We start from the raw sequence: 72,089 nt of genomic DNA on the forward strand, positions 1-72,089 counted from the left end.
ACAATCGGATCCTAACAATATTTAGGGGCTTTGACACAAAACCAAAAACAAAAAACAAAAAAGTGTGCAGAAGAAAAATCTCCCAACATAAATCTGAAATGTCAATAAAATCTTATGGACAAGAAGTTTTGATGAAAGAGTTGATCGGAAGTTCTACAAAAAATATCTTGTATAAAAGTCTGATATTTTTTTCTTAAATGATGGGGACTTTCGTTCATATCAAAATTAATTTTGTATGCTACAATTCTAGATACATTATTTGCAGTTTTGGACCACACCCACTCTCTGATCCATTTCTCATTTCTCAGCATCTTATTGGTCTTTGCTCAACTTACTATATTTGAAAATGAATTTGATCGGTTAAATATTTTAGATGAGAATGTTTTCGGTATATTCATGTTTCTCATATAAATTATTTTCTGAATAATATTTTATTTTAAAAAGATACCGTCTCCAAAGGACATGGTAACTAAAACCAATTTCCAATTAAATAAAGGAAAATGCTTCAGTACATTAATGTACCGATACATCAAGTAGACTAGGTTAATACAGAGATAGACTAGCTCGGTATAAGGGTAGACTAACTCCATTCATGTCTACCCACGTACTGAGCTAGTCTACCTCTGTATTGAACTAGTCTACTTGATGTATCAGTACATTAATGTACTGTAGATGATCCCTTAAATAAATAGTCCTCTTGGTAAAGTATATGACAATTTGGTGACTAAATCCCCAAAATGGTAAGGGTAATCACATGTGAGTTGTGTTCACATGCCCAGGTTATTATATGGAGTAATTATTCTCTCATTTCAGATTATCACGTGACAGTGTCATGTACTAATCCGGATCAATAAAACTGATTTATTTACATGCAGACTATTGCAAGGGTGAAAAAAAAATTATGTTAAATGACTAATCAACATCTTTCATTTTATGTGTGGACCAATAATATTAACTCGTACCACATAATAGATGGTGATGGTGAGGGTGATACAGGATTATACAATAATCTTCCTACCAAATGACCAAGAATTTTGTGATGATGAGTGAATCCCACATGCTTTACATCCATGTATTATAGAAAATTCCACTTTGCCCAAAAAAAACCTTTACAATTTATGTTTAGCAATAATTGAAACCATTGAACAGCAGCAGTAAGGCCAAGTCGTCCACAGTTTGTCCACAATCTAACAAAACAAAGCCAGTCCCCACACGTAAATCAATGACTCGAATATCCCAATTAAATTCATATGCTGTGTGCTACGACCCGCAGATCCAAGAGGCTTCCTATGCGACACACTGATTTTGTTGTATCCTCCTTTAAACCACATATGCAGCAGTTGCCGCTGCTGAAAGCAAAACCACCAGCTAGCTAGCAAGAAAAGAAAGCCTCATCATCCCCATCTCTATAAGAACCCATTTGCCTCTTAACTTGCTTTTCCTCATTAAGCGCTTAAGAGTAAAAGAGAAAGTTACATACCCCGAGAAAGATTCAAAGAGATCAGTATTCTGAGTTATAATGTCTGCGGTGGTGGAGGTATGGGTGAGCGAGCTGGGGAAGCTGAAGGAGAAGGTTGGGGCCAAGAAGCGGTTTCTGTGGTCATCGAAGAAGGTGAAACATGCTGAAGGAGGAGATGAGGGTGAGGTTGATCAGCAACAACAACCAGCTGTAGCTGCTGCAGCTCATGAAGGTGCGGTGATGGAGACTACGGTTAGAAAAGAGAGGAGGAACTCTTCTACGCTTTCTGAGGCCACTGTTTGTATGCTCATGGACCGTTTTGTTCCTTGGTGATATTGGGCTATTGTGTGTTGTATCTAGTTAATCTAGTCTACAATATGTACATTTTCTATGATGTTATTTTAGTTTTATGAATCATCAATGTCACTTCTCTGGTTCTGAAATTTAGTAGTCGAATTGTTTTAGTAGTATCAAAATAAAGTTCGGTGAAATGGATCGATGCACAAAATTCATAGTGGCCATACCTGCAAACTTTTGTCCATATCAAAAAACGTATCCTCACCTCGAAAACTAGAACATATCATATGTCCATGAATGGTTGAAAGAAGAAGAGGAAGAGGCTCTTAATTGGGTAGTCATTTTTGCGAAGTAATGAGGGGTAACAAATTTAGTTATTATATATGATCACTGGCCAAAAGAAAGACTTGGATGTTATTCCTCACCAGGCCTCACCATGATGATGGGAATCTACGAAGAAAGTCCCTGCAATGTTCAGTGTGAATCTATATTCTGTAGTCTAAAATTTTGGGAATAATAAAGATCAAACAACACAAAGGTCAACAAATGGGGGCAAATAACAAGTTAACAAGTTCCTTGGAGCTGTTTCTGCAACTGGAAAGATGCTCACGAATCATACCTCTTTCGATCGCTTTTCCCATTTCTTTTTCTTGTTCTTTCTCGTTTGGGATTTGGCTGGATGTGCTAAAGATAATGATTAATCAACCATAACTCGTTAGCACAGTGAGACGTGAACAACAGCGTATCTACAGTGGAAGTGGGCCTAAAACCAAAAAGTCGAAGTAATCTAACATTAGTACTGCAAATGTGTTCATCTCTGGGATCTGCAAAACAGTCGGAATTACTTTTCACGTTCCATTTTCTCTGCATGACGCACAAAGTTTAACTTCATATGTACTCTTTCAGATCAGCCCTTTTGAAACAGTGCGATGCAAATGATTTCTTGTGTTAAATCTATCAGCATCCACATAACTTCAGGGTAGTAAAGTTGAAAATAGAAAAGAATCTGGCCTCTATATTCTTCTTATATATCTGTATACATTTATGCATATAAACAATTTGCACAACAGTAATTAACGCAAGGCCTCACTTAGAAGCCACATTTTTGCTCAGACATTTAAACTGTAGAACTGGCTTCAATGCTAGCCGAAGAGAACTCATTAATTAATCTGGGTACCTCTTCCTCACATCTTAGAATCTCACTAGCATATCTGAGAGCCTCATCCACAGTATCAGGTTCTAATGCAGTAACTAGGGAAACAAACAACTTTCTATCTGTTTGAGTATGAAATAGTCTTTTGAACTTCATTGCAATATACTGAAAGGCTCGGTGAGCCAATGTAGGGTTATTACTGTTATTATTACTACTGTTGGGATTATGACTGGTTGCTGGATTGAAGTCATTAAACCATTCGCATCGAGTGAGAGGGACTTGGTCAATCTTTTCTTCAAGCAGATCAAACTTGTTAAGTATCAGAAGGAAGTGTTTCTGATCAAAAGCTGGATGAGTTGCAATGCTTTCAAACAGCTGCTTGCTTGCCATCATCTTGTTTATGGATACCCCACTAGCATCTTCACAAAACTCATCGTAGTCTGTCAAAGCAACACAAAATATAACCATATCAACATCTTCAAACATCTCTAGCAACTTGCAGCTTCCTCCAAGGCTATGCACTCTAATGAGTTGATACCTGTGATGAATAAGTGTACCAAAAATGTCAAAGCATATTTTGATACCCTTCCAAAGGATTCCAAGTAATATTACAGAAGAGAAAAAGGTGGATGTCCACGCAGATGCATGAGAAAGATCCCTTTCTATTGCTAAGGAAGCTTCAATACCCAAGAAGAACGCCTCAATATTGTTTTTTTTTTCTCGGATAAAACTAAGGACTGGACAATACGAGGACAGTCCGAGACTTTAAATTAAGACTGTATCTTGGTACACGAAATTTGAAATTGATATCTCCTGGACTTTCAATTAACTTACTGATCAATTAGCATTAACAAAATTATCTTTCCTTTTCTGTGATTTCCTTTTAGTGTGGTAAAGCATATCATTCACTCTTTCACCAACTACTCTGCAAGTATTTTAGAAGTTTCATCCTTGGCCATGTGTATCATTCATTCTTTTACTAACTATTTTGCAAGTACTTTAGGCGTTTTCATCGTTAGATATGTAGTCTAGATGCGTAATCCCGGAATTCATATATCTAGTGCATAGCAATTTCTATCCATTAGGCAAAGCAAGTCAGCAGTAATTTCATTAGCAACATTGACCAAGAGGTTTACCCACTCAATGAACAAAAATAGTTTGCTCAAACATGTATTATAATGCATGAATCACAACACTAACCTTTGCAAAGGATTATGCTGATAGAAAGTGTCCAGATTGCTACGTTCAGATGATCTAGTCAATGAAAATTCCATGGTATTAAGGCTGTTGGACGAGGTAATTCCCTCTGCGTACAAGATGTCCATGTCTGAGGGCTCATAATCAATCCTTGAAATTTCTACAGCCTGTCAGAACCGTAGTTAATTCAGTACAAAGAATATTGTATAACGATCACAAGTTATCCACATTCCGTTTCCATATATAATGAATGAATATTTTACTATTCTTGGTTCTGGAATGTGGGAGAATATTACCTGGAATCAGAAACGAAATGAAACACATTCCCATTAAACTGTTTATTAATTGTTAGGAATGAATCTAAAGTAGTTTGATTACAGGATATTCTGGTGAAATATATAAATCATATCTTCCTAAGATGTTGGTGTGGTCTGGAATTAATTCAATAAAAATAAAAGTCAGTGTAGCTTTGGTATAATTATGAGCTTCTGGTGCATCAAATAATTGGAAAGTTTGATGCTTAAAGGTCAAAGAGATTAAAAAGGACACAAAAGGAAAAATTAGAGCACAGGCAGATTAGAATGTGAACTGGCTAAAGCTAGAGGAATCACAGAGCATGATCTCACCCGATTAAGAAAATATGTAGCTTGTCTGGGTAGCATTTCTAATTCATTCCTCCGGTTGTATGTGGCTTGAATAGCTGGATCATTCCACAACTCCTCAACAAACGGTGCATATTCACGAGTAGCCGCAGGAAATATGGCTTCCAAAGTACCTGATATCATATTCTTTAGTAGCCAATCTGCAAAAGATTTCAGTCTTGGGCCAATGGTATACGTTGTTTTACTGTCCAGCTGGCTTGTAATTACTGTTGTCAACCAAACAATTTCAGACACGACTATTTAGTGAAAATACTGATGGCAATAAAATTATACACATGGTAACAATCTTAAAGCTGTTTAATTTCTTATTTGTAAGCCAAGCTCCCAAAAGAGAAATGTAATAATGATCAAATAATGAAAACAAACATCAACTTTACAGGAAATCAATTTGAAACCCACAAGAATCACTAGGTATCAAAAGGAGCAAGATATGTTATTCCAATACAAAATGGTATATATTGAGCCTTTATAAAAATCTGGAAAACCATCAATTGAACAGTACTAGCCAAAATAACAATAACAAGAAAAACTTGGTATTAGTTTCAAAAAAGAAAAACTTGCTATTCACAAAGCTAGGGAATCAGTTGACCCTACAAATTCACATTATCCCTAAATTCACTTCTGATTCTTATTGCATTTCTTCAATTGGTCAGGCCTCGTAATCCTCTATTTTTCAACAGGGAAACAATTATCTAAAAGGATACTTCATATTACTGGAAACAGAGAAAGAAAGAAAAAACTAGAAAACGAATATCAAAACAAAACAGAAATAATTTGTTTTCAACTAGTATAATGGAGAGAAAGTATGAGACAGATTACTGTGAAACTATGGAGTCGAAGGGTTTAGGAGATCATTGGTCACAGTAAATTGGATGTACAGATTCACAAAGGGTTTAGTAAGAAGTAAGAACTATGAAAATGTGTCCAGTATAAAAAGTGGAAAACTACCGAAAAATCAGACAGCATCATATTCACCATCTACCAGAACCAAATTTGAATTTTAGACTTGATTGCTCATTTGTACCTATCCTGGTCACTGGTCAACGTTTATTTTAAACTTTTGTAAAGATGGATATATAAATGCTAGTTTTTTTTTTTTTTTCATTTACCAACAAAATTAAATTTAATTCGATCTTAGAAAGAAATGAGAGTATTAAGGCATATTTAGTGCATGCAATGGTATCCCTATTCCATAATACTATCATTATTGATTGACGGGTAAAATGACAGATAATGTGAACTTATTGTACCTGAAGGACCAGGTTCATCTTGAAGCTCTCCTTTTCTGTTTTCAACCAAACTTTCTTCTTCAAACCATTCACGCCCCTCCAGCAGTATACCAAGATAACTGTACAATCTGCTTTGGATCATGAACTTAATATTTTGGCGCTCATCTTCAGAAAAAGGAACATCATACAAAAGCTTTGCCTACAATAAGCAGGTACTTTGGGTTAAAAGAGTTCCCGCAACTAATTAAAAATATATAATTTATTGGATTACAAGTAGCACTGTTTTACGTTGAACATTACATGACCACTGAGGGTAGTACCATATTATGAGTATCACACTTTTCTTTCCAATAGTTTGTAGATTGAAATAGAAAAGCGAAAAGTAGAGAAGAGTTTGTATCTATTACAAAAGGCCTCAGACTGCTTTGTAAAAGAAAAATAATCTGCTCTCTCTATATCCCTCCGGTAAAAGAAGAACGAATTCATGTTTAGTGTAGTTCTTTGTTCCTCTTATATGCATGCATATAGATAAAAAGTTAGTTTGTGGTATTGTTTGACTTGGTTATCTATGTGCAAGTTTTCACTTGATGGTTACTAAAAAAGTTCTGAGCAAATGCTGACTGCTACTGATACGATGGATTGAGAGAACTACATTTATATTACATAGTACTGCAAAAGAAAAAAGCATGCATACTACATACATACTACATTGATACATCTACATATAAGCATGTGTGTGTGTTCTTCAACTTCTTACAAGTACATAGATACTGACCATCAATTAGCAACATGTTTCGTGAACACATATAAAGCAATGCCAATACTAGTTTGTAATCAACTTCCAGAGTTGATTTTCTCTCATCTAAGCTTTTCCACCACAAATAAATGTGTCAATCAAGCTATGCAACAGGAAAAACACCAATTAAGATATGAACTTAACACCATTTAGAGATGTAATCATGTTCCCTAAACATACACTTTACCTGTTTAAATATAGTGCTTGAGCCAGATTTATGATACCCAACTAAAACAAGTTTGTCGAGCAGTTTCTCTTCAATAAAGTTTCCGTCTTCTTCCGCAGGAGGAGGATTTGTAGATTCAGTAGGAATTGGTAAAGAGAAGATAGTACAAACCAGCTTTATTTTCTGTAAGGAAATTCTTCACAGTTCACGGGTGTTTGATGCATAAATTTGACTTGTTAATACAAAAAAATCATTGCATATTTAAATGCATACATACCGTGTTCCATATCTTTCCCTTTACGTTATTCATTCCCTCTTCCTGATAGGATCCATCTGCACTCACCCAGTAGTTGATTTTTCCTTCACATGGCACTCCTGCCATCTGCATAAATCAAACAAAATAACATCAAGGGAATGTAAGTTTTCAAAGCATGTTATACTAATGAAACTTGAACAAGTTGAGTATAATAACCGTCAGCATGAAGACCTCCAATTTGGTGATCACTCGATTGTTCATCATTATTTGTGTGTCCCCATTACTAGCACTTTGCTTTAAATGGCCCCCAACATTCAGCTGGGGGCTTATAACTTGGCAAGGCCTATGCCCATCCTGTTCAATCAAATCAGCACCAATTTTCCCATTGTGATCCAAGTTGCAACAATATAGAGGTCTAATAACAACAACATGACACAAGAAATAAAAATCATGAGCTGAGTTCAAATTTTACCTTTCCCCAAAAGCCAGATACATTATCATACCAATAAGATCCTGGTTTTAGATTTTTTGGAGGGTTTCTGCAACCTTGCAATCTAGAGAGCTCTTCTTGTGTAAGAGGCTCGTCGTTCACGAAAACAAGATTGCCTGGCGGTTGATTTGCTTGGCATGATATCTCAGCTTTCATGACCACTTCCACCTGCGCCTTAGTAAGAAGCCGCCTGAGCATACTAGAAGACTTGCCAATACTCCCTCGCCTCGACTCATCAATCCCAAACCGAATGCAAGTAACACATTTCCTTCCTTCCGGCATTGACCCCATTGCCCTCAGCACACAATCAAAGCAATACTTTGCACCACAAACAATGCACACCTCCTTCTCAGTGAACTTGTTCCCTCTCCCACATCGATAGCACGACCCCTTCTTCCCATTCCTCTCCACCCTCGGCCTCACTTGCAAACTCTCATCCCCATCAGAGGCATTGAACTCCACTTCCTGCACAACTATGTCATTCGAATCCGGATCGCGAAAAGTCACAGTCGATGGCCTTTTCACATGGTGAGGAACAATCTCATCCACACCAGCTTCCTCTCTGCCAGAGAAAACCTCAGAGGAAACACTTCTTGAGCTCAAACCAGACTCTGTTGATCCCCAATCACCTTCTCCACCATCCTCACCCAACTCCACCTCACCCTCCAACTTTCCACAACCCAATTCACCAGAGCTCCCAACTTCACTACACACACCCTTCTCTTCACCTGAATCAAGAACCACCTTTACTTCATCCCCAAGTTTAGACTCTACTCTGGCCTTCCTGCTCTGACTGGACTTCGCAATGGGCTGGATGATCGGCAGCGACAGATTGTGCAACAGAGACGGTGAAGAAACCGGTGCAGCAGTCGGGATTCGGTGAATGTCAATCGGAAACGCATGTGGGATTTCATAACCCACCGGAGGACCTTGGTACTCCACTGCAAACGAGTATTCCAACTCCGCGCTCAAATCTTCGTAACTCTCGACATCAATATCAGCACCTTTTGAAGCCAAAGCAGCACTCAGCTTCCTCATAACCGCAGCAGCCATACTGTAGTTGCCAAGCTTTCACCTCAATCCCGGAAACACCGAAAGCCTCACAAACCCATGAACCGAAAAAACAGCGGTTCCACAGAACCCAGAAACCAAGACCGAAACTTTCCACAGACCCAACAGAGAGAAAACACACCCAGTTGGTCAGTTTGTCCAAAGCAATGAGACAAAATAGGAGAAACACGAGGCTTGTTACAAAACGCGGACTGGGGAGAGGACTTGGGGGACTTCCCATTTTCTAACTAGGAATTGCTTGGAATTTCTGAGAGGGACGAGAAGCTAACTGCGCACTATAAAATCAACGCGGAATGAGTCTTCGGCGCCGGGATGTTATTCTCTGGGAATCGACGTACCGAAGTAATGTATGACTCTGACTCGTTCGAGTCCAAGGGATCTCTGTTTTGGAGCATTCAAGGGTATTATGGTCATAAGAGGACTATGGAGAGGTGAGGGTTGTTGGTGCTTACATAGAATTGGGTGCAGTACAGTGTTGCAGTTTGTGTTGTGCATTGAATTTTGGTGGGGTTGACGCTTTGAACTCCGATGGGCTGATATTTTCTCGGTCAAATGGAAATTTGATCGGATCTTTTCAACGACGATAACAATTTTTTTATTTTTTATACGGAAGGAAATATAATATTATTCACTCCCATTATTATTGTGATTGCACCAAGTAAAAAATGATTTGTTCAGAAAAACAAGTAACTGGAATGTTTATGTCATGCGATTAAATAATTATGAACTCTTTAACTAAAAAAAAACACTAGCTTTGTCTTATTCTGAGAACACTTGTCAATGGACTAAATTTAGAGCGAAGGAACCTAAATCCTGATTTGTTTAATAACAAATAAAATTCAACCCAACTCGATCCGATAATTTGTCAGATTGTTAATAGTCAAATCTAAATTCGTATCCGGCCGATTAATAGATATATGATTCATTCATCATATTCATATGTTATGTTACTTATTATCAAAATAATCAATACAAAAAGTATATCTTAATATGCAATAAAAAAAAAATTTAACTATAACAAAATTTTCAAATAATTTTACGACAGACTGAGTTATTAACAGATCGGATTAACCTAAATTCATATTTAATATTTTAAGTTAGCAAATTAACAGATCGAATGATCATATTCAAATCCGTTCAACTAATGATAGCAGACCCAAACAACATAAAGATTAAAACTCAGTCCATTAACAAGTTTAACCATGAATGAATGAGACATAAAAAGGGAAATATAGACCTAACGGATTACTGCAACTCACACTTGCGTCAAGCATTGCCTTACCTATGTCCATGTCATGCAAACCGCTAAAACTTAAAAGAATCGCACCAAACCCATAAAGTAACAGTAACAACAATTATAGTCATATTTACACAAACTCACCAAAAATTCTTTAACGAGGCCTCATAAAGTATCATTTCTTCATTATCTTGCACTACTTGCTTTATTTTCAATGGCAAATACATATTGTTGACAAAATCATATACTACAAGATACTATCACACAAATTCCTCTTTTTATTTTTTGCAGAACAATTATCATATGTTAAAAAGAAATAGTGCAAATTACAAAGGAGGAGTCAACTTGACCAACAAAGACAAACATAAATAGGCGACCCCACAAACATAGCTACCCAAGCAACAACCCAGCATTGAGTAGAAGACAATTGTGAAGATCTATGTAGGTACAAGGGGTGTACTTGGTATATTGGCATTCCCATACAAAACGTTAAAGCATCCTACTCACTGGTCTCAGAGAAATCATAAAGGTAATTTCATCTCGTAAGTCAGCATTTGCACCTAGGTTGTTGGAAGGTTTCGTTAGGAAAGTATCTTTATGTTTTCTTAATCTTTATCATGCAAAGATACTTCCCGTATGTTAAGTTGCATTGGTGAAATCCAAATTAATTTAGGATGTGTCCAAATTGATTTAGGATTTGTTTATTTATTTTGGAAAATCTTTTATTTAAAGTTTTTCCCTATTAGGAGTCCAATTAGGGTAAATCTTGGTTATTGAGGATTTGTTTTTTTGGGACGTGCATATATTCAGAAACATGCGTTCTTTTTGTCACGGCTCTTGAGTAGCAAGAATCATTGTTCTTCTTGTGTTGCTTAGAAAAGATTACATAAGAGTCTCGAGACACTTGTTCCATGTAGAAGAGTCTCACCAATCATTCATTCATATGTATTGATTCTCTTGAGATCAGTAGAGAAGTTGGTGCTACAAGAGAAGTGATATTTGCATATCGTTCAAGTGAAGAAGAATGTCAAGATTCAAGACAAACACCTCTTTAGTGAGTCTAGAGATTGTAGCCACGTAGAGAGCTATATGTGTTTGTAAAGAACCATATCCTTTATTATTGGATTGATCTTATTTTGGGTTCTCAAGAGTAAGAGCCTTGCAGTGTTTGTAATTTCAAATTTGAGGTTTTCACTGCGTAACCAAAATTGTGCTTTCTGTGTGAATTTTTTGATTTCCGTCCCGCAAGGATTGCAACGTGCCTATCAATCCCCGTTTTCCGGAAAACACATTCTGTCCTTATATTTTCAATCTACATCGCTGTGAAAATCAGCACCACCGGGTAGAGCTGAACTTGGGGAGACAGAAAGAGTTCTGAAAAAAGTAGACCCAAGCTTCTTTGTTCGAGATACAGAAACAAGAACCAAAAATCTCAAACCTTCTCCATAATGGAGGACAACTTTTGCCAGCAAGAAACATACAGAAACCAAAAACAGAGAAAGATAAAGTGAGATCCATAAAGGGATTGAAAAGACAGACACCCGAAGAATGTTCAATCTCTTGATGTACCACCGAAACAGGATATGTGTGCAGTAGCGGGCAAATCCCGCTTAGAACAGAGCTCCTAGGAGCAAATATACAAACCATGGCAAAAGGATAAAGATAAGGGGTCGTGACCACTTACCCAAATTTGGGCAAATATACTCCCACTTACTCCACTAAGAGTATTTTACTCCTATTTACCCAATTTAATATTTAATGACAATTTTGCCCTTAACTCAATTAATTATTTACATGTGCATCTCCCATTCTCTCTCTCTCTCTCTCTCTCTCTCTCTCTCTCTCTCTCTCTCTCTCTCTCTCTCTCTCTCTCTCTCTATTGTTCAACCACGGCTCTGAGATCCCCACCTCCGGTAACCAGCCTCAGAAACTCCACCTCCGGCAACCATGGCTCTGAGATCCCCACCTCCTTCACCGACCTCTTCTGCTCCAAATTACACACGGCGACGATGAGTGTCTCCAGCTGGAAAAACTTTAGAAACTCATAAATCAACCACGGCGCACTCACCGGGTACCGAGACTCGTACCAGCACATCCAGGGGCTTGCGTCGCCGCGCAACCTAGTGGCGGCGATCTTGACTCGATCGGCAGCGGGGATGTCGAGGTAGGCGAAGTGGAGTTAGGTGGCGGTGAGCCAGTCGACTGCGTTCTCGTTGCCAGCGCGGCCGTGGAAGACGGGGAGGTTCTCGAGGGCGATGAGCTTGTGGAGATGAGACTGTGAGGTCTGGAGCTCGGTTTTCTTGGTGGAGATGGAGAGTGGAGATCTGAAGCTCATGGATCTGAGATTCCAATTGCTCTATGGAGCTCTTCGATTTTGCTTCACCGTAATCAAATTTTTTTTTTTGGGTAAAATTGGGGCAGAATGCCCAGAAGGATAGAAAAAAGAAAACAGAAAAAAAAATTTATGGGGCAATAATATGATTATTGGGGGATAATAATATGATTATTGAGAGGCAATAATATGATTATTGGGGGCAATAATATGATTATTGGGGGGCAATAATATGATTACAAGGTATTATTAGGGGGCAATAAAATCAGACACGGGAATCCGGTCACCAGTCCAGTAGCCGGATTTGGGATTCCGGTGACCGGTCGCCTGTCACAGGTAGCAGGATTCCGGTCACTGGTCACCAGAGTCCCCGGCAGGCCACTGGTCACCGGAGTCCGGCAAGGTCTCCGATGACTTCTCTCACTAAGTGACAAAGAAGGAGAGGGCAAAATTGTCCCAAAAATAAATAAAAAAGAATAAAAAAAATACTTAATTGGGTATTAGGGAAATAATCTCTTAGAGTGTTTGGGTAAGTGGGCAATTTTTAAGCTAAAATTGGGTAAATGATCATTTCCCCTAAAGATAATAGTCACCAAAAACAGCAAACCCAGGGACGATAACTGGTTTTAGAGGAAGGAAAAGGATAGATCTGGAGAAAAAGAGGCTGCGGTTAAGAAGAACAGATAGGAAACGATAAGAAAAAAGAATAAACATAAAGGGAAAAACGGAAAAGAGAAAATTGAGGCACGGAACCTCATATCAGAGACCAATATCATGGCAAAATCTCTCATGGGCTTAGGTGGGGAAGAGTGCCACCGACTCTCAATTTAGGGGAAAGAAAACTTGAGGCGATGCGTTTGGGGGAAGAGAAATAGTCAAAAGCCATCCCTGATGCATCATGAATTTTCTTCTAGAAACACGAATCATGAAGTCTTGCGTATAATGCAATCAAATTGAAACAACCTACATAATGGGCTTGACAATTTTCATCTTATGCTTGGCAGCACCCGTTGACGATCCAAGTCTATAAGACCCTTACAAATACGAGTATGCGACTGCCGACATCCGATCCAAGTCCAAGCTCTATTATAGGAATTGATTACACGCATTTCTATACATGTAATTGTATCTAAAACACTAGAAATAAGTTAATCCTCAAGTCAATTATTATATAATTAATCTATTTTTATTTATTTTGTAAAAAATAAGTGGAGTTATGAAAATCGAGATAAAATGACTCGAAAAAGTAAATTGGAGTATTCCAACAAGAGGACAAAATAGTAGAGCATCAGTCAACCATGGTCAATGAAAATAGTAGATTAATTCATTAATCAAGTGGCTTATTTGGTTTAATTGCCTAAATTAATTAACCTAACTATTGGTTAATTAATAAAACCATGCACGTGAAGGTTGGTTTAATTGATAGGCACCAATCTAAGCCTGACACATGGCATATAATATCCAATTAACCTTGACTACAATTTTTCCTCGCCGACCCCAATTTGCCTTATCCTTCCCTTTTCCTCTCGACCACAAAACGCATAGCATATCAAGTCTCTCTCTCATCACTAGTAAACACGCAGCCGCCACCATTCAATTAACCATTTTTCCCTTCTCTTCTCCTATACCCACTGAGACCACAACCTCACACCCAATCAATTTTCATCATCTTCACTAAGGATTTGAGTTTAGGTAGAGAGAGAGTATAATTTCAAGCTAGTCATGCTCACTCTCTAGTGTTGTTGTGATTAGTATTGGTTTCTCTCTCTTTTCTCAACTCTATACTCTCTTTAATTTATTGTAATTAATTTGATGAATTTTGTTGTGGGTTTGTTGATGGATTATGAGTAGTCTATTTAGAAAACTAGGGTTTGAGCCCTAACATATATGGATTTAATGTAATAAATATATTTTGATTCAATGGTTTTCAATTTAGTGTTTGGCATATATTCTAATCTATTTGGCTTAGATGCATGATTATGAGCTTGATTAACTCTTGAATGTATAGATGAACATGTCTAGAACAAATTATGGAACTTAATCACTTCTCTAATTTATCGCTAGAACACTAGTTTAGAACATGGTTAGTTACAATACCAATTTCGATTGCCGTATTAGCTAGCATGGGAACCTTGATTCTATGAGGTATTCTTCTCCTTTTGGTGCAACTAGAGGCCCTAGTAAGGCTCTAAATTGTCCCAATTGAGTTTCTACGGCCCTTGATCCTGAGTAAGAATACCCTTGTGAGGAGCACTTTTGGTCGGGGTTGTACGGCAGTGAAATCATCATGACCGAGCCCAAAACCTATCCCCTTTGTCTGAGTTAGCAAAGACTAGGCCTAACAAACTTCGAAGGACCTGAGAATCCTAGGAAGCTTGGTGTTATGTTCTTCCCGGTAGCTCCTTGTATATGCACAGCAGTGAATTGAACATTCCAAAAGAGGCTTGGCAAGATGCGTGTGGCGTGGGAGCTATAAAAGCATGAGTTTCAAAAGAAGAGGTCACAGCAGTGATGTATATTGGTTAAGGTTTGTGAGATAAGGGGTTTGGACAGAAGGTGAGTTTGAAATGATGAAAACTATGGATGGATGTGGGATCGAGGAAGCATGAGAGAAGAAGAGTCCTAGAGAGACTGCTAGCACACTATGTTCTGATCTTTTCTTGGTTAATAACAAAGCTATTTATATGCAATTCTAGCAGTTAAAGGGATCTCGGTGGAAGGTCTCTACTGCTGGGCAAAGAGATGGCTTGGGTTAAATGCATATACTGGATTTTGTAATGCCTCTTGGTCTGTCAAGTCTCGTTTAAAGGAGATTATGGAATAGGTTTGGCAGATTTTCTGCCATGATTTAAGCAAGATTTGTTGCTGTGATTGAGTCCCCATTGTTACACATGTAAGAGTAAAATCAATGTTGTGTAAAAGAATGCTACATTTGAGAGGAAATCACTATTTGTGTAAAAAGATGTTGGTTGTTTGGCTTGACAGAGAGTTGTTATTATGATAAATGAGGCTTGTCAATTTGGGATATCTCTTCTTCATTTACCCATATTAAGAGTTCGGCCGTTGTGCATAATTTTTGGTCCCAAGTCCAAAATTATCAACGAGCCTAAAACTAATAACGGCCCTCATGCAATTTTGTTACCTTCCACACCACACCCATTCTTGTAAGCCCTAAGCGTGTGAATGTGGCTTGGGTCCACGTGCGTGGCCTGATGGTTGCAGGTGTAATTCGCCTTGAAATATGAATTGGGCTTGTTAGCTGGATTTTTGGGTGTCAACATTAGCCCCCTTGATTATGTAGGCCATGCAAGCATGTTGCGGGCTACATAATCAAATCCGAAGACTCATTGCATGATATGTCATGATATATTGGCTTGATAGATATGTTGGCTTGCAAATCCTCCAAATACGAGCTACGACTTATTCAGCTTGAAAAACAAATGCTATTCATCATCGGTCTCCCAGAAGGAAAGAGTCCAGCCTCCAATCACCTTTCTCTTTGGGAAGTGGTCTTGGCCTGTGAAATTCATTATGCTTTTTTCATCTTTTGGTTTCACAAGACATCTCTCTCCTCAAAAGTCAATTTTTTAATTTTGAGGGAAAGGAGCTCGTCTTCCTTCACAGCCTTTTGATATGAGAAATCATGTTCACGACCTCCTTGTTTTCTTACAGAATAAATTGATGGCGTCAAGCATGTGGTAGAGTATCTTTAGGCTTCTTGGTCAAATTTTGGGCCTGGGAGAAATGAATGGAATGAAGATTGCTCTATAGGCTTGCTGGGTCGAACTTTCTTCTACTGGGTATAGGCTTCTCATTCCTCCATTGTCCCTATCTTTCTCCTTTTCTCTATTTTAGCAATGACAATAGATGTTGTCATCCTTGCTGTGTTATAGCGTATTTTGGTTCTCGCGTTATCAGCTTACTGCTATGATTGCTTGTTGCTTCAGCGACATTGATTTGTTACTTTGATTGATTTGCTGCGTTTCACACATTTTGGTTTTTGCATCAATTTGCTGCCGTGATTGCTTGTTGCTTCAGCGATATTGATTTGCTGTTGTGATGTGAATTTGCTCAACAATGTTGGCAACTGACTGAATGAGAATAACTCTTGATACTGCATTTGAATTTCTTGTCATCAATCCCTACCACTTAAATATAGCATCTTGGGAACAAAACTGTGAACCGGTTAGCTGGAAATCTCAAAATTTTGTGATTCCTCTAACACTTTGCTGATTCAATTCACTATTACGTATGGTTGAATTGCTTGACTTTGATTATAGCTAGGCATCACTTTGTATAGTATGCTTTGTTGTGGCTAGTATTTTTTACTGCCGTGATTGCAGTAAAGCATAATGCAGTATAGATTAAATTGGCTTGATTTACCCTGTAAATCGTGTTGCTTAGTTTGGCTTGGCCATGGTGGTTTTAGTTTTGCTTGGTTCTTTGCTTGGAGTATGAATGGCATGTAGCTTGGCATATATAAAATCATATTTGATTATCATTGACTTTGTTTAACAATGCCGAGGATGAATTGCTTGACTTGCTCAGCCTATAGCTTTAGCCCGGATATAAGTCTGTCCTTAGCTTCTGCTGTAACCAGACAACAATTTTTTTTTAATACAACTTCAAGTTAGCATGTAAAGTTTTTCTTTGCATGGCTTTGATTTTTGTTTTTAGTTTTGCTTGCTTAGAGGCATGTAGTAGCTTTGCTTGGGTGTGTGCTTTGGTAGCTTGAGTTTGTGGTCATCTTAAGTATTTTTAGAGGGAGTCAGTATTAAAAAGAATGAGCTTGGTTGCTTGGCATGGCCCTCATATGTTCTATGGTAGATGCACGACCTTAAGAGATGAGCTTGGCATGGTTTGTGTATGCATGTCTAATGCTTGTATGCTTAAATTACTTTTGCTTGGCATAAGCTTGTATAAGTATTGGTGTGTTTCTCTTGGTCGTGCATCTGCTTGGCTTGAGCATGAGCTTAGCATGAGCCTGTGCTTGGCATGCTGTTTGAGTGGCATGAGCACAAACTTGGCATTAGCATGGACTTGGCATGATATATTGGCTCATAAAGCTAGACTAAGTGCCATGTATTAAGCATGAAATTTCTCGTGATTGCTAACTTATATAGGGTTTAGACATATTTAGGCTCAGATTTCATTGATTTCTTATTTGCCTCTACACCTTATAGATCCATCTAAGTAATGATTTTTCTTCTAGAAAATCAGGTATGATTTTCTTTGTGATGCTTCAAGAGAGAAATTAATAGCTTGGGTTCAAGATTTTGGGCTTCTAATTAGAACTTGATATATGCGGGACATTTAAATGGTAATACTTAATGTGAAGAATGGACACTAAATTTGGTGAGAGATTGGATATGCATATGCTTGATGCTAAAGTATGGCTGTAGATGCTTGTGTAGAGTACTGAAGGCTTAGAGTATGACTGTGGTTGTTGAATTTTGTATGGGTAGCAATATTTGGATCTGTATATGCATGGGTGTTAGAGAAAAAATCTATGGTGGGTTGGAACTTGAGTTAAGAGTATGCATGATGTTGAAATCATAACATGTGAAAGTTTGTATAATGCTTGTTGGATCGTAAATGCTTGCACTTATGACTTCTCCACATTTTTTTTTGTTCAGATGGGATACTCTGTGCTTGAACTCTGACTTGATAAAATTGATTATGGCCGTTTTTGTTTCAGCAGTGGAGTAGTAGAGGCCAATGACACAGGATGTGAGAGTATCAATTCCAATTATAAACTAGATGTAAGTAAATGGTGGAAGCTTTGAATACATGCAGCAATGAAGTGAGTTTTAACTTGATCACGGTAACTGAAATTTTTTTGCTTGAATTGCTTAGCTTCTTTTCCTTCATTGACTCGTTGTCATAGATTTGCATGACCATGTGCTTGACTAGCATATATGAGTCATATACATTTTTTTTGCTATATCTTGCTTGGTATTATCTTCGGCATCAATTAATAGTTGCTTTCTTGTAGAATTTTCATTTGTATAAGATTTCTTTGTGGCTTGGTTTTGGCTTCCTTACTTATTTGAGCATGCTCTCTGTGGATTTGTATGACTTATAGTAGCTGTGGTAACGCACTGACCACACACAACCTTGACTTTATTGCAGTGGTGCTAGGAATTAGCATACTGGGCTAAATCGTTGCATCGTGGTTCTTCATGATATCCAGGTGAGCATAAATACAAGAATCTTCTCACGAGATATGCTTGAATTTGATGTTTAAAGTTGCACTCTTAAATGCAATTGAAACATCGGTTGGTCTTTTCTCCTGGTGGTGAACTCTTTATGCTTGCTGTTGGGTTTTGAATTTGCTCAATAATCACCATGATTGATTGACAGTATATGAATATGGATATTGCTTGTCAAGAATTGAATTTAACAGTGATATAACATGAATTTGCATGGCATGTTTTGCTGTGGCTTGTTTTAATTGCTGTAGTTATCACATACTTTGTTTTATTGCTGGGATTGTAATGTAACCTGCCTTTGTGAGCCCTTTTTTACAAGCTGTTTCTGAGCCTCTTCTATTTTACTGCTATAATTGTGAAAATGAATGGTATAGCATGGCTTTGCTTAGCTTGGTATATGTAAGTTCCTTAGTTTGGCCTGATCATGTTACTGACACTTATATCAGTAATTTGCTTGGCTTGAATTTGCGTTGGTTTGCATGGCCTGGTCTTGCTTGATTTGCTTTGATATTGTAAAACAAAAAATACCTTTGCTTGACTTTGTTTTTGTTTCAATTAAACTTGTGACAGTCATGCTTGGGCATGTTCTAGGCATGAGCTTTTGACGGCTTGAGCTAGCAGCTGCATGATTATTTCAGTTATCAAGGGAGAGCACATTGGCATTGAAAAGAATGAGTTCAGTTGTTTTGCATGGTTCTCACATGGTTAATTACTTGGTGGAAGCACTAGTTTGAAAAATAGAAGTTTGTATGCTTGGCATGGTTGTCTTGGTCGTGATCCGATTGGCATATGCATGAGGTGTTCCAGGTATTAGCTTGGCATGATGGTTACTAGAAGTATTTGTTGCTTGATAGGAAGGTGCTTTTGGTTATTGAAATTTGGTCTGGTGTCATTTTAAGAAGAATCGAGATTTGGTCTAGCTAGCATGATAAGTGGTTGTCACAACAGCAAGAGATTGTTTAGGAAAAAAAAATTTGGTATGGATAAGGTTAAAAATAGGTTAGCATGTTGGTTTATCGAAGTAAGATTATCACAAAATGGTTTGGAAAAGACTATTGATTTGAATTATATGGCATGGCAGTGGTTCGAGTTGCTTTTACAGCAGCTTTTGGCAATCTAGTTTTCAGATTGTCTTGCTTAACTCTCCAGGCATATGCGTCTTGATTAACTTCTTGTCTTGTAAGGGATTTGGCTTGGTAAGAGAATGAGCTTGTATGATGTCTGCTTGCTTGTTTTGGTTTGATTGATTCAATTAGTGACTGTTATGCTTGGGCATGTCTTAGGCATGTGCTTTGATGGTATGAGCTTGTGACTTCCTCAAGTTTCTTTAATGGCCAAATGAGAGTGCATTAGCATTGGCAAACATGAGCTTGGAGGTATTGGCTTGGCGCGACTCTCATTTGGTTTTCGATGCATATAAGATCTTGCGAGATAAGAGCTTGGAGAAACTTGCCTTCGTATGCTTCTTGTTAGTTCTTTAATGGATGCACAACCTTAGAAAGAAGCTTGGCATAATTGGTGTTTGTATGCTTATATGATTAAAAATATTTTTGGCTTGACATAACCTTGTTAAGTATTGACTTGTTACTCTTGGTCGTGAATCCGCTTGGCTTGACAATGAGCTTGGCATGATGTATGAGTGGTATGGGCATGAGTTTGGCATTGCGTAGATGAATCTTTGATAATTCAAACATCATAAGAACTTTAATTCTTTTTTCTTTTTTTCAAAGTCATGATGCCTTGAATGAGCAGAAAAGTGAATAGAACTGATCCAACACTAGTGTACTTGGAAGCCTTAAGTTCCGTTTCGTATTTTTCAATGAATCAATAGACCATGGGCTTGTACTTTTCATCATGAATCATCTTTCTCCAAACCCCCAAGTATACCTTACTTCAAGCAAAACCAATCTTTTGCATGTAACACAACAGTGACACAATACCACAGATATGCATGCATAAAGGCTATCATGTTTGCTCGCAGGTCGTGATTCTTGCTTCAGTTACATAATAGAGATTTAAGCTCAAGTCTATAGCTATCATGTTTGGGCTGTACTCTCATGTCTATCGATTACTTGTCGACTAATCGTTGGCTTAGCATGGCTTGAAATTGTTGAATTAGGATTTAGTAGGAATTGCAGCTGTTGTATGAACTTTCGCTAGAATTGCTTTAGTACAAGCTTTAATGACATGTATGTATGCTCAGTTGATTACGATGATGAGCTATTTTGGCTTAGAGGGAATAAAGACAACGGGTAATGAAAAATGGTTAGAAGTGTTTATTTTCTTCATCTAAGAAAATGAAGGGGGATGACATTAGATGTCTGATTATAAGAATGGATGGCATTTTTAGTAAAGGGGGCTAGACTCGGATATTGAAAGTATTATGGTGCAAAGTTTGGTTTTTAGAGGATGCATGTATGCTTGATTGTCTGAAATCAGTAGTGCATGGAAGCTTGAATCTTGAATAAGTGTTTGTTGATCTTGGAGGTTGAATAATACTTTGCTTGCTCAAATTCTTTGAATTGAATTGTTTTTCTTCCATGGTCAGATAGGATTAGCATGCTGAAAGTTCAGTTTCTTTGTGGATGTATTTGAATGTCATCTTTATTCCCAGCAGTAAAATGGGTCTAGTTGTTGATCTCGGAGCTTCAGGCATGCAAGGAAGTGAATACCATGATATCAGCACTAGAACAGCTTAGAATATTTGAGCTACTTTGGGCATAATGGCTTGTTTTTGTTTTCGAGCTCCTTTTAGCATGGTGGTGAATTGGGACTTGCATGATTTACTAGCGACTTGATCATGAATGGGGAATGTTGTAGTCTTGGCTTTGTTACAGCAGTGAACTTTTTTTTTTCATTTTAAGCTGTCTACGCATCTAAGAAGCTTGAAATGCTTAAATTGCTTGGGATGTTGCTTGAGTTGCATGATGCTCAGTCCATTTTTCTTGGTTGCTCCCATCTTCATGCATGAACTTTTTTTTTTTTTTTCAACAGAGTGAATGTTGTGCTTGAAGTTTCTTTTCACTTCGTCTGTATGCTTGAAAGACTTATTTTCAAATTAAGATTGTAAATTTTGGATGTGTATGCCTGATATGAATATGCTTGAGATCTGTTAGTAATCTAACAGTTCTTCTTTTCTTCAAAATTGCTTGTTGCTAGTCGACTTTGGTGTGTGGATCTGGAAGGGCACTCTTGAGTGATGCAATAGATATGGTAAAAGCCTGATTATAAGAGTGCAAATGCTTGATGTATTGATTCTGGTTTAAATCAGTACGCTTGAGTTATGCAACAGATCGAAATAGTATGATATGACTGATTATGGAAAGTAGATTTGCTTAAGGTGTTGTCAAGGCCCTTTGGATTTTTACATCGATATAATTTGGTGCTGGTTAAGGTATGTAAAGGCAATGATTTGCCTAATTTGAATATTTTTTTTTTTTTTTTTGCTTTCAGCTTGATGCATCAATATGAGGCCCAAAAATTTGGGGTGGATGAGTTGCTGGTAAAGGTAATTAACTTACATAAATTAAATCATCAGCCCCCAAGTGCAGTAGCTTGATTAAAAGAACAAGATTTGACTTTTCCGGTAATGAATATTACTTGAAAAGTATGAAAAACTTATGCTTATGATATGTAAGCTTGTTTGCATCATTTTGAACTTTGTTGTTGTTCTACTTGACTGTATTTGGCAGTGCTGTGACAACAAAAGCATGGATACTTTGAAGAAAATTGTCATGCTACCATGGAATAAAAGAATGATTTTTTTTTTGAAGCATAGAGCACTGCTATGATATGGAGGGAGCCATGATTAAATCATAGCATTTTTAAAAAAAAAATTCATTAAGCAAAGCCCCCAAGTATTCTTGCATGAAGCTTGAAATTTATTTTGCAAAAAAGGATAGCTTTGAGATTTAGTATACTGAGCTGATTTAGGCCTGGTATTAGCACAAATAAAGACTAATATTTTGTCTTCCATGCTGTTGGTAAGTTTTATGAGAAATCTGGTAAATAGGCTCAAAATGCTTGAATAGTGGCTAAACAAAGGTAGGATAGTTTTTTTTTTTTTGCTAATGGTTGTGATGCATGCAGTGTGTTTATATGTTGCTCCCAATAGTGGTAGTCAAGATTAGCATGACATATGTTCAGCAAGGAAGAAGTCAGCAGCTGGAATCATGGCCTAGTTCCCAGGCAAGAGGTTCAAACCTTATCAGATCTAGAAGAAATGCTTCAATTGGTTATGAGGTTATTTGTGTTGGTTTTGTTGAATCCTCAAGGTGAGATAGCTTTTTGAGTAATAGGATTCTTAATTTGTTCACTCAATATTGAAGCTTGAATAATGAGTGAATAAATGACAGCTTTCGTGATTCCTGTTACAAAAACTCATGGATTGAAGTCTCATAGTCAATTCAGTAAGAAATAAGCTTGTGTTGCAATGAGTATTGGCATGTTCATCAAGAGAGCTCTCCTTGATTTCACCTGATACATATTGTCAATGGTAAAGCATGAGTGGTTTGAAGTGAGCATGGAAAATCTATGGAGTAAAATGCTGTTGTTAAGGAAGCTAAGGTGGAAATACAGCCTAGTCCCAAGTAGAGTCGCCAAAATGTGAGGGGCACTTTTGGTCAGGGTTGTACGGCAGTGAAATCAACATGACCGAGCCCAAAACCTATCCCCTTTGTCTGAGTTAGCGAAGATTAGGCCCAGCAAACTTCGAAGGACCTGAGAATCCTAGGAAGCTTGCTGTTATGTTCTTCCCAGCAGCTCCTTGTATATGCACAGCAGTGAATTGAACATTCCAAAAGAGGCTTGGCAAGATGCGTGTGGCGTGGGAGCTAGAAAAGCATGAGTTTCAAAAGAAGAAGTCCCAGCAGTGTTGTATACTGGTTGAGGTTTGTGAGATAAAGGGGTTTGGACAGAAGGTGAGTTTGAAATGATGAAAACTATAGATGGATGTGGGAGAGAGGAAGCAAGAGAGAAGAAGAGTGCTAGAGAGCTTGCTAGCACACTCCATTCTGATCTTTTCTTAGTTAATAACAAAGCTATTTATATGCAATTCCAGCAGCTAAAAGGATCTCGGTGGAAGGTCTATACTGCTGGGTAAAGAGATGGCTTGGGTTAAATGCATGTACTAGATTTTGTAATGCCTCTTGGTCTGTCAAGTCTTGTCTAAAGAAGAATATGGAATAGGTTTGGCATGTTTTTTGCCATGATTTAAGCAAGATTTGCTGCTGTGATTGAGTCCCCATTGTTACACATGTAAGAGTAAAATCAATGCTGTATAAAAGAATGCTACATTTGAGAGGAAATCACTATTTGTGTAAAAAGATGTTGGTTGTTTGGTTTGACAGAGAATTGTTATTATGATAAATGAGGCTTGTCAATTTGGTATATCTCTTCTTCATTTACCCGTATTAAGAGTTAGGCCGTTGTGCATGAATTTTGGTACCAAGTCCAAAATTATCAACGAGCCTAAAACTAATAACGGGCCTCATGCAATTCCGTTACCTTCCACACCACCCCCATTCTTGTAAGCCCCAAGTGTGTGAATGTGGCTTGGGTTCACGTGCGTGGCGTGATGGTTGCGGGTGTAATTCGCCTTGAAATATGAATTGGGCTTAAAGCATGAATTGGGCTTATTAGCTGGATTTTTGGGTGTCAACAACCCTTTAAGGAATCTAATGAATCTAATGACCCATAAGCCTTGAAAAGCCTTGGGTACAGTTCTTGATGCCATTATGAATTGAATGACTATTGTAGAGACATATTTGTACATTGAATTTGGCTACCTAATTTCCATATCTTGATTAGTTTCTACTATCTTTATTTTTAGTTGCAATTTTAATTTTCAATTGTCAAATTTATTTTTTGCAATCAAACTCAATTTTCACAAATCACTTTCATTGTCCATATCACTTGGTTGTGAGGTTCCGCATTTATTTGCAGTTCTTTTGACCCATTTTTAGGCTTGGTTGTTCCAAGCAGGGAATGTAAATAGCTTGGTGCTATTTTTTAGGTTTATTTGTTAAATTGTTAGTGTCTTAGTAATCGGCATAACTAAGGATTGGAATTAGTTTTTCAATCCCTATGGTAGTATGGTACGATAATTTCATATTTAAATATTTTCCATTTCTTTGATGACTGTGCCCTTATTGTGCGTAAATTGCATTTAAGCACCAAATCAGGAATGTATATGGTAACTGGAGATGGATAACGATTATTTTTCCCTTTCTTTTTTGGACAACATAACAATGATTTTCATAATTACTCTAGAAAATATGTCACAATGACCTAGCGCTCTGCTAGGGGAGAGAGCGGCCGCCCACGCGGTTTGCTTCTGAATCTTCCTCCATGAATATGGAGGATTTGGGTGACTCCGGTGGTGCGGTAGGGATCTGGCATAGCGGCGAGGGTTGCTTGCCTCGTTTCTCTTCCATGCGTCGAAGTTACTATCGTGATTCTCGAGGCCATTGGAGGATCGGATGGTGGAATCGCTTTCCAATTCTGGTGGTGGACGAGCGTCGTACGATGGAGGTGAGTCTTGGACGCGTACGGCGGATCTGGATTCACATCTGGAAGGTTGATATGGGCGACGTTGGGCAGCGTGCGACGGGCGACAGAGCGCAGGATGATGAGCCGATAGGCCGCAGCTTTCCTAGGCTGAAGATGCTGAGCGACAGTGTGGTGCAGATTGGTCTGAAGATCCGGATTTTAGATCCGGGTCGGATCTGGGGCTGGGCCTCTGGGTTAGGGGCCGGGTCTGGATTTAGGCTTGGCACTGGGCCTGGATCTAGGTTTTGAGGTTGATTGTCTTTTGGTTTTCATCTTTTTGGTTCATAAGTCACTTTAGTGGAAGATTGATCTCTATTTGGCGTATTTTTTACGTGGAACATGTTTGGATGGTCACATCACCAGTTACATTGTTAGAAGATTTTCCTTTCATGGACGGTCACACTATCGGTAACATAGTTGGAAGATTGTTCTCTTTTCGACATAAGATGTACGAGGAATCTGTTTGGTCGGTCATACCACCGGTTACTTTGATTGAAGATTACCCTGTTATGGTTGGTCATACTATTAGTAACTTTTCACATAGCACGGTTTACACCCGATGCGTCCTCAGATGCATTTTTGCATGCAATCGTATCTTTGCTAAGTTTTATGTTCATTGCTTTATTTTCGTATCTTTCATTTATGATGTAGTTTCTACATTTGTCTTTTGTAATCTTTCTTATTATTAATGGAGTTGACATTTATTCTCAAAAAAAAAAAAACAATGATTTTCATATATATGAAGCTAAACACTGAAACGATGATGGAGAAACCAATGAAGCCAATGTAATATAATCACTGTACAACTTTGTTAATTATACCATAATGACTCGTTTATATGAAAGACTTGTTGTCTGGTGGAGAGCCGTCTATTAAACATTACATGCTAAGTAAGGATTATGGGACTCTTGTATTGATTTCATGCATATATGCATCGGATTGGAACATGTATCATTAGAATTAGATTAAGGGTGTAGCTATTGTCATTCGACTATTTTCTTAGTTCACCCTACAAACATTTGAATTATTGAGAGATTATATTACCCAAGTACAAAATGACTAATAAGTACATTGATTTCCTAAAATCCAAATATGTAAGAAAAACTAAATATATAACTAACTAATTAAATGGAAAGACTACTTAATTTCTTATTGGATGACATTAATCTTCATCTATTGCAAAAAAAAAAAAAGTAATAATAATAATAATAATCATCATCATCTGCATCTTCTTCACCCAAATTTGAATTTATTATTAGTGTTTTTTTTCCTCCTCATCGTTAATTCGTTATTCAATTTACAAAACCGTTAGTGTTAACTTCATCAAAATCTTGGGAACACAAGAGTAAAAATTTAAAACACGAAGAAAAAAAATCAATCTCTTCTTCATTGCTCATAGTTGTTAACGTAGACGAACGTTGAAATTGCAAGAAAAAAATTAAAAAATAAAAATAGATTATGATTTTATTATGAAACTTTAATAAATTTTATTTTTTTTATAGGTAAAAAATTAAATGAGAGATTTTCTTTAAAAAATATATATATATAGTTTTAATTGGATATGTCATATAAGGATATTTCTGGAAAGAGAAATTGGTTAGATAAGCAAATTTCATAATTGAAATTAAAATGTAGGTTGCAATGAGCAAGTAGGGTGGCAATAGCCGTACCCTTAGATTTTTTTTTTTTAATAAACTCTTAGCCCAACCTACCTTTACATATGTCAGTGAGAATCGAACCCATGACCTTTCAATGTTGGAATTATAATTTACCAATAGGTCGCAGCTCACCTACAATAGTAGTACAATGTTAGAATTATAATAGCCGTACCCTTAAATTAATTAGTTGTTAAGCTTGTAAATGCTCTACTATTAGGCATTAGAACTATCATATATGTTAATTCAAAACCACTTGATGATGTATTTATCAGATTAAATTTTGATAGTTCTATTAAATTTGATATTTGTGTACTTCAGTGGGGGGTTGAGGAGGTTGAAATGGCTGAAGATGACGTTTCGGAGACCTTAATGGGGAGGAGGTTGAAGAAGGTGATACTCTACTACTCGTGATGGCACCTAACTCGACTTCGGCTTGAGTTTATGTCTCCAAGAATACTCACAGTATCTATGCACTTTGAGTTTTTCATCAACGGTAATTTTGGATGCGCTTCGTTGTTTAGTTAAAGAGGTTAATTTGCTTAGGTGACTATTCTTTTTGACAACCCTACTGAGTTGAGTCGTTATGTATAAATTTTGCCAATCTATAAATAAGTTGACATATTTCTCAAAAAAAAAAAAATGTGCGCAACTGCTTGGTGCATCAAGAAGCTTGTTGAGATAATTTTTGATCATGTCAGGAAGAAAAACTTTGTAGAAGACTAGAATTTTCCCTTGCAAATTTAAGGCATGGTCTTAACAATGTAATTGTTTGGTCGATCAAATTGTCTCCCCAATATTATGTACTATTTGAATCAATTGGGAGGGGATCCTGTTAGAAACTATTATTGCTATTTTGTTCATAAAAACATTACCCTTAATATCTCTCTCTCTTAGAAAACAAGATGACTAAATAGGGAATGCAATTACCCAATACCATTTGATCTAATGGTAGTAGTGATTATTTTATAAGTAGAAGATTTTGAGTTTGACTCACAGATTGGTTGTTGTACATTTTCGATTGTAATATTATCAGTTGCTCACTGACGTTTCTACTAAAAATGAAAAATAAGTAAAGCAATTAAGGAAGTAATTGGCTTTTATTTTCTTGAGTGGGAAACAACAACAACAAAATTGTTAAAATATAGATAATCGCAAGCAACAAAGCACGGTCGGATACAATACAAGTTAAAATCTAGCAGTTTTGATGACTCCCACAACTAAACAATCCTAGATTAACCAAACTAATGACCTTTTAAGGAAAGAAGTAATTTCCACGCCACCAAAAAGGCCACAATAAACACAAAATCTTCAAAGCAACTTAAAAGACCACCTTCAGATTAGTGGATGTGGAACCCCTTTGGATTCCACATAAATCCCCACAACAATGGCAATAAAAACACCATTTCTTAAAACCGCCTACAATTCAAGGAGACTATGACCCATAGGGACACACAGACATACGAAAAGCACCAATATGAAAAGGAGAGAAGCCCGTATTTACGACATTGGAAAGATTGTCTATTGCAGTATTCATGAATTGGATTTCCACAACATAAAACACTAGTGAAAATGCAATGCCATCTCAAATGGGTGCTCTGCTCCTGACAACCACAAAGAGCAAAATGCTGGAATTAGCGTTCAAAATAAAATAAAAAAAGCATCAACATGCAGCAAACCTAATGTCATCTCATCCGCAGCTAGTGCTGCAAATAGGAGAACATCCTTAAATTTCACCATGATTGGTGTTCGCTAATATAAAATTTGCTCAAGGAGATTGGAATTTGACAAAACGGATTCACATATTCGGAGTGACGGATCTATACCTAAAGCTGCATAGGTTGAAGCCCAACCCAAAATTCAAGTAAAAGCCTACCCCATGGAGTCTTTCTCCTAATATTTTTCTTCTTCCAGTCCTCTTTGTAACCTTCAATTCCTCCCTCAGTATTTTCTACCTCAATTCCATTATTTTCTCAATTTCTCAAATACTCGAACATCAAAATATTCCTGCAAAAAAAAAAATTACATATAATAGCCCACTCAATATTTTAATCTAGATCTGCCAATGTATAGGAGTTAGATATATATGATTAGATTCAAAATTGCAAAACAAGAAATTAACACAAAAATGCATGCACAGTACTTCCAAGTTCTGGAGCAAAACTTAAAGACATTTTGTGCATGTAGCGATAAGAAAAATGGTAATTCAATAATTGACGCGAGTTATAATAAAGATTGACCAATGTCTTCGAAGTCGATCGATCTATTCTCTTCCGATTGATCAAGATCTCTCAGATGCTAGTTGAATGTCAAAAGATCTACTACGTCTGTTAGGTGCATACTTTCTTTTGACCAAGATGCCCGGTTGCAAATGAAATAAGATTGAAATCTATCTTCAAGACCTTCCCGTTATGACCTTTCATGTGGTTCATCTAATTGAACTTCTTATTACCACGTTAGAAGGAAATTATTTCAAGGTAAGAACTATCTTCTTTTAGTCTACACAAGTGATCTTTGTCTTTCTATGTAACCATAGATATGATATCATATTTCATGTTGTTAACGTTAGAGATTGAGCGGGATCTCTAGTTAGCTTTAGAGAGAGAGAGAGAGAGAGAGAGAGAGAGAGAGAGAGAGAGAGAGAGAGAGTGACACAAGCGAAGTATAGTGGTTCACCTCCCGCCTTAGCGGGAGACTACGTCCACTTGAATGCTATACTAGTGTGTTGAGCCTTGCGGCCCAAGGGGATTACAAAAGATGTAATGGGATTGGTGTTTAAGTGGGAGGAGGCATTCCTTTTATAGGTGAAGAAAGCCATCTCCTTTACATTGTTTTCGATGTGGGACAAGCAACCACCATTTCTAGTCTAAAAAGCCTATTTGTGAGGGCATGTTGGCAAGGCCGGGAAGGTGGCTTCCCGGTGACGGATTTGCGACTTCCGGATACCGTAGCGTAGCTTGAACATAGGGCTACAAGATGCAAGTGGCGGTAGGATCCCATGAGGGTGTTGTTTATGCTTGGTGAGGTAGCAAACTAGCCTTGCTAGTAGAGGTATCTACAAGTCCCCGAAGTCCCCGAGTAAGAGGAGCTTCTTGGTTGGGGAGTTATAATCATGAAGTCATCAAGCATAAACAATGTCCGAGAGGCGCCTAGCCCCTACAAGTCCCCGAGCTCCATAAGCAAGAAGGGACTCTTTTAACCTACACAATGAGACAAAAACGCGCATATGTAGAATGCTTGTTGTATTGGTTACCGCTCGTATTAATGGAATGCGAAAAGAATTCGTTTTGTTGTAAGCAACAAATGGTAGAAGAACTCAATATTCCATTAATGTGTATGAACATGTAAAATATTGGTAGTTGTATATGTGGATCCTATGGCCATATAACACGCGCGATAGATAGTGGCAAGTGTAATGGGTGTCCAAAGTAATTTGTGGGAGTAGTCCCGGTGACATCGAATGAAGCGTTTGTGAACTTGGGGCTTAAGTAAAACATGTTGGACATGATCGAGCAAGTTGGGTGTAGTTGAGTGTGTAGGCGCTGTGCGAGCATGCGAGGCGTGGCCCAAGCGCAAGTCGTGGCCGTACTCGATACCCAAGCGAGCCGTAACCCGAGCAAGTCGTTTATCCGAGCATGTTTAATTAAGTCGTAAGTGTCACAAGCTTCTAGATGAGTGTCACAAGTAATTGAATTTAAGCATGTATGTGTGTAGCATGTACTTGTAGTAAAGTTGCTAATAACATTTTGTAGGCATGCTTAAGGGTTATAGAGACATGTATAGTCATGGCATCGGTGGTAGCTCAAATTGTAAGAGCGTAAAGATAAGAGGAAGGCACTTATCTTATGCCGATTTGGAGGCTAGCGGAGTTGGCCGAGCATGACGATCCATTGCTTGGCGGATAAAGTAGTTCGATAATGTTCGTCAACTCGTAGTTGCGCTTGAATGCTTGATAGAAATAGTTGAATTTCCTTGCAAAAATAGATGATTAGTATGCGGATTTGTAAAATCGACACCAATAATTTGCATGTGTACTTGGGCGGTAGCATAGTGCACATATGTGGTTGACGTCCCTAGCTAGTTCATTTGTGGGCATGTCTTGTTTAGTCAAGTTGGAGCACAACTATATATATATATATAGTAATCATATGAATTGCTCTTAAGAAGAAGACAAAACTGAGACAGTTTTAATGTTTTATAATCAAGTGTGAATGCATGTGTAAGGCTGTGGGATCATAGTATGCGTTAAACGGACAAGTGTGGCATGCATTTGATGCGTGGCATCATAATTGGAGCATGACAGGCAATAAACCATGTTAAATATATTTGAGCTAAAGATACCACGTGCAAGCATGCTTTATCCATACCCTGTTGTAAACGACAACAATTATAGATACTGAGCTTGGCTCTCTATCGCGGCAATATTTAAAGGTTTGAAAAAAACTTATCTTGATTGCTGGGAGTATTATCGAACGCTCGGACCAGCTCGCTAGATGCCTTGAAGAGACTAAGTTGGGTGTCTGCATCATGCTTCGGGGTGTCCATAGCGGAGGAAGCTGGGCGGTGGTACCTAGCGGAGGCAGTTGGATGGCAGCGGAGGATTATCCGACGAAGATGGCCAGCGGTCGGCAGAGCTCAATCAGATCAGCGGTGTTGTGGTCAGCGGTGGTGTTTGTGAGTTGCCGATCGGGTTTAATGGATGACCGAAGGCGTCGTATATGATGCTGATCATGGGAGATTATTGAAGAAGCTTTGTAGCTGGACCGAAGATGGGAGGGCCTCGGCGGAGATGCCTAGTGCCAGCGGTTCTTGGTCAGCAGTAATGCTGTGGTCAACGGAGACTCAACACATGTAGCGGTGCCGCTGAAGCTGCTGGCACGTTGGTGTGCTAGTTGACGAGCTTGTCATTGACGGAGGGCGTAATATTGACGGAGCACATGTACCGCTGGGTCGCTGCCATGCTCGCTACCCGCTGACGAAGAAGGTTGGCGGTGCAAGGCCGTCGGACATTTATGGAGCCCAAGCTTGGCAGTGGAGTCCAGCGGAGCACTCGATGGAGTTGGGCGGAGCGGAGCCGCTGGTGCTAGCGGAGGTTTGCACAGTGCGTCCAGATGGCTGGTGGAGGATTGCTAGCGGTGATCGCTGCCGGGGCTAGCGGTGCTACGATTGAGGTGGGCGTTTGGCGGTACCGCTGATAGTAGTTTTGGTGAAGCGTGCAGCGGAGCGGTGCTGCGAGCGCAGCGGAGCTTTTTGGCGATCTCGGCGGAGCGGAGCTCCAAGTTCAGCGGAGCGCGGCTACGTGGAACTGGCTAGCGGAGCGGTGCTGGCAGTCTGCGTGGGTGGCAGCGAGCTGGTTGAAAACTACAGTCGGAGGAATGCAGCGGTGCAGCAAATTGCAGCGGAGGTTTTAGAGCTTTGGATCATCAACGGAGCATGAACGGCGGAACTGCTCAGCGGAGGAGAAGTTCGGCGGAGGTGCCTAGCGGAGGTTTTGCCGCTGAGATTTGCTAGCGGGAGATGGCGGTGGATTGCTCTGTAGATGGTGCACCAAAGATTGTACAGTGTGGCGGAAGATTTTCTGTTGGAGGTTGGCTAGCGATCCTCTCCGGCGGAGGATGGCCTACTGGCGGTAGCAGTAGAGCTTGCTGGCGGTGCTAAGCGGAGCGGAGGAAGTTGGGTGGTGATGTCCCAGCGGTGGAGCGGTGATGATAGAGCTCAGCGGAGGCACTGGCCGTTGGTGTTGACGATCGATCGAGAGAAGAAGCCTGGGTGCCCAGAGAAGTTTTCTGGGTGTCCAGAGTAGTGAGCGGCAAATTTTTTTTTTTTTTTGAATAGTTGAGCGGTGACTATGTGTTGGGCGGCCCTTTGGGATGCACATTTCTGCTCTGGTTGTACCGCTGGGGTAATGTTGATTAGCCTAGGCAAAAAGTTGCCACCAATAAGCATCAATTCAAACATGAACTCACTGGGAGCTCATGATGACTTCAAGAATTAGTGAGGTTGGAATAATTCAATGAATGAAGGAATTTCTTTGAGCTCCGCTAAGCAGACTTAGCTCATGGTAGGTGACGAAGCCAATGTGTTGGCTTCCCACAGACGGCGCCAATGTTAACGTTAGAGATTGAGCGGGATCTCTAGTTAGCTTTAGAGAGAGAGAGAGAGAGAGAGTGACACAAGCGAAGTATAGTGGTTCACCTCCCGCCTTAGCGGGAGACTACGTCCACTTGAATGCTATACTAGTGTGTTGAGCCTTGCGGCCCAAGGGGATTACAAAAGATGTAATGGGATTGGTGTTTAAGTGGGAGGAGGCATTCCTTTTATAGGTGAAGGAAGCCATCTCCTTTACATTGTTTTCAATGTGGGACAAGCAACCACCATTTCTAGTCTAGAAAGCCTATTTGTGAGGGCATGTTGGCAAGGCCGGGAAGGTGGCTTCCCGGTGACGGATTTGCGACTTCCGGATACCGTAGCGTAGCTTGAACATAGGGCTACAAGATGCAAGTGGCGGTTGGATCCCATGAGGGTGTTGTTTATGCTTGGTGAGGTAGCAAACTAGCCTTGCTAGTAGAGGTATCTACACATGTTGATGAAAAAGCATACAATTAGTTAACTCAAATTAAGATAATATGTAGTTACCTTGAGCAGTATGGTCATGTTATATACACTACTAGCAAAACAACAATTACCCACAGATTTTAATCTGTGGGTAATAAGACTTTCTCACATGGATTTCAGTGTGTGATGGCTTTTATCCACGGTACACGCACAAATAGAGTCACCGTGTGGTTTGGAGGGGGGTAATGCTCATCTCACACGGATTATGTTGTCCGTTTGAATATTAGACATGGGCCCCACTATCTTTCCATAAATATAAATTACCGTAATGAAACACAGTCCGTGTGAACAACTCTATTTTACACGGATTTCTGTAGCAAATATATAAACTCTATTTCACACGGATTAAAATGTGTTTCATGTAAAAGTAAATGGAGATTGGAATGGTCTACTCATTTCATTTCATAGTCCCTTTATATAGGGATAGAGTTACAACGGAAATATTAATTACATTAAATACATTGAATGCTGATTGATATATAATTGTGCTGATTGATGGTAATCACTGATTCCTTGATTCCCTCTCCGTCAGTTGCTTTGACGAAGGCACACAATATGTTTTTCCTTTAACATTTCACACGGATTTCTGTGTCAAAACCTATAACCTTATTGACATGGATTTTCGTGCATACTCTAACTAGCACTGATTTCAGTGTGTAAGAGTGACAACATTTAAAAAAAAAATTACTAATTAATTTGCAACCTGAACATAATAATACATTTATTTCTCTACAATAAATATATTTCAAATATTTACAATAAAATGAACAAATCCACAACTCAATCAAAATATTAAACTTTACATTCATAGCAAGGTGTTCTTTACATTTCTAGCAAATTACATTTCAATTCTTGGATTAGAAAAAACAAGGAAATTTTCTAGAATACATTGTTGTTGAAGGTGGAATATCACTAAGATTTTCTCCCTTTAACAACATAGTCCTTGTCCAAGAATAATTTCCATCAAAATACTTTGAAAACTAACTCAAAGTTGACAAAAACATAACCATCGAACTAGATAATAGTAGCTGAAACTAACCCTCCAGTTCAGCTACAAATCTGGAACAGTTTGAGGCATTTCAGGTCTATACACATCCTTGATAGCTGGGGTTGGAATCACTGGTCTATTGCATTGTGCTTGGACTGCTGCAAGCTGTGTCATTGGGTCGCTATCTACTTGTGGTGCTGTCTCAATCCCTGAAAAACCAGCTTCTTTCATCCATCTACCAATTTCTTGATTTCAGATTTTTTAACAGCAGTTGCTTCATCAGACCAATCAGTTGTTCCCTATTCCAATAAAAATATGTTATAACAAATTAGATATGTCATATATGCTTTGTGAATGTATAATATAACAAAATATCTTATTCTTGTAACTCTTTTGTTGCAATGTAAGATATTAGTAAATGCAAGACCAAAGATGAGAAATCATGACTCTATACTTGATTTTGTCTGCTATACTTGATCAAAAGTCATTACTCTTCGTAGCCTATTGACATAAAATCTGGGACTTCATCATGCATGTCAATAACCTTTATTTACCACATACACAAACCCTCTATGCTACTTCTGAGGTAAACATAATGAGAAGAGCATAACATTGAAAATGCTGAAGACAAACAACATAGTTGCCCTCAAAGTTTCCATCTCCAAGACATATTTTGTTATTATGACTTTCATATATAGTGGCGCAGTTATCTAAAAATGATTAGGAAAAGGATAACTCAAAGAATGTCAGTGGTAAGCAAGAGACTTGCTTTTTTCCTTTAAATAATAAATTTTCATGGGTTTCTGACCCTCTTTTGAGAATGACGTTTTCTCAATTAAAAAAAATGCAAACATAAAGGCAATAGTTGAGCTTGAATAGCTTGGAAACAGAGCAAGCACATAACCAAAATCAATGTGTGAGCTTGAACTTCTACAAAAACAAAAAGATGAAACAGAACCCAGAAAATTTAAGCTATTTCAAGTTCCTGAATTGTGGGATGTTCTGAATTACAGTTAGAAATTATGAAGTATCAATGTTTATGGTCATACCCAAAATTAAATTCAAGAAAAAAAAAGATTTAAGCTTTTTTCTGATTCAAAGCTATCTCATATGATATGTAAAGTTTCAAACATTGTTCTCAGAGGACTACACTCTTTAGTACCCAATCTTTAAAATTCTAGCAAATTTTAAAATATGCAGCACTTACAAGGAAATCATACTTTAGCCCACTAGTACAAAAAGTTAATCACACAACACTAATCACACAACGGAACACAAATCATCTGTTGTGTGTTGAAGTCAGTTTAATCATACAACGGTGCTGGTTGAATTCTGTTGTGTGAATGCCAACAAAGTGATAACTTTTTTATCAGAACTACATCACACAACAGAATTAAGTATTATCCGTCGTCTGAGTCATGAAAAATTTAGCGGCAGATTTCCCTCCACTCTTGATTCTTGGTTGCCGCTTGAAATCTGAAATTTGGGGTACTTGGTACAACTGTGCCTGAGATTTCCGTTGTGTGATTGAAAACTAGAAGCCAAATTTTGAGGAAGCTTGCTTGAATGTGTTTCACTAGGTAAACAAAGTGCAAGTTGTAGAAATTGGACAACTGAAGTTATACATTTCTGTTGTGTGAAGTGGGAACATAGGCGGCAATATTTTGAGTGAAAATGCTGTAGGCGGTATATTTCCCTCCATATTTTGGTATTTTGATTTTATGTAGTACACTCAGACGACTGTTTGTTTCAGTTTCTGTTATGGGAGTAACTTTGAGAACATTTTGCTAGGTTTAATTGCCACATCGTGTTCGGAAGAAAAAAGCAAAACAAAACAAAACCCAGCAGTCCTCTCGAACTTGTCGACGCTCTCTCCACATTCAGTCCTCTCTCTCAAACCCTCTCTCAGTCTGAGCCAAAAGCTCAGAGCTTTCCCTTAATCCTCTCATCCAAAACCCTCAAATTTCAAATCCCCTAATCTTCATCTCATCCAATTGCTTCTCCGATTTGAATATCAACCTTCAATTCAACTCTACCATCTCCATTTCGCCGTCTTTTGCTACAAAATGGCATTCCCTGACTGTTGTTACCCTTTTCTAGGTCGTTTTTCTTCGTCTTCGAGACTGCACTATACCAAAATCTTCACCTTCCTATTTCAATTTGCTCTTATGGCGATCCACATCTCCCTAGGATTTTCTGGCTTCGTGGCCCATAACCTAGCCTCCTCTGCCAATATTCACGTCAATAATTGATGTGGCATCCACAGGTGCTGGGTTAGGTCTCTGCTATTCGGCACTAACCAGGTAAAGATAAAAAGTATATTTTGTTTCCGTATCTCTGGATTTGAAACTTGGGGTTGAATTTGTATTTTATTTCGTTAATTTTTTCCGTATCTTTTGTTCGTGTTGAATCGAACTGCTTTTGTTTAATATCCTGGACGTAGTGAACGGAGTTGAGAGATGGATTTAGCTCGCTGGCAATTTCACAGAATGATATATGCTTAGTGGTCTGTTTATATAGGCTCGTTGCTATATGCTTAGCATAATGACCGTGTTTTTGTGTTGTTTTTGTTCTAATAAATTAGGGATTGTGATGTTCAGACTTATGAACAGATGTTGATTCTATTTATGTTTGAATTTTGCAGATTAGTGTCTTGGATGTGGCGTTCAATGTGGTTTTTAGCGACTTAAAGGCCCAGGTAATGCTCTTTACCTCTAATTATAATGTTATTGTCTTATCGTTTCCGTGTAGTTTAGTTGGAATTGTCTTGTTTTCCCGTTCTAGATTTGTGAAAGTTGAACTTCTAATTTGAGATTGGAGCATTGGATTTAATGCTGATGGCTATGTATAAGAATTTGATATTGTCTTATAACAACTTTCTGTTAATTATAAGAATCTATTTGGTTTTCTTTGGTGGACTATCATGGGGAAGAGAGAGGAGGAGGAAGAATTAAGCCCTTAGTCGCTGTTTCCATTTTGCCTTTTTATTTTAGTATGTAATGATGCGATCTTAGCCTGACCCATGTTCTGTAATGGTTTCAGTTGGAAGCTCTGGTGACTAACGATGCTAGAGAATCAGAAATCCAGGTACTGTATTTCTTTGTTCCCATATATAGGCTCCCATTTACTTGGAGAGTTCTCCATTTTGTACTCACTTGCATTTATACATTCGTATCTACATGTCCACTAACATAAATGTCAATCTAGGGAGTCATTGGTGAAGTGCCTGATATTATACTCAGATGTGTTAGTCGAGATGAGGCTGCCTTGGCTGTGGCTCAAAAGGTCAGTGCTACTCTTTCGAAGAAGCTTTTTTTTTTTTTCATGTGTTCGCCTATAAAGATAATTGTGAGTTAGCTTGATTGTTTATGGAGTTTCTCTGTTGTGTTTTGAGCAACTGCCAGTTGTGTTTTGAGCAACTGCCAGTTGTGTTTTGAGCAACTGCCAGTTGTGTTTTGAGCAACTGCTTTAAATAACGTCCATTGATTATAAATTTGCTTTACTAATCTTCATACAGGTTTTCAAGGGTTTGTACGAGAATGCAACAAACCAGATTCATGTTGGCGCACATCTAGCAATGCTGACTGCGATTCGTGATGTTTGCAAGCTTGTCTTTACGCAGCTCACTAGTTGGGTATGCACTAATACGCAGCTCACTAGTTGTCTTTACTCAACTTTTCAATGACCTAAGCGTTTAGTCTTAGTTGGTAAATGCTATTTCATAGTTCTATGATCATGTCACCTTGGTCACAATTAGAAACTGATATTGGCATATTGCTATATTTTTCCAATACTGGCCTTCGCTTGTAATACATTTATTTACAATTTCTTTCAGGTGATTTATTCTGATGAGGAGCGGAAGTTTAATAAAGAAATTACTGTCGGCCTTATACGCAGTGAACTGCTAAACCTTACAGAGTACAATGTTCACATGGCAAAACTTATTGATGGTGGCAAAACTTAACCAGCCTCAGGCACTAGGGATATCGGCTGCATTGAAATCAAGGGACTCGATCAGGTATGAGATACACACCTATACCTGCTACGTGTAGGTTTTATGCTGATGCAAATGTGAAAGCTTTAGTCTATAATTGCTTCTGCTAAAAGCTTTACTTTGCATTTTTGACTCAACATACATTATAGAGTTTAAGGCATTGTTTCAATATCTTTGCGAGGATTAGGAAGTTGAAATATTTAGGTAGAATGCTACTTGTTTTTGTAGAAAGTGTTTTCTTACTACATTCTTCAGTAACCAAACTACTCTTTGCACAAGACTTTGTCATCAACTTATGATGCTTTTTGTGGTACCATGTTTGTGTGTCTTCCTGTTGTTGAGTGAGTGATAAAGTTTCATACTTTTCTTTCTTTGCTTTGTGTGTGACAATTCAAATTCCTGTTTCAAATTAACTAATCAAAGATTTCGTACAACAGCACAAAAATTGAAAAGACCTCCCAATTTTTCACCACATAAAAGGTACGTAGAGCACCTGATTTCATTTGACATTTGATATATGATGGTGAATGTGCATGAAAGAAAAATCTCAGCAATCTTGCAGATGCATAGGTGTGGCTAGAACTACAAGTAGTTCAAACTAATGGTCAGTGAGTAATTTTTGCTCTTCTCGATCTATAATTTGTTTGAATTTTCTTTCTATGGGTTACTGAAATTAATTGATTAAACTAAATCGGTCAGTTTGTGTTGATTAAATCGTATATTGGACAAACGATTAGGTCTTTTTAACATCACTTGAGTTTGATTTTCATTGGATATATATTCTTGACTTGCAGGCACTAGTGGTACAAGCATTTACAGTAGAATAGTTTCCCGGTAATTAATATTACAATGCCTCTCTCTCTCTCTCTCTCTCTCTCTCTCTCTCTCTCTCTCTCTCTCTCTCTCTCTCTCTCTCTCTCTCTCGCACTTTAGTTCTGTTTAGTTGATGCATTCAGTTAGCCATTTGGTGTAGAGATGGTTGTTTAAAATAGGAGTATTCTTTTTGTCTATTTTTGGCTGAACAGAGTTCAAACCCTTCGATTATGAGTTCCTGTAAATCTGTAATCAACTTAAGATTTCATAGTTTTGGAAAGACGGTTAGGCAAAGTAGGTGATGTTCATAGATTCTCAAAAGTTCATTGTTTCACATTCAGTTAGATTTTAGTTTCCCAGTTCATTTTCAACTTCATAGTTGATGTGTAGAAAAAAACAATTGCAAATTTTTTCTTGCGCTTGCTGGAGTACCAAAGAGAGTTGTAGGAATTCTGCAGGAACATATATTTTCATTTTTTCTAAAAATCATATCTTCTACGATTTTCAGATGTTAAATATGGCGTTGATAAAGAGGTATAGGGATTCTGGACATCATTAGGGCATATTAGACTATAACAATTTTAGGATTATCTGCATAAGAATTAACCTGGAAAATAATTTCTATCAGAATGCTTTCATATTTTTTAAAGGCATCACAATATGGTTCCCATTACTAAATTGACCTGCAAGTAATGCTTTGGTTTCTCGACATAGTTTAGCTTATCAATTTGGTTGTTGGTGGTTCTTATTGGTTTACGTTACTGAGATTATGAGTATAGACCTTTTCTCTTGCTTCTGCAGATAAACACAAACACTAACTGTCCTCCATTCACTAACTGTCCTCCATTCCAGTCTAAATCATTGCTCTTGTCAGTAGGCTTCAATCTCTTTCTTCCACCCATTTCGGAAAACCCAATTCCTTAAACCCTCAACCCCTTTGCTCTCTACACTTCAACTCCCCTTCTTGTACTTCTCCTTTTACAGAGAAGCATTCTATTGAGAGGTACCAGAGAGACCAGCGGCTATACAATAACCAATTGGAGCAAACCACTCTATGCTCTCTCCTTCCTGATTGTGATGCTGATTCTGATTTCACAAGGCAAAATGACATTGCCTTGCAGCTACCAGAGCTGAGAAAGCTGCTTCAGGTGTTGAGAGAGGAGAGAGAGGGAAGGAGGGTGTGGTGGAGGCACGTGTGGGCCTGGAAATGTCTTCTTAGTGGGCCTGGGCCTGGGGACCTTGAACTCCTGACATTGAAGGCTGTATGATAGGTTGGTGTCCAATGATGTGTTGGATTTTGTTGCCTCTGATGCTCGACCTGTCTATGTGGGCAAGACTGCTGGGTACCATAGCAGAACCCAGGTGAAGATCTAATCTTTATTACCATCTCTTATATTTAGCCAAGACCAAATTTTGCTTTGATTTCTAATTGGGTGCGTTCCCCAACTGTAAATTTTAATCTTTGTGTAACTGGGTGAATTGGGCATTCCGGTTTGTGGTAATGATTGTAAAGTTTTATGAATTGCTTTGGGATTCGAATTAAAACATTTTATTTTGTGATAATGATTGTAAAGTTTAATAGATTGGGATTTTGTGGAACCGGTAAGTAATTTGATCCTCGCATTTCAGGAGGAGATACATGAATTGCTACTGAGTTTTGCTGAAGCTGGAGCTACTGTTGTCAGACTAAAAGGAGGGGATCCATTGGTGAGTTCTTAGATTTTATCTTCAAAAAGTTATGGTGATTCCTTACATGTGGAATTGGTAACATTTATTGTTTGTTGTTTAGGTGTTTAGAAGGGGTGGAGAGGAGACGGATTTTTTGCAACAGCAAGGAATTCAAGTGCAAGTTATTCCAGGTACAATAATGACTCAGTACTAGTAAATGTTGTCATTTAGCTGAGCATTTTTATGAGAATATTTGAATGTCTCATGAACTTTAGATGGCTCGATTAGCTACCTATTTCTTTCAAAGAGAGTACGTTCAATTTCTAACCAGAATATCCTACATTGTCAGCAGTGGCAGTTGATATATAAGTGAGGCTTTTTTTTTTGCCCCCTTCAAGTTGTTCCTTAACAGTCTGAGTTTTGATTCAGTTTTAATTTGTCCCCTTGTCTATTGGATTTTCTTAGGTCTATGATTGTTTGCAGTTTGGTGGTCTTGTTTTGTGTACTTTTTGGTTGATGGAGTTTGTTGATCATCATGTTTTTTGTATCCTGTTAATTGTAAAGAGAAGTAGAGTTTTCATATTCTGTGGACTGCTGGCACATTTTGACAGTACTTCCTGTTTTCATATGATTTTCCTATTAAAAAGGAGTGAAAATCCTAGCCTCTACCTCATAGAAAAGAGGTGCCTGGGATTGCCATAAGTCTCTTTTTAATTCCTAAATTCTGAAAGCCCTCAAGTTCCAAGCAGGGGCAGGGAACACATGAAATAAAATGAACAGATAAAGAAAATAAAATGGCAAGGTAATACACTTAATATGTGGGATTACTTTTCATTGAGGATTCCATGAACAACTTTCTTCCTATTTAGGATGCGGCCATTTTCTGATTTAGCAAATTGTGCATCCTTCTTTGGCTTTGAAATGATTTTCTGAACAGTGAAGCCTTTTTCAGACGGCCAAAAAGATCACCTGATGGAGAGTTGTGTCTATGATCAAAATCTTCTATTACTTTCCAGGTATTACTGCTGCTTCTAGGATAGCAGCAGAGCTGGGGATCCCATTAACGCACAGAGGTGTTGCAAATAGTGTAAGATTTCTGACCGGGCACTCCAGAAGGGAGGAACAGATCCGCTTTATTCATGTTACTTTGTTACTTTCACCTAGTACAGGAAAAAAAATGGAGAACTTGAATAATAAGTAAACTCTTATAAACATTTGAACAGCTATGGAGATTGGGGAGTTTGCTTCACATATGGTACCTGGTTTGCACTAGGAGGATTGGCAGCTGCTGGCAAGACTTTTAGCACTTGTGCAGCCATGCGCAATGGGGTTAGCAGGAGATGATGAGTGAGACATTCGAGGTTTTGTAGAAGCGAATGGCAGCTGAAGGTTAAGAGCCATCGAGAATAGGAATGTTTTTTTATTCATGTGTAGCTAGCTAAGAATGCTCTTGTTTGGTGCATTATCTTGTTACTTGAATGTATTGATGCTTGAATAATGGTACTTGAATGATATATATGGATTAGAGTATTGTTTATATGGTAATATATTGAGCATTATTCTGGACAAACATTTATATCGATATTCTTCTTGTTGTTCAAGGGTTAGTCATACAACACAATACAAAACAATGTGTTGTATGAATGTAAAAGAGTTTAAAATTGAGGCTTCTCATACAACAGTCACTAGTTGGTACCCAATTGATTACAGTATTCACACAACGGATAACCAAATATAGTTGTTGTGTGAACTAACAACCAACAACAAAAGAAAACAAAATTCTGTTGTGTGAGATTCATAACACACAACAGAAATAAAATGATCACTGTTGTCTGAGTAATCAACAGACAAGGGAGATCATTTTACTTCAGTTGTGTGTTACTTACCTCAGACAACAAATATTAAGTTATATCCGTTGTCTGTTAGTAGTCTCAGACAACAAATAATGAGTTATATCCGTTGTGTGTTATGAATCTCAGACAACAAAGAATAAGTCATACCTGTTGTGTGTTATGAATTTCAGACAACGGCAAAATTTCATCTTCTGTTGTCTGAATGTGCCGAGGCATCGCCGTACATGCCATGCCAGGCACATGCTGCGCAGAACTCACACAACGGAAATAGGTATTTCTGTTGAGCAAACTATTATCACACAACGGTGAAATCACCGTTGTCTGATTTTCCAATCACACAACACTCACTTAGACCACGGTCAGCTTGGTCATTAGACAACAGAAATCCACCGTCGTCTGATGACCTTTTTGTAGTAGTGGCCGGTACAGTTCTATATATGCTTTCCAAGCACCTAAGGGTATAAGGAATGGTTACATATTGTTTATTCACTTGGAGAAGTGTATCCTCACAGCTGGAGGTACTAGCAAGCTAGGGAGCATATCAGTTATGTAAAATCTCTCTAAAGGTAAGTTCTATGCCAAACTCGGAATTAATGGCCTACTCATCAGGACAATTGGATTCTGAAATGAGCATCTTAGGTATTAACCAGAAATTTCAAATGGTTCTCCAATGGTTCTTGGAAGATCCTATTACTTTTGTTTATATTTCATTTGCTCATTCATCATATGAAAAGTGCATAAAATCCAGGGTCAATAAACATATCAATCACACCTCAACAAGGCTATTTCAATCAATACTACAACATATATAAAGACCTCAACACGGCTATTTCAATTCAATCCAGCAACATATATAAAGACCTCAACATGGCTATTTCACATCAATATTGCAACATATATAAATCAGGAGTTAACAAAACATCATTCACACATCAACAAAGCTACTGGTAAAATGAATAAGAAAAAGCATTTATACCTTTCCTCTGAAGACAATTACATTATTCAATACCCGGAACACAACTTGGGTTTCCAAACTGTGGCATGAACTGCATTAATGCATACAAGTGGATTATCAAGATAATCTTCGAACCTCATCGGAAAAAAAAAATTAAAAAAAAGCAAGTGTCAGGTTTTGCCATAGAAACACGAAATCAAATTGATAGAAACTGAAACAAGCCAAAGAAACACAAAATCAAACTGGTAGAAATCAGAAAGTACCTCTACATTGAAATGGAGACAGAGAAGAAAGAGATTACCTTAGCAGTAGCTTGAATCTCTCTGTCAGTCATATCAAGTGTAAGTGCATAACCTTAAACAATGTGATTGTCAATAATCAGATTCCAACTCAAACAAGATCATCTCTTTAAAATCAAATTAACACAAGAATCAATCGATCGATTAGTAAATACAGCTATCAATAAAAGAAATTACCACCAACATAATCCATGGCCTTGGCCTGAGGAACATCGCGAGCTTTCTTGGATATGATGACAGCCAGCTCCACGCCTCCACCTCATGGTCCAACGACTCCACAGGGTGAGTGATTCCGATGGTGCCTCCGTTTTCCAAGTAAGACAACGTCGGTTTGAGAAAAAGCACAGGCTTCTTCACGGATCATCCGAATCAAGATGGGAAATTGAGACGGAAAATGAGATGCAGAAAAGAGTGGAAAGAGAAGAAAGGAGGAGACCTTGGGGACAGCGTTGCCGAGTTCTTTGGCGTGGGTGCCGTGTTATTCTATTATTCTCTCCACCTTGCTCTCTCCATGTGTTATTCTATTTTTTATTTTTTTTTGCAACATCACCCACAGTAATCCGTGAGAAATCCAAAATATTGAGCTGGAATAAATTGATTGGCCTGCCTTAAATTTTGATTTCCAAATAATTCGCTCTTGTTTATAAAAAATTCTGTTGCTAGTTGTTCTTTTCACACAAATATCCGTGTAAACATTTCACACAAAAATCTATACTAAAAACTTATTGTAACGGAAATCCGTTCCTCCATAATTCACAAAACATAAAAAAATTAATGATTTCTAAATAAACTAATTTATAATACGTACAGAAATCAGTGTGAATTGATATTCACACTGATAATAGTGTGAAAATGTTTTAGTTTTTAAACATACATCTGTTACTGTTGTAACATCCCGTATCTCAATTACCCGTTTACTAGTCATTTGGACGGTAAACGACCTTTATTTTCACTTTTACTATCGTTTCAGTACGTTTAGTGGCCCTAAAAGTCGACTTTTTGTTCGGGTCAAAATTTGAGAAAATTTCTTTCATGAAAGTTGTAGAGGACATTAAACCGAGCGCATGCATATGTGGTACGTAGAAATCGGAGTTCGTATGTGAAAGTTATAAGCGAAAGATTAAAGTTACTGTTTAAGGTTACTGTTCATAGTAAGTTTCTATAAATAGCCGAGTTACTGTGGTAAGTTTTCATTTTTGGAAACCTACCCGGCTCTTTCTCTCTCCTCCCCCGACATTTCCTTCCTCTTCGGCCCGATTCTTCCTCCTCCGATTTCTCCCTTCTCCGGCCGACCCACGGCGAAATCCGGCCATCCCCAAGCTCGTCTCCTCCCCCTTGACGCATCTGTGGTGGTATTTTGGGGAGATTTGGCCGGAGGAGCTCGATTTCTTGCTGGGAAGGTTACTGTAGCAACTTGCGGGTTTTGACGATTTCCGGCCACCTCCGGCCACCAGGTTAGCATCGAAGGTTCGGTTTTTGATATAGATCATTTCCCTTAAGGTCTTTCATTTCAATTTGCAGTGTAGAGGTCGAATTAACGATTTGAAATTTCTAGGGTTCTTGGAGTTTTTTGGAAAAAATTTCACCGGCCGGTTTCGACTGTTTAAAGGTAAAATTGGGTTGTGTTGTAGTTGAGAGAATCGATCAGTGTGTTGAGTAGGTGCTACTGTCAAAATATGGTGGCCAACGGAGGTAGTGACCGCCGGCGCGTGGGGCCCACGCGCTGCCACTGTGGCGGCGCGTGGAGGCGTGTGTGGGCAGTGTTTTAATTTCAGTTTTAGCCCTTTAAATTGTATAATTGTTGTAGAGGTTAATTATGTGATTTTGGTTAATTTTGGGAGAAGTTTGACATGGATTATGAATTTCCGAAGTTTGGGAGTTTCGGTTGTTGAATTGTGGGAATCCGACCTTCGGATTTCCCTTGTTCCGATATGGAATACATTAATCGACGGATGGGTATTAATGGTGAAGTTTGATTGGGTGTGGAAGAGGATTGGAGAAGTTGAGGTTATGGGTTTTGAGATTAATTATTGATTATCGTAAATAGTTATCAAATTGTTGTTTACGGATTATAATTGTGTATAGGACGTGATACCGACCTATCGCTCGACGAGGATCCTTACGCTTGGATACCACGTTAGCCGTATATCGTGAGTGGACTTTTATTTTTAAAGATTGATGCATGCATATATATTTATTTGCTTCCGAGTTGATTAGTTTATTTATCAATTTACTTTCTCGAGCATACGGTTATTTTCGGAAACGGTTTTGGTTAATTGATTTACTTGGAGATTTTATGGCGTGCGGGGTCACGTCATTGGATTACGCTTATCTTCTTTTATTTATTTATTTCCGATTTGATTTCCGGATTTATACTATTTATATTATTATACTTATATTCGGCAATTTGAGATTTCTATGAGATTCGATGAAGTTAACCTTTTTACTTATTTATATCCTATTTATTTTGATGATGAGATTATCTTGGCGTGTGGGACACGTCTTTGGAAATTCATTTACGAGAGTTGGGGAAGTTTTATGGATTTACTTGGTTTTCGGATTTCCTTTGCCATACCTTGGGTGACTTATCATTGCTAGCATTGATTTCCGCCTTTGTGGCGCGGTGATGGGATCACCGTAGCCCTTCCGCCTTTGTGGCGCAGGTTACTGTCTCTGTGACAGTAATTCTGTAGCCCGGTATCCTATCGCTACACTTAGTGGCGTAAGGGTATATTACGGGAGTTATGGGAGTATTTTAGCCTGGGAGGCTATCACCCGAGCCTGGGAGGCTCACTCGTATGGCTATCGCCTTCCCCTACTCACTTTACTACTTAGCTAGCGGGGCTAGCTCGATTTTTGTTTAACCAGCGGGGCTGGTCTTACTTCCCTTGAGTATCAGAGTTCCAACTTTTTCTTTTAAATCGTATGTGACTAGCGGGGCTAGTCGGTTTTCATGAGTGGAACTCCTCTTGTTTAATTGTCATTAATCATTGCATGCATCGGAAGTTTTTAGAGAAATAAATGTGGGAAAGTATAAAATTCTCTTTCTTTTCAACTATTTATTTTTGTCCACTCACGCTAACGTTTTTCTGTACTTTCCCCTGGGCCCTTCGGTTTCAAATGCCCAGTTCGCAGTGTAGCTGTTCGGCTTTAGGAGTTGAGGCTTAGCACCACCGCTGTCATCTATCCCTCGTAGGTTACTTGCTAACCTACTATGTGTATCATTGTTCTTTTGGTTCTAGACTGCTCTGATAACCTTGAGATTTTTGTATTATTATTGTAACCTATGACTTGGTTGTATTTTGAGTTAATTGGATAATTTGGTACTCTAAATTGTGAAGTTGTGCGGTTTTGGGAGCAGGGTGGCTCCAGGAGTTTTGGGAGGGTTGTTTAGAAGTGAAGTTGAAATTCTACAGGTTTTGGGTTACCCATTTTTAAGGGAGGTTATGCCGAAATTTTTGGTAAACCTTCATTAAAGGTGGGTCCCGCGGGGCCACTTCGGATTCCAGGGTGGAATCCGGGGCGGACCCTGTCAACTGTTGTTTATTCACACGGATTTCCGTTGATATTGTTATTGTATAAATTATTGTTGGCCCAAATATACTTATTTCACACGAAATTCTGTTGCTAGTTGTTCTTTTCATACGGATATCCGTGTAAATATTTCACACAGATGTTCGTGTGTTACTCGTTTCACACAGAAATCTGTACTAAAAACTTATTGTAACGGAAATCCGTTTCTCCATAATTCACATAACATAAAAAAATTAATGATTTCTAAATAAACTAATTTATAATACGTACAGAAATCAGTGTGAATTGATATTCACACAGATAACCGTGTGAAAATGTTTTAGTTTTTACACAGACATCTGTTACTATTGTTTATTCACACGGATTTCTGTTGATATTGTTATTGTATAAATTATTGTGGGCCCAAATATACTTATTTCACACGGAATTATGTTGCTAGTTGTTCTTTTCACACGGATATCCGTGTAAATATTTCATACAGATATTCGTGTGTTACTCGTTTCACACATAAATCTATACTAAAAACTTATTGTAACGGAAATCCGTCCCTCCATAATTCACATTACATAAAAAATTAATGATTTTGAAATAATATAATTTATAATACGTACAGAAATCGGTGTGAATTGATATTCACACAGATAACCGTGTGAAAATTTTTCAGTTTTTACACAGACATCTGTTACTATTGTTTATTCACACGGATTTCTATTGATATTGTTATTGTCTAAATTATTGTGGTCTCAAATATACTTATTTCACACGGATATCTATTAGTATAAACACTTTGCACGGATATCTGTGACTTTTAAATACAATACATCCGTGTGTGTTATTATTTTGCTAGTAGTGATAGATGAACCAATCTACCAGTCTACTATTATAAAGAGCTGGGATATCATTCATAGAATTTTCTTGAAGTAACATATTGATACATTAATGCACCAAATAAGCGCTCTTAAATTTTGTGACCGGCTTCCAAACTGACCATTATACCTTCAACTTTCTCCAACCGGCCACGTAGGGACGAGTGGGGGCTGTGGCCCTCAGTGAAATGTTTGTTTTTGTTGATTGAATTTCACATATCAATCCTATACCTTTGTTAGGCCCCCAAACTACATACAAACAGACTGAACAGTCTCAACAGAAAAGAAAAAGAATCTGCTTCTCCACAATAGAACAAGAAACTTCTGCTATTTACGTTGTTTCAATAGAATGAAATCATTGAATCAATGAAGATTCACCCAAATCTTAGTCTGCTATTGAGTCTTCAGTTTTCATTTTTCAAATCCAAGTGTGTCTAATGAGGTTGTTGTTGTCCATGTTAGTTAGCTATTTCCATTTTAGAGGATTTTATGAACTGGGTTCATGAATTCGATCGTAATCCATTATGTTTTCTTAGTCTATTTCCATATTTCCATCTTAGTATACTACAAGATTTTGTTCATCTATACAACCCGATGTTGTTTAAGTTTGTTACTTTGCTTTGTTTTTCATGCTGGAAGATTGGATTGCAATTGAGTTTTCTTTTAAGTGCATGGAGTTTGAAGTATAACTATGTTTGCCAATTTAATTGCTTGTTTTGTCGGAAAATGTATTAAATGTTTTTCTATATTGGGATCATTGATTGCAAATGTTTTGTGTGCTGGGAAACATACCCGTATCTTATTATTTGCAAGGAAATGTATTGAATCAAAATATAAGCAAATTAAGTTTCACTTTGGTTTGGCGGTCGCTCTTCTTTAATTTTTTTTTTCGCCCCCTCCTATATAAAATTCTGCATATCCTCCATTGTATACAGTGTTCAAGTGGTTAATTCTCAACTCTGGTTAACTTTTGGCACCATGCATCTTCAAGTCAAAGGATCTTATTACAACTTATATGCATGCATCTAGTAATTTTTCTAGACGGGCTTTGGTTTCTCATCAAGAAACTTCATTATGAGTGTGAAATGACATAGGCCGGGGATTGAATTCCATTCACTATTATTTTCAATGGACCAAAATTAAAGCAAAAGAAATTGACCAATTTGCATGTTGCACTAAGAAAAATGGTATTTCAATAATTGACGTTTTGTTACGATAAAGATTGACCAATGTCTTCAAAGTCAATCTATTCTCTTTCAATTAATTGATCGAGATCTCTTAGATGCTAGCTGAATGTCAAAAGATATACTACGTCCGTTATAGGTGCGTACTTTATTTAACCAAGATGTCTGGTTGTAAATGAATTAAGATTGAAATCTATCTTCAAGATCTTCCGGTTATGACCTTTCACGTGGTTCATCTAATTGAGCTTCTTATTACAACGTTAGAAGGAAATTATTTCAAGGTGAGAACCATCTTCTTTAGTCTACATAAGTGATCTTTGTTTTTCTGTGTAACCATAGATATCATATTTAATTTTGATGAAAAAGCGTACAACTGCTTAACTCAAATTAAGATATATAAATGTAGTTTACCTCCATGCAGTATGTCATGTTATATAGATTAGTGTATCACAAACGCTAATTTTCGTTGATCGACCAGTCTACTATACTACTATGAAGAGCGCGCTGGGTTATCATTGCATAGTGTCTTGAAGTAATATATCGATGCATTATGCACCAAATGAGCGCTCTTGAATTTTAAGATTTCTGACCGTCCCAAACTAACCATTATATCTTTGACTTTCTCCAACCGGCCAACCCTTTCTGCAGGATAGATTTGGCTCAAATAATTGCAAGGATATACAAGTGGTTAATTACTTAATTTTCAGAGTTTTAACTTTTGGCACCAGGCATCTTCAAGTCAAATGATCTTATTACAAACTTGTATGCATGATATCTTTCTAGACGGACTTTGCTTTCTCATCAAGAAACTTCATTATGAGACTATGAGAGTGAAATGACATGGGCCGGGGATTGAATACCATTCACTATTATTTTCAATAGTCTACAAAAATATCTTTGGTATTTCAAAGCTTGCCTTATCTGCTCTGTTTCAACCTTCGTCATAACTAGATTGATTATCAGGGTTTCACAACATCAACTTATGAAATCCTTTGAATCCACAAAATATTTGCAACCCTTGAAAAGCATCAGAATATACAACTTTCTATTGGAATTAAACTCCAAACTCCAAATTCCAAACACAGAAACTATACATACCAAAACTTACACATTCCAACTAACTCTGGGTAATACATTTTTTTTTTACCCCAAAAAAAAAAAATCAAAATTTTTTATTTGTGGCAACTGGCAAGTGCTTCCAGAATGTGGTCCAACTTGCATGTGCATCATTTTCAAGAACATCTGAGGCCCAATTAAACTTCCTGAATTGCCATGTCCGTACTATATACATGGTACCTTTTAGGCTTTTAGCCTTTATACGAAGGCTCCTCCCAGGACCACCACTCAACGCTGCTCCGGTCGGTGCCCTGCACCTTCGTCTGAAGCTCTTTGGCGCGTTATTGAAGGGACCACCGGACAGACAGAGACATCATCTTCTGCGACAGCGCGTGTTCTCCACCCCTGATCAAAGAGCATCATCATCTTCGATGTACGTATCCCGCTACGTACCTCCCTTTGCCGCCCTTTTAGTAGTTAGAATAGTTACTCTTAGAAGAAGCTTGCTTCTCCGACAACACCATCCGCCTTAAGTCCGGTGGTTGCTCAGAAACCCGCCACACCTTCACCGACCTATCCAAGCTCCCACTGTACACAATCCATTTCTGGTCGGTTTTGTCCTCGGCGCGGCTGCGGTCTTCCTCTACGGTCAGGCACTTGACGGGTCCTAAGTGGCCCGTCAAGACCGACAGGCACGAGTGGGACCCTCCCGGGCCAACCTCCCTTCTCCACACGCAAATGTTCTTGTCCGCCGAGCCGCTGAACACCAAGTTCCCGGCTGCGGCAAGGCAGAGCACGGCAAGCCTGTGGCCGCGGAGAACCCCACCGTGTGAAAGATGCTTCTCACGTTCCCAATAGTTGACGTTCCCGTCCGACGAGCCGCAGTAAACGATCGCCGCCGATCGGTTCACCGCCAATGCCGTCACTGCGTTCTCTTGCTTCAGCAATGTCTGCACCAAGAAATGCGTCGAGCCTTTTCCTTGTAGCTCTCTCCTCCACACTTTTACAGTCCCGTCCGCCGAGCCGGTGAACACCAACGAATCAAAACCAACGACCACAGAGTTCACGGCGTCATCATGAGCCGATACAGATTCCAAACACTTGGAATCCGCAATTCTCCAAACCTTGAACGTCTTGTCCCATGAACCGGAATATAAGAGCCCTAGTTCTTCGTTCAAGCTCATACACGAGACCGCGTCAAAGTGTCTGATCTTCACCACGTTACGGTGGCGTCTGACCTCCACGTAATTCTTCGGGTTCATAGAGCTCCGGATGAAATCTTTCAACGCCGGCAATGATCCGATCCTTTTGTGAAGGCTCGGCTTTTTCTGAGAAACTTTCCATACCCGGATTTTTCCATCTTGGTGACCCGTGAATATCTTCTCTCCGCAAATCACAATGGTTTTCACCAACCCGCTGTTAGATTTGAACCCGGTGAAATCCTTCAAGTTCTTCCAGACCCGGATGTTCTTACTATCCGACCCGGTATACAACAAGTCTCCGCTCACCGCTAGCGAATATATATGCCCTTGTTCTCGTACCAACGACCCAACAAGCCCGCTCTCAGGCAAGCACCTCTCGTCCATCAACGGGTTTAACGGCGATGGCGCTATCCACGGCGACTTGTTGTATGGCGACTCATGGTTCCACGGCGACATGGCGTATGGAGTTGAACCGACGCTGCTGCCCTGCACGTTGTTGTTGTCGTCGTAGAACCCGAGAGTTGTGGCCGGGCTCACTGACATCGCACGTGCGTTGTCGTAGTACCCGGGACTGGCGGAGGAGCTGAAGGGGTTGGTGTCGTAATAACCGGGGCTCGTGGCTGAGCTGCGCACGTTGCTGCTGTTGTTGTCGTAGTAACCGGGGCTCACGGATGAGCTACGTACGCTGTGCTCTTTGTCACTGTTATTGTGTGTATTTGGGGATGGTATGTTTGGATCGGACTGCAATAGGGCTCCGAATTTTGGTCTGTGGAATGTGGTACGTTCCGCCACCATAGTTCCACCTCTTTCCTTTCTCATCTAACGACGATTTGGTGTTGAATGTTGAATGAGCAAAATGAAGGACAGAAATACGAGAATGGAGTTTTGAGAGAAGATTTGGTGGTTTACAGAAATAAAAAAATTTTGGTCGAAGACGTTTTTGGAAAATTTGGAGAGGAATGATGAAGTATATATATAAATAGAAGACAGATGAATAGTGGTGGATTTGGGTTGGTGCCGCGTGGAAATATGAAGCGTGATCGTTTCGAACCGGGAAACCCGGATAGCCGGTAAAGTGTAGCAAAAGATGATTTATGGCTGTAAACTATTTTTGGAATTTTGTTTGCGGCTATTGATCTCCACACGTATTATTATGATGTATTATTAATATTTGGGCAAGACAAACGAGGGAGCCTTACGTACGGCACCCGCACCACGTGGCAGTGGGGCGGGCCAATCAGTGTCCAAATAGGGGGGGTATTTTGGGTATTTCATATTAAAAATTAGGGGCTGTTTCGAAAAGAGAGAAAATTTTGAGATTTTTGATTGGAGGGCTGCACGGCCCCACCTCGTGACAGCCCCCACGCAAGAATTTTTCCAAGATGAAGAGGGTTTTGTTTGTGAGGATTACGTGGATTGTTTTCATACTCGGTGGTTTGACCTTTTGATTGAGGGTTTTTGACGTATGACCATTGACCTATGAGCTGGTCAAAGTATTTTACGTTTCTAAGAGTTGCACGACGCAGTTTTCATTGTGTTTCATAAGGAAATTATGCTTTTTTCGAGTCTCTGCATATATATGCAAAATGGTTTACATGTATGGATTGAGTTTGCCTAACTGCAATGGCGGTTGGAAGAGTAAGAATTAGTTCCTGTTTGAATTGCACTTGTAGAGATGTGTTTTCTTCTTAACTTTGAAGAATTGCAGTTTTTAGAAGAGTTAGATAAGTCGATGTGGGACGTCCTTAGATAATATGGACTTTTTCAGGTGCAGAAATAATTGAAAAACATTAATTGGTCACCTAATTAACAGCTACGTTTAAGATCTTATGCTTATTATTGGACCAATATCGTTTTCCAGTGGACGGAATTTGGAAGGGGATTCAATTTGCTAGAGTAGGTTTAGTCCTATATTTTAGAATGAACTTTTTCCTTTTTCGATTTCCAAACAAAGAAATTGAACTCATTTAGTGCACTTATAGCATTGTATGTCGATGTAATCAGCTCATAACTGGTTGTAATGAGCGGAAACTCTTTTAATTCATATCTAATGTCAATTTAAAGTAGCAAATCTTACTTTAAAATTTACTAATTAGTTTAATTTAAAATTTACTAATTAGTAAGTCTCTCCAATATACTATTCGAAATCACGCATTCAAATTTTATTGCTTGACACTTTATTATCCGTACTTAAACTTTTTGGATATATGAAGAGCCATATTTGTTCTTGTATGATTAGTTTTCAGAATTTGACTTGAACTACTTCAATCATCAATCATCGTTTGTTATGTGCTTCAATTCAATTATCCTCAAAATATTGCTGAAGTCCCATTTATCATATGACGAATAGTACGTCCAAATTATTTGCTTCTGAAAGTCATACAGGTTGGTGAACCATATATCCACGCCTTAAAGTTAAATTTTCTCCAAGCTATCTAGCTTCTTTTTTGGACAAAATGCAAGGTTCCACGCTAGCTATAGTTTTGGCATAAAAAAAAGAAGCTAGCTATAGTTTCAGAACCCCTTTAGAACATCATTTAGGTTTTGGCCTCGCCCTAAACTGTAGCTAGGGCACCGTGGCGCGCCAAAACCGCTCATGCTTAACCTTTTGATTAATGCATGGCCTTAAGGTCAAAGACTCGAGGATGACGAGCCGCCACCTGTAGCCAAACTGTGGGTGGATGTGATAGAGACTGGAACCGACCAACCGCTAACTGCCACGTAACAGTTATTAGCACACCCAAAACCCTAAAGGCGTGCCTAAAACAAAATCAAAACCCTTTTTGTCCGTTTGTGTAGCACGTCATCGGATAGGAGTTTGGTCTGCCACTTGGCCTGATTTTATGTCGACACGAGTCTTTGTAATTAGGTCGTCATGGTACGTTAGCATGACGGATTAAGCAAAATGTCGGCTGGATTTAAGTGGATCTGAAAGATTGAAAGCAGGTCCTATCAATGGTTCCTTACATCATCGATTGATCCAACTTCTATGGATTGAGTTAGTGATAATTGTTGGAGTTTAATTGTCATTTTCGCTCTACTTTACCACTGATTCTTAATGCATATGGTAAGTTTTTTTGTAACGTTGATAAAGACATGAAGGACTTCAATTGTCGTCCTTATAGTCGACACAAAAGAGACTAACAATCAATATGGGAGCGAGTACTTATTTGGTCATGCTAGAAAGTATCAAACTCGACAATGGCCTATCCAATTTACTACTTCATCTTCTTAACTTTTTAGTGTACAACTTTGTTGGAATGTGTTATTTTGATTTATTGCAGGATTAAACAGTTATATGTACATGTTAAATTTGAAACTATAGATAATAAATAAATATTTACCAATCAAACTTAATTTAGTAGTAAGATATTTCTCTTGAAGAAAGAGTTGTTTGAGATTTCAAATATATCTAACATATAATCACATATTTGAAGTCCCAATATTCTGAGTGCATGAAGTTATTTCAAATATGTGCACACCACTTAATTACAAGCTTTACTGAATTCTCATTTATATATATTGAAACTACTGATCAGTGTTGAAGATGAGGTGTATGAGATCTTTCAATCTAAATATTATAATTACTTGCTTCCACTAAGCTAGGCAACAAAATATTTCTACATCTAAACAAAAATATGGCACGATATATGAAATTGTTGGGAAGAAAACTATCTTGTTAATAATTTAGATTATCCTCCTCAAATTTCTACACCTACAAAGAAATACTATAGTATTCACCAGACACCACATAATAAGCTGCTGATAAAAGCAAAACATACACAGCTCGTCACCAAAATCTAAGATTTGTGATTGTATATAATAAAAACAAGCCACTGTTGGGTGGGAAAAGAACCGATTTCTACTGATTTTCTTATGTGCATGTATTTCAATGTGTTTACAAATAAGGTATAGCTGGTAGGTAAGAATATGTAGAGTTGGTTAATATAGCTGCTTTTTCTGAATAATTGAACAATAATTTTCCAACATCTATATCTGACTTTTGACAGCAATCACCCAACATCATAAATTTAAGATCATCTAAATGTACGTAAACTGGTATTATAATAATATGCTATTTTAGATCAAATTCATTCAAGAGATCGATTTCTGTTACCTTGTCATTTTTTTTTTTGTCAACTTAAGTTCATTCATGCCACACGAAGGATACAGGAGGGAAAGCAATAGAAGACAAAATTAACTAGGAAAAGAAAAACTAGCTATGGTACAGCTGTAGTGACATCAGAAAGCAAAATAAGTTGCAAGGAGGGAGGAGGTTGCGAAACCCACGTGGGTGGGCACACCTTCCTGTATGCCAAGGCAGCAACGTGATCCGCCGCAACATTGGCTTTGTCATTCTTTAACTTCGTGAAGTTGAGTCAAGTCGTTTGCTGTCATTATTTTCAGCGGAAATCCTTCATTATGTGTGCGTAATCTTGTTCCCCATTGTGAGCGATGGCTCCCACATGTTAATCATGTAAACTCATCATACGATATAATATCTTTAATCATTTTGGACCAAAATGTTTTTCTATTTTATTAGTTCTCAAGATTTGCACGAAATTAATTTCTTATTATAAGACGATTTCGACGTATATATGCATTTTTTGGATCTCAAAATAAGATAGATATGTCACTTACATCGCAAGTGCTCAACAACTAGTGCGCTCTTTAATTTTTTGACAGAGTATTTTAACATATATTTTTATTTAAATCAGATTTAAGGAATAAAAAAGAAAAAAAAAAAACAAATTTACCCTAAAGTTTCTTTTATATCCTTCCATGTACTTGAGAATTATTTTGGCTTGTGGCCGACCGGCCAATACTGGGAAAACCTGATAAAAGTCCAAACGTGTCAACTATCTAAAAGGGTTCCGGCTAAAAACAATAACTAATTGAAAAAGGCTATGGTAATCAAATGAAATCAAACCTAATTTAGTTGGCAGTAGATTATTCTCACTAGATACGCATGCATAATAATTGACACATGGCTCAAGTGCGTGTGGAATCGGAGTTCCTTACAAAGAGTTGTACTAAATTAACTGAGCTCTTGAATGAGTGTCAAGGGCAAAACAATAAACCCTCTCATGTAATGTTTTTGTGGTTAGTGGATGATTCTACGTATTATGAAGGTTGCAAGCATAACACGTTTGTTAATAACACCTAGTCAAATTGAAGTTCAAATAGATTAGGAATAACAGGCATGTTTGTTTTATGAAATTTGTGGAGTCTGTCCGATAATCACAGACACTACTTAAAGAAAAAAAAATCAAGTAAACTAAGAGATTCAGTTAACAATGGGAGTCAAAAGTTTGCAGAATTCAGGCAGCTATCTAGCTGATCTCATCGCAATCTGCAGAATCATTATAAAAAGTACAAATGCCGAAGTTGTTTACTAATCTAAACAACCAACTGATTAATTCGGGGAATGCCTCCAAATCATCAAGCACGTTTGCAAAACGATGAACAGAATCCTTTCCCTTTATTTTCTAGGTCATCAGATTTAGAGAGTACCAGAATAGAAAATTGAAGGTAAGCAACTAGCTGGGCAAGAATTGATAATGACAGTTTCTATGCAGATAAATGGTCATCTTTTTATATAACTGAAACTAGTTTAGTATTTGTAATATTTAACAATAGAATTTATCTTGTTTACTAGTCATCGAACACGTTCCCAGATCACCAAAGCTACAACTATGTCTTCGTGGAATTCCCAAAATTCTACATAAGGAAGGATGGTATAGGGCGAGGCAAACTCCGAAACTCAATACCAGCAATAATGTCAATGTCCTGTTAACAAGTCAACGTGAAAGGTCAAGGTGCTCGAGCATGAATAAGGAGCTGTACAGCTGTAGCGCATGTAGTGGTGACTTACTGTCAAGCTGTTGATGTGGATTTACAGGCTGTAATAGCTAGGGTTTTCTTTCCTTTGTTTTCGTACTACTATAAATAGTGCTACTGTTGTAATAATTCTATTAAGTTCCATTAATTGAAATTCTCTCTAAGATTTTATCTAAAACTCTCTCTTACTCTCTGTAAGTTCTTCTTCCTCCTTAAGCTTTTACATTCATGGCAGCAATGTTATCATGGTATCAGAGCTATGGCTCTTGATTCTATATGTTATTTCATACTAGTAGAAGTTGACGATCCTCTTCTCGCTTCCACATTTAAACTCTTGTTTACTTCATTAGGAGAAAAACCTAGATCTGTGATTTCTTCTTTGATATTACGATTCACGTTCTCATACTTCATTGTGTTCCTTCACTAAGCGATGGCACCAACTGGTGAGCTCAGATCACACTTTGAATCTCTATTTTTCATCTCGCTCATATTTGGTTGAGATCTATAACCATCTCTATGTTCAATGCTAGTTTTGTTCTATGATCTGTGAAAGATTTTGATATCAAGTGTATAATCGATTGTGATATGTGATGATCCTAGTTTGTGAGAATTGATGACAAAATTGTTCATAATTGGTTGAAGAAGTGTGATAACATAATAGATTTATAATATAATTGTGTTTGATTGTGAGCAAATTCTCTGATAAAAGTTCTATAATCTGTTGATTGATTTGTGACAATTTCTGAAGCAATGGCCCTGTCACAATTTGAGATCAACTCTTTGCTGAGTACTATAACTGTTCGGTTGAGTGAAAATAACTTTGTGAAGTGGAGTTTTCAATTTCAAGCTGTACTTGAAGGAAATGATCTATTTGGATATTTTGATGGTGCATATCCTTGTCCTCCTCGGTCTGCTCTTACTAAGGAAGGTGAAATCACAAGTGAGATCACTATGGCTTATAATCTGTGGAAGAAAACTGGTAAAGCATTACTTGGTCTCTTGATGGCAACTCTTGATGATGATATTATGGAAATTATAGTAGGAAGTAAATCTTCACATGATGCATGGCTTGCTTTGCTTGAGAGGTTTTCCACTGTCTCGAGAGCCAACATCATCCAGCTCAAAATTGATCTACAAACTATCAAGAAGGGAGCTAACACTATTGACAAGTACCTTCAGCGTATCAAACATGCAAGAGATCAACTCAGCTCAGTGGGAGTCACACTTGTTGATGAAGATATTGTAGCTGTTACATTAAATGGCTTACCTGATGAATATGCTATGATAAAGACTGTTATTAGGGCAAGAGATACACCAATCTCACTGAAAGATTTCAGAGCTCAATTGTTGGCTGCTGAAAGAGATATTGAGCTGCAACTTGTGCCACAAGTATCTTTGTCTGCAATGGCTGCCAAAGGCTCTTCTTACAGAGGGAATACTAATTCACAATTTTCTGGATCATCTAGCAACTACAATGGTGACAAGGGAAAGACAATATGGAGTGATAATAGTTCTAAACAATAGTCTTGGCCTCACAATGGAAAGTTTTCTCAGGGTGAAGGGTCCAATGGTGGTGGCTTTAAGAGCTATAATGGAATGGAGTGCCAAATCTGTGGTAAGAAGGGACACAATGCAAACAATTGCTATCAACATATTGAATGCCATATTTGTCACAAGAAGGGCCACATTGCTAGCAAGTGCTTTCAGAATCTTGCCACAATCAAAGTGCTAAGTATAGAAACAACATTGGCGTTTCTCCTGAATGCCAGATCTGTAGTAAAAAGGGTCATACAGCCATTAACTGTTTCTATCGAGGAGATATACCTCCTGATCATCCCTCTCAATCTGTTGTAGTATGCCAAATTTGTGGGCTCAAGGGACATGTTGCACTCAACTGTCACCACAGGAGCAACTATACTTATCAAGGTTCTGAGCCTCCTGCTTCCTCACTGCCATGACAGCTCACACTCAATACACTGGTGCAAATTCTTCAAATACTTCTAATGTCAATAACTCTAAGGTGTGGATTGGGGACACTGGTGCCACACATCACATCACATCTGATTTGAGGAATCTTTCAATTGCTCATCCCTTTGAGTCCAACAATACAATTACCATTGGTAATGGAGAAGGTTTGCATGTTAAACACATTGGTGCCACACAAATTACACCTGCAAAGCATACCTTTAATCTGCAAAATGTTCTTCATGTTCCTAACTTAGCAGTTAACCTGCTTTCATTTCACAAGTTGTGCAAGGATAATCATTGTTTCATCATCATGGATGATGTTGATATTTGTGTGCAGGACATGGCATCAAAAGCTCTTCTGTACAAAGGCAAGAGTAATGGGGATGGTCTTTTCCTTTTCAAGACACCAAAACTCTCACCATCATTTCAATCTACTCAAACTGCATTTATTGGAGCTGCTGTTAAGTGTTCTCTCTGGCATAATAGGCTTGGTCATCCTTCTTCTGATATAGTGTCTAAGATGTTGTCTTTATCTCAGAACAAGTTCAGTAATGATAAAACTTTTCACACATGTACTCATTGTCTTAGTGGCAAAATGCATAGACTGCCATTTTCTGAGTCTGTGTCAAAGTCTGTTCTTCCATTTCAAAAGGTACATTATGATCTTTGGGGTCCTGCTCCATGCTTGTCTATTGAAGGCTTCAAGTATTATGTGACCTTCATTGATGATTGTACCAAGTTTATGTGGCTTTATCCACTCATCAATAAATCAAACACTTTTGCTAGATTTGTCAAATTCTATAATTTTGTTTGGACTAAATACTTGTTACTCCTCAAACATTTCCCTGAAAAACAGTTTAGTCCCTCGCCTTTTAAATTAAACTGGATAGTCCTTATTCTCTCTGATTCTCACACAACATGTCCAAAATGACTATTATACCCCTCATTTCCAATTTTTTTATTTTTTATTTTATTTTTTCTCTCTTTTTAAATTTTTTTTTCCTACTTCTGTCTTTCCCTTAGCTCTTTCTTTCTCTCAACTCTCTCTCTATTCAAGATTCTCTGCCATGGCCTCCATGACAAGACCCATAAATGCTCCGGCGACTCCTGCAGCTCCCTGCTTCAGTTCTCTAACCCCAATTCCAGCTCCGACCACCTCAGCTCCGATTCCATTTCCAACCAACCCAGCTCTCGGTCTGCAACAACCAAGAAATTAGAGAAAGAAAACCCAGAAAGAAAGAAATTGAAAAACCCATTTGGCTACTCCAAGATCTCTTTCCCTCTCCACCACCACCACCCCGTTATCCGCCACTGCATTTCCAACCCCTATTCCCCTCCGACGCCGCCGCAAACCAACTCATTTCTCCCAATCGCAACCCACCCAAGATTTCCTCGCTGTCCCCAACCCACTTCAACTCCTCCCTGTTGCCGCAGTAGCCGATCCTGTCGCTGAGTCTCTGATCTCAGCCCCTCTCCAGCCCAGACTTTCTCGATCCCGCTCCGTCTCCGATTCATCCACGGATGCAAAACCTATCAAATTTCAATCAAAATTCACCAAATCTTCTGTGGAACCAGGTCTCAGATCGAAAAAGAAGCACGCCAAATGTATCTAACATTTTGGGGCACAACCGAAGAACCTTACTGGAAAAGTAGTCATCGAAAACTAGAGACTTCGCCGGAGGAGCAAAGCTAAGGTTCCAAAGAAGTGAAGAACATCAAACGGAGAAAAGAAATAAAAGGGGGAGAGAGAGAGTGAGAGAGAGAGAGAGAGAGAGAGAGAGAGAGAGAGAGAGAGAGAATATAAAAAAAGACAAAAAAGAGAGAAATTTTTTCTTTTTTAAAAAAGAGAAAAAAAAAAAAAAAAGAGGAAGTGAGGGTATAATAGTCATTTTGGACATATTATGGATATGTTGTGTGAGAATTAGAGAGAATAAGGACTATCCAGTTTAATTTAAAAGGCGAGGAACTAAATTGTTTTTCAGTGAAAAGTTTGAGGAGTAACAAGTATTTAGTCCATTTTGTTTCTACTCAGTTTAGACACAATATTCTGTCTCTTCAAACTGATGGTGGTGGTGAATACAATAGCAAGGCCTTTAGGAGCTTTCTTGATCAGCATGGTATACTGCATTTCATCACATGTCCTCATACTCCCCAACAGAATGGGGTTGCAAAAAGAAAGAATAGGCATCTTGTTGAGACTTGCATTACTCTCTTGTCCACTGCTCAGTTACCTAAACCTTTTTGGTTTCATACCATGGCTCATTCTGCCTATCTTATTAATCGGATGCCCTGCAGATCATTGAACATGTCATCTCCATACATTCAATTCTTTGGTTCTGCACCTAGCTTAGTCTTCTCAAGGTTTTTGGTTCTGCGTGTTATCCTTTCCTTCGTCCCTACTGTACTAATAAACTTGAACCAAGAACTATTCAGTGTGTCTTTTTGGGATATGCCTTAGGTTACAAGGGTATTTTTTGCTATAGCATTGGGAGAAATAAACTATGGATGTGTAGACATGTCATTCATGATGAGTCCATCTTTCCTTTTCACTCTCCTGCTAGGAATACCTCATCTTTTCCTCCTCCATCATCTGTTTCTTCTTCCTCAAGCAAGTGTCCTGCCTTCAAACTGATTACACGCATTTTTATGACCGTAATTACGTTCTAAACACTGGAATTAAGCTAATCTCCAAAGTAATAATTATGTAATTAATCTATTTTTATTTATATAGTAGTAAATAAGCGGAGTTGTGAATTTCGGAAGAAGTTGTGCAAAATTAGAGCAGAATGGGGTTTTCGACAAAAAGACGAAAAGTCAACTGATTGACCATCTGGTCAACTAAGTCAACTTGGCCCAATAGCAAGAAGTCCGAGACCCAAGACCAAAGAAGCACACAAGTGAAGACCCAAGCCCATTTGTGTTACATCATTGTATTCAAATTTCAAATTCAAAATTGATGTAATAACAATAATAATTTGTGGATCACACACCTCACACACATCACACATGTGAATTAAGATATTTATTTGTGTTCACACTAGGCACACACTCACTTACACTTTTGCCCTCCTATTTTCTTGATATTTTCCAACATGTTTTCTACACTTCTAATTCTCTACATTTTTATTAGGTTGTTTTAGTCTTTTCATTTTACCTATTTTCTACTTGTTTTTGAGCCCTTGGATCTAGGGTACAAGTCCAATCTTGACCCTAGAACCCAAGGGGGTATTTAAACACCTTTGCACACACATTGCACAAGCTTAAGACCCATTTTTCTACACCCTAGGCCTTTTGGCCGAATTTAGAGACCTCTCCTCCATTTTCCATCTTCTCTCTCATTTTTTCTCTTCCCAATTTATCATTCTCTACCATTTTTCAAGGGAAAATCAAGGAGCTTTCACTTCACATCATCAAGGCTTCATCACCACAAGAGATTTTGGCTTTGGTAAAGAGTGGGGGCTTAATATCAAGTTAGGTTCATGTTTGCCTATAGCAAATTGTGAGCTTAATTTGTGTTCCCTCTCTCCTCTATCATTTCTCTTAATTTCTTATATATTGGATGATGTATTTGAGTATGGGTAGTGAGTAGTTCAATTTTGGGAGTTAGGGTTGTGAAGCTCTAACTCATCTTGTGTAAATATTGATGCTTTAAATGAAATAAATGCAATTTTCATTGTGTATGCTTTAAATCCGAATTTATTGGTCCTTAGAAGCATGTTTCTAGGCTTTGTCACCCTCTGAAATTATGTTGTGGGCAATTGTGATGAATAGATTGATAAATTGACAACTTATTAGTCTTGTGGCATCTAGGATTTGAGTGTGGTGACCATTAGCTAGCTTAATTGTAGCTAAGCTTGCTTGAGTCTCTATTATCTTGCTCTCTAGGCCTCTAATTTTAGATATTGCGGCCTTGACCGGCGTAATGCCCAAATTAGAGAGTTGATTGTGGCCTTAACCGGCATAATCAATACACCGAAAGGATAATTGGTTTAGTAGCCTTAACCGGTGCTAGATACGGGACTCAACACATATAGGAAATGTATGCATTTGTGAAATTGACATCGATATTTGCAAGATAGTTAGTGTGAATCACCTGACACTCGCATGTTCCCATTAATTTGAAATCCGAATTTTAATTTTTTGCTTGATAATTAGTTGTTTGCTTTTATTTTAGTTTGCATTTAATTTAGTTAATTCCCAATTCAAAACTCCCAAACAAAATTCTACCTTCCATTGTGCATAACTCATTTGGGGTACAAGTTAGTGGCTTTGATTAAGCTTAGTGTGAGCTAAGCCGAGCATTGCTGAGGCTAGCTTGGTGCCTTGTGAATATTATTTTACTTTATTTTATTTTTATTTTTCATTGTATGCATTTGAGTGATTCTAGTGCCAATTACCTCGGTTAGGTCCAACACCTAATCCCTGAGGTACTATAATCAAGGTTCAAATGCTTACCTTACTTGACAACGATTCGTACGCTTGCGAAAGTTTATGAACCAAGTCACAAACCCAATCCCTCTTCTTCACCACTGATGCCTGTGCTCTCCTCTGATCAGTTACAAGTGGTTCTCTCATTTCCTAATTCCTTTCAGCCTACTGCTGGTGAGCCTGCATTGGCTGGGGGGGGGGGGGGGGGGGGACTCCTTCTCCTTCTGGTAACTCTAGTACTTCTACTTCGTCAGAAACTGGTAACTCTAGTACTTCTTCAGAAACTGAAGGTGGTGTTTCGAGTAGTAATTCTGGTATGGATGTGGATAATCATGATGTGGGTGATGAAAATGCCAATGGTAACAGTTCAGGTGAAAATCATAGCTCTAGTCAAGATCATATTTCTGATCTTGTGTCAGTACAAAATAGTGGTCCAGTATTATCACATGAGCTACAGTATATTGATGATCCTACTATTGCTTACAATAATCACTCCATGTTGACTAGAGCTAAGAATGGCATAGTCAAGAAAAAGTCGTTTGATAAGTTTTGTGCCTACTCTGTATTGTGCAGCACAATTTGCTTGATGAGTTGTCTTTCTTTAGTGGCCTTAGTGCTGTCATTGATATTCATGATCCTACAGAGACAAGAAGTTTTAAAGCTGCAGTTGGTAATATTAGGGCTGGGCGTCCGGACCCGAAAGACCGAGGACCCGACCCGAACCGAGGAAAAAAGCCCGATTCGGTTCGGTTTTAGAATAGAAATTTTCGGTTCGGTCTAAAGCCCGACCCGAATTCATGTAATCGGTTCGGTCTCGGGTTCCATATTTTCAGGGCCCGAAAGCCCGAACCGACCCGAAAGTTTTCCTTACATAAGTTTTCCTTTCTCTTTTCTTTGCAGGATGACTTGTAAAACGTTCCAATGTACAACTTAGAAAGGTTCCCTTGTAGTTTCCATTAGGATAGTTATATTCTTGTGATACTTTACAATTTATATATTACAACACAGTGACACACCTTATATTAGGTTGCCAGAAAGAGACCTATCCAGGGGCCCCGTGGCTGCTGGTGGCCTTTGATTTTGTAGCTAAATGAAATCTTTATCTTGATCACATGTAACATATACAATGATGTGGTGTTGGGCATTAGAAAAGGAAAAAAAAATGTTTCGTTTTTGTTTTTCGGTGGAAAATTGAAAATAAATGTTTGGGCCCGAAAAAGCCCGAAAACCGAACCGGCCCGAATGGGTTCGGTTTCTGTCGGTTTTCAGTTTACAAAAAGACCGAACCGGCCCGAACCGACATTTTCGGGTTCGGACTCGGTCTCACTAATTTTCGGGCCCGGCCCGACCCGAGCCCAGCCCTAGTTGGTATACCAGAATGGGATATTGCTATGAATGAAGAGATAGATGCATTGAAGAACCTAGGCACATGGGAGTTAGTTCCCTTTCTAGAAGGTAAAAATGTTGTTGGAAGCAAATGGGTGTGCAAAGTTAAGAAAAATCCTGATGGAAGTGTTTCTAGGTTTAAAGCAAGGTTAGTTGCTCAGGGATATAGTCAAGCAAAAGGTCTAGACTATGATGAAACTTTCAATCCTATGGTGAGACATAGCACAGTAAGGATCATTATTTCTCTTGCAGGTATGTACGACTGGGAATTGAGACAACTTGATGTAAAAAATGCTTTTTTGCATGGAGATCTGAAAGAAGAAGTCTATATGCATCAGCCTCATGGGTTTGTTGATACTGTTAATCCCAATTATGTGTGTCTACTCAAAAAATCTCTCTATGGTCTAAAGCAGGCACCTAGAGCTTGGAATGAAAAATTTACTAATTTTCTTCCTGCCTTGGGGTTTTAGTTTTCTCATTCTGACCCGAGCTTGTTTGTTAAAGTTACAAATGATGGGATAGTTGCATTATTGCTCTATGTTGATGATATAGTGATTACTAGATCATGTAAAATTGGTATTACATCAGTTATATCCGAGCTTAGTGATGTTTTTGATATGAAGGATCTTGGTCCTCTTTCTTATTTCCTGGGGATAAATGTTCAATACAAAGACACAGGTTTGTTTTTGTCACAAGAAAAATATGCCAAGGAACTTATTGCCAAAGCTGGACTGGATACTTGCCGAGATTGTAATACCCCTTGTTTGCCTCATAATCAGCTCCTTAAGAATGAAGGTACACCTTTGTCAAACCCTACTCTCTACAGAAGCATTGTTGGTGCATTGCAATACTTGACTTTCACTAGGCCAGACATTGCCTATGTTGTAAACACAGTATGTCAATTTATGTCAACTCCTATTGATGTGCATTATCCTTCAGTTAAGAGAATTTTTAGATATATGCAAGGTACTTTGACAAAAGGGTTATTTTACAAATATGGTAGTAGTGCTGCATATATCAATGCATTCTGTAATGGTGATTGGGCTGGTGATGTCAATCAAAGAAGATCAACTACATGATTCATTGTGTATCTTGAACACTGCCTTGTGTCTTGGCAATCAAAGAAACAAGGTTCAGTTTCTAGAAGCTCTACTGAAGCTGAATATTGAGCTCTTGCCAACACTGCTGCTGAAATTTCATGGATGAGACATATCCTCTGTGATTTACATATCCGGATTCCTACACCACCCTTGTTGAAATGTGATAATCTTTCGGCTCTTGCATTATGTTCAAACCCTGTTTTTCATTCCAGGATCAAACATCTTGATAATGACTTTCACTTTGTCCAAGAGAGAGTCCAAATGCAAGATCTCCTGTTGCAGTATATGGCTACAGAAAATCAAACTGCTGATGTATTCACAAAGGGTCTACATAGTCCTATATTCAAGCAGCATTGTGTCAATCTCAGTGTGTTATCCCCCACTGAGATTGAGTGGAGGTGTTAACAAGTCAACGTGAAAGGTCAAGGTGCTCGAGCATGAATAAGGAGCTGTACAGCTGTAGCGCATGTAGTGGTGACGTACTGTCAAGCTGCTGATGTGGATTTACAGGCTGTAATAGCTAGGGTTTTCTTTCCTTTGTTTTTCGTACTACTATAAATAGTGCTACTGTTATAGTAATTCTATTAAGTTCCCTTAATTGAAATTCTCTCTCAGATTTTATCTGAAACTCTCTCTTACTCTCTGTAAGTTCTTCTTCCTCAAGCTTTTATATATTCATGGCAACAGTGTTATCATGTCCATGACTGCTTGCAATTTGCAAAGACGACATTGCCTTATCATCGTGTGAATGTATATTAGTGTGAAACATGCTTTCTTAAAAATTTGATCTCATCATTTTTCTATAAGAATCGGCACAAATAAATGCTAAATGAAAGAGTTAAAAAGTGTTTTGTTTTGTGGAATAAGAAGTTTTTGTTTGTCCGTGAACTATGTCCAATTAGTTATTTGGAATAAGTAACTGAAATAATGAAGATCACCGATTCGACTCTCACCTTGACATCATAAAAAAGATTGGACGAGGTTGGAGAAAAAAAATTATTGTTTCTACTTTGAAAAAAAAAAAGGGAAAAGAAGTTGTCATTCAATAAAACTCAATCTTCAAATGAGTTTCGAATAAAAAATGATTTACTATTCTATGACCTGACCTGATTAAAATCATTAAATCCACGAGATTCGGTTGTGCATTTCTATTCTTATACTCACCTCTTCCGGCCAGTTGATTTATGCCATACTTTATTATATATGTTAAGACTATTACAGGTTTTTGTTCTGCTTCAAAAACTGTAGCAATCATCGTCCTCAAGTGTTAAAAAAGAAAAGAAAAGGATTAAAATGTAAGATGTTTCATTCTTTTTCTCTGTCTCATATTTGTTATATAAAAATTCTGCAAATTATTCTCAACCTCGTATATATCGTTAATTTTTTTTTTAATTTAATTTTGGGTGGTGTTATTCACACACCATTTTTCTCTATTCACACCCCTCTTCTATTTTTCTATTATTTTAATTCAATTTTTGTTTTTATAAATTACCCTAACTACCCTCCCTTATAATTATGTTCCTTTATCTTTTTTTTTTTTTTTTTTTTTTTTTTTTTTTTTTTTTCAGTAAGTCAATCATCCTCAAATCCTAAACCCTTATTTTCCTGCAGACACAGAGGACTTTAAAACTCTTTTTGATTCCGTCTTTTTTTTCCATCAAAAACTTCTCTAGCATAGTCATTCTATCTTTCTAATGTGATGCTTTGAAGTTCAATCATGACAGAACAAGAAACTTTAGACCCATCTTTGGAGAAAATTTTACATCTAATTTGCAATGGCCGGAGATATGAAAGAAAAATAAGAGTTCAATGATCATTCGAACCCCTTTGAATCTATCAATCCTGGTAAGATTCTAACTAAAATTATTTGGTGTATTTGAATCCATTGAGCAACTATAGAACTTTACAACAACCTAATAATGATGGCCTTATGATTTTAGACATGATTTGTTCTACTATATTATTCTAGTAGAACATAATATTGTCCCCACACGAAGATTGCAACTCATTGCAATATTCAATATTATGTACAACATCTCCAAATTTTGTGCACATCATTGGCTGCAGTGTGGAAGCTTGTGGTTAAAGTGGATGGAATGATGTACTTGGATTAGAAATCATAAACAAACAAGCATTAAGTTTCGTGCTTTGCAAAGTATGGGGACAAACTTTGCAATTTCGATTAAGTTGGATGAAGGTAATTACCATGGAAGCATATTCTTTGTCTAATAATACAGGTTATTCCACTTAATCAATGTATTTTTTTTTTTCATTTATAGATTAAAAAATTGATTTATTGTATAATGATGTTTGATTCATGATTGACTTGCCAAATAAAAAAAAGAAATAAAAAAAAACAGAATTACAAGAGAGGGTAGTTGGGGTAATTTATAGAAAAAATTTGAATTAAAGTAACAGAAAATAGAAGGGGTGTGTGAATAGAGAAAAAGGGTGTGTGACTAGCACCGCCCTTAATTTTTTGGTATGATATTGTTGAAAAGAAGTGACAAGCATCAGTATCAGTTTGCAACAAAAATACTGAATTACTCAAGACACAATATATATGACTTAGATTGCCTTACTTGAAAAGAATTTCTGACTCCGCCCCTATTCGTTATTCTAAATTAGAATTCCAAGTCTAGTATGTGAATAAAGATAACCATTAATCATTGATAAATGAAATGAATTTTTTTTTTCATAAATGCAGCTCTCTTCGAAGAAAAAACTCTTGATTTTAACAACTTAGTATGCGCCTAGGCAAGCGCATCTATATATTTTCCAGGGTTAACCTACGAGATATTAGCTTGTCAACATGGTAAGATAGACATGGGCATTTGCATGGTTCCTATTCTTTGTACATATATAGTTGCTTGTACCTGGGCTTGTCACTGATAACATGTACCATGCATGCTGGCATGCTGCCAACTAAAACATATATACTAGCAATTTAAGCTTTCACAAAGAAAATATAGTGCATGTCTATGAGCGGTTCAAAGTTCTATAATGGGCATGCAGGTCGATCAATCATTCTCAAAGTTGGCCATCGATCAATTCAAAGCACAAAACTGAGGAACTACCAAATGCAATTCAGTTACTTGAAATTTTGTTGTATGATGGTTTTCCAGGTCCACGTACCTTTAGTTTAGTTGGCTTGGTCCTGGCTCTTTGTTTGTTCTGTCGAGAGTTCTTCTTCCCCTTGGTTTTATTGATTGAGTGTTTCAAGTTGTCAAAAAAAAAAAAAAAAAATGCAATTCAGTTAACGAAACTCATGTCGGCTTCAGCTGGATCACATGGACGTATTGTCCAAACATCACTTGATACCGGAGTCTTAGATATTGGCCGACCCGTACCTTGTCGAAAAAAATCCCCAATTTGGCTATTTGATTTTTCAAATGCATGCGTATGATGTTTACCAATGATCGATCTGAACATTAGTGTACGACCTAATTCTTTCTATACCAATTAATGTCTCCTTAATTTTGACTCCGATACAGGGAATTGATTATAGGTATGCATGGCTTAAATTAATTTGGGACGCATTGTCATTTGTCAAATAGTACGTCCTAGTCCCAATCCTTTTCTTGTCCCCTTCACCACCTGGATTAGCCCTAGAAGCTTAATAAGGGATAACTTCTCTTGATGACTTTTGCAAGATGAGACATACGCAGGAGATATCATATTAGTAGATGAGATAAGTTGAAAACTTGCATTTCACATCAAACCAGAAGTTTTTTAGAGGTTGAAAATCAAGTCATCCGGCATTAGGGATCCGAAAGTAAACAGTGTAGGGCCTGTTGATACTTTATAATCAATATGAATGACGATCATAGCTTTACGACAATTAGTTCATCAACGTCGCGAAGTCCTCGATCAAGTTGTCAATGCCTACTAGCCGGTATCTTTGTCAATATGTACAATTATTTGAGGGATTAATGATGCATGGTATACTTCGAAAGATTAGTCGCAGCTGACAAGAAAATAAAGAACCACAAGAAGATCTAATCTTGAATTTAAGCCACTATTTCCCAGTTAATTTCTTAAGGGTGGAATTCCTCCCTCAATTTTAGAGGGTCCAAGTGGGTATGGCTGTAGGAAGAAATTCCCAACTCAAAGATTTATGGTTGATTTGTTTCACTTCAATATTGTGGTTTGTATGGAATGCTAGAAATAAAATGAGACATGAGGGCAATATGTTTTCAGTTGCTACTATTTGTAGACTCATCTCTAGTCATATTCTAGCACGTAGCCGTTTGGCAACAGGTACCATTCACAATTTTATCCAAGATCTTCGCATTTTGAAATCTTTTGGGGCCAATGCAGGTTGTGTCGTGCCCCTAGAGTGTTAGAAGTGAATTGGCATCCACCATTGATTGGTTGGATTAAGATTAATTCTGATGGAGCTTGGAAGCATGATGAGGGGGTTGGAGGTTATGGAGTTGTGTTTAGGGATCATATGGGACGTTTTTTGGGAGCTTTTGCTTCTAATCTTGATATCCCTAGTTCCATTGTAGCAGAGGTGATTGCTGTGATTAAGGCAATTGAGTTAGTATGGGTTCGTGATTGGAAGCACATATGGCTAGAGCTGGTTGACTCTTATTATTTTGGATTTTATTAAGTCTTATTTGTTGGTCCCCTAGCAACTTCGTATTAGCCGGCTCAAGTGCTTGTATCATATTTCTAAAATGACTTTTTGTGTATTACATATTTTTTTCATGAAGGTATAGGTAGCTGATGCTTTGGCTAATTATGATATGACTTCTCCTAATATGGTGTGGTTGGATACTCCTCCATCTTTTATTTTATTGCATTGTCAGAGTGACCAATTGAGTATTTCTCAATTTTCGATCACAATAGCTTGTTTTGTAGGGATGTTTGGTTTGGTCTCCCTCCTAAGTTGAATAGTTTCTTACTAAAAATTCAAATAAGGAAAGATCCCTTATTTGCTTCAGCTAAAATTTAAAAAAAAAAAAAATACAATAAGTTTCTTAACGGTTCGGCAATATGGGTTCTCCACTTTTTTCATCATTAATTTCTCCCGGCTTTCGTCATTTTTCCAACCATGTGGATACAAGATCCGTATCCTTACAAATTTATGGAAGCTGACTGATTTAACTGTCATTGAATTTATCATGTTACATATCGACCAAATTCAGTCTTACAATTCTACCGTGGGACATGGGTGTGGATGCTCTAATAGAATATTGAACACTCCATAGCCTCCTTCTAAATTTATTTTCTTCAATGAAATAATTTTCAAAAAAAAAAAAAATGAAGAAGAAGCTGATCTATATCTATATCTATTAATCGAAACTCTTGATCATTAATTATGAATTTATGACTATTATTTTCCATTTTGTGGTTTAGGCCAACCATTAATCTGAAAACCTAATAAAAAGGCGTACGTGTCAACTACTTAAAAGGCTTCGGGCCAAAAACAACAACTATTAGAAAGGTACATGCATGGTAATCAAACCAAACCAAATATGGGAGTAGATTATCTCTCACTGAGATACGTTGTATAATAATTATTTAATTGACACTTGGCTCAACAAGTACGTACGTGTAAAGTTGGAGTTTC

At 38.0% G+C, this 72,089-nt stretch overlaps 4 protein-coding genes across 6 annotated transcripts; 2 read left to right on the forward strand and 2 right to left on the reverse strand.

Moving 5' to 3' along the window:
- Positions 1–1,254: 1,254 nt before the first annotated feature.
- On the forward strand, positions 1,255–1,911 carry LOC112169844. The gene has a single exon (XM_024306904.2). It carries the CDS (start codon positions 1,520–1,522, stop codon positions 1,790–1,792), a length of 273 nt encoding a protein of 90 aa, XP_024162672.1. The 5' UTR covers positions 1,255–1,519; the 3' UTR covers positions 1,793–1,911.
- An 833-nt stretch (positions 1,912–2,744) lies between these two features.
- Positions 2,745–9,196, reverse strand: LOC112169845 (extra-large guanine nucleotide-binding protein 1). 3 transcript variants are annotated; one of them, XM_040508659.1, is made up of 8 exons: positions 7,688–9,196; positions 7,447–7,569; positions 7,237–7,341; positions 6,981–7,142; positions 6,019–6,196; positions 4,733–4,974; positions 4,110–4,273; positions 2,745–3,447 (listed from the first exon to the last, which is right to left on the reverse strand). In XM_040508659.1, exons 1-8 carry the CDS (start codon positions 8,756–8,758, stop codon positions 2,874–2,876), a joined length of 2,619 nt encoding a protein of 872 aa, XP_040364593.1. In that variant the 5' UTR covers positions 8,759–9,196; the 3' UTR covers positions 2,745–2,873. The 3 variants fall into 3 exon arrangements, with proteins under 3 accessions (XP_040364593.1, XP_024162673.1, XP_040364594.1); XM_024306905.2 differs by having other exon boundaries at positions 7,432–7,569; XM_040508660.1 differs by having other exon boundaries at positions 3,222–3,349; positions 7,432–7,569; positions 7,688–9,195.
- A 30,492-nt stretch (positions 9,197–39,688) lies between these two features.
- LOC112170910 (S-adenosyl-L-methionine-dependent uroporphyrinogen III methyltransferase, chloroplastic) lies at positions 39,689–42,357 on the forward strand. Its single transcript, XM_040508449.1, is given in 6 exon segments — positions 39,689–39,705; positions 40,049–40,337; positions 40,339–40,533; positions 40,801–40,878; positions 40,961–41,030; positions 42,063–42,357. Coding segments are annotated over 6 exon segments (699 nt in total). The 3' UTR covers positions 42,113–42,357.
- Positions 42,358–50,399: 8,042 nt separating this feature from the next.
- On the reverse strand, positions 50,400–52,742 carry LOC112172093 (protein JINGUBANG). The gene has a single exon (XM_024309272.2). It carries the CDS (start codon positions 52,605–52,607, stop codon positions 51,057–51,059), a length of 1,551 nt encoding a protein of 516 aa, XP_024165040.1. The 5' UTR covers positions 52,608–52,742; the 3' UTR covers positions 50,400–51,056.
- Between the last annotated feature and the right edge of the window lie 19,347 nt (positions 52,743–72,089).

This window comes from Rosa chinensis, chromosome 6 (genome assembly GCF_002994745.2).
Source record: "Rosa chinensis cultivar Old Blush chromosome 6, RchiOBHm-V2, whole genome shotgun sequence".
In the NCBI taxonomy this organism is placed as follows: Eukaryota; Viridiplantae; Streptophyta; class Magnoliopsida; order Rosales; family Rosaceae; genus Rosa; species Rosa chinensis.

Bases quoted from the DNA above. Each gene is read 5' to 3' on its own strand.
- LOC112172093 (XM_024309272.2), bottom strand. From the start codon at position 52,607: ATGAGAAAGGAAAGAGGTGGAACTATGGTGGCGGAACGTACCACATTC.
- LOC112169845 (XM_024306905.2), bottom strand. From the start codon at position 8,758: ATGGCTGCTGCGGTTATGAGGAAGCTGAGTGCTGCTTTGGCTTCAAAA. The intron at 7,342-7,431 runs GTTATTATACTC...TGATTTATGCAG, and splicing joins TGGAGGTCTTCATGCTGACG to ATGGCAGGAGTGCCATGTGA. The intron at 6,197-6,980 runs GTAAAGTGTATG...TGCTTATTGTAG, and splicing joins CAAGCACTATATTTAAACAG to GCAAAGCTTTTGTATGATGT.
- LOC112169844 (XM_024306904.2), top strand. From the start codon at position 1,520: ATGTCTGCGGTGGTGGAGGTATGGGTGAGCGAGCTGGGGAAGCTGAAG.